At 41.0% G+C, this 72,089-nt stretch overlaps 3 protein-coding genes across 4 annotated transcripts; 2 read left to right on the top strand and 1 right to left on the bottom strand.

Annotated features, from left to right (window-relative positions):
- Nucleotides 1–8,871: 8,871 nt before the first annotated feature.
- Nucleotides 8,872–12,756, top strand: zdhhc15b (zDHHC palmitoyltransferase 15b; the record flags this gene model as incomplete). Its single annotated transcript, XM_079228322.1, has 11 exons — nt 8,872–8,997; nt 9,410–9,436; nt 9,557–9,651; nt 9,772–9,892; nt 10,170–10,239; nt 10,529–10,561; nt 10,646–10,766; nt 10,963–11,095; nt 11,227–11,353; nt 11,776–11,894; nt 12,713–12,756. Exons 1-11 carry the CDS (start codon nt 8,880–8,882, stop codon nt 12,754–12,756), a joined length of 1,008 nt encoding a protein of 335 aa, XP_079084448.1. The 5' UTR covers nt 8,872–8,879.
- Nucleotides 12,757–14,984: 2,228 nt separating this feature from the next.
- On the bottom strand, nt 14,985–20,299 carry uprt (uracil phosphoribosyltransferase (FUR1) homolog). Of its 2 annotated transcripts, none has more exons than XM_079228261.1 (7): nt 19,801–20,299; nt 18,738–18,780; nt 18,586–18,655; nt 18,331–18,393; nt 17,709–17,870; nt 16,952–17,050; nt 14,985–15,894 (listed from the first exon to the last, which is right to left on the bottom strand). In XM_079228261.1, the coding sequence occupies exons 1-7, from the start codon at nt 20,064–20,066 to the stop codon at nt 15,788–15,790; spliced, it is 810 nt and encodes a 269-aa protein (XP_079084387.1). In that variant the 5' UTR covers nt 20,067–20,299; the 3' UTR covers nt 14,985–15,787. The 2 variants fall into 2 exon arrangements, with proteins under 2 accessions (XP_079084387.1, XP_079084386.1); XM_079228260.1 differs by having other exon boundaries at nt 15,773–16,134.
- A 130-nt stretch (nt 20,300–20,429) lies between these two features.
- abcb7 (ATP-binding cassette, sub-family B (MDR/TAP), member 7) lies at nt 20,430–45,727 on the top strand (the record flags this gene model as incomplete). The annotated part of the gene is made up of 16 exons (XM_079228664.1): nt 20,430–20,579; nt 21,942–22,025; nt 22,107–22,184; nt 26,487–26,606; nt 29,926–30,058; nt 31,838–32,106; nt 32,798–32,886; nt 33,089–33,176; nt 36,144–36,318; nt 36,865–37,022; nt 39,045–39,208; nt 39,376–39,505; nt 39,923–40,094; nt 42,004–42,107; nt 42,889–42,996; nt 44,335–45,727. 16 exons carry the CDS (start codon nt 20,430–20,432, stop codon nt 44,551–44,553), a joined length of 2,241 nt encoding a protein of 746 aa, XP_079084790.1. The 3' UTR covers nt 44,554–45,727.
- Nucleotides 45,728–72,089: the final 26,362 nt, after the last annotated feature.

The following is a 72,089-nucleotide window of genomic DNA, read 5'->3' on the forward strand; positions in this document are numbered from 1 at the left end:
AACATCACAGACGATGAGGATTTACAGTCACGCTGAGACCCAAAGGACCCCGACTAAGGTTCTGTTTGGACCATCGAGAATCTCTTTCCAGACAGCTGTCGGCCTGGCCGGTGGCTCTGGTCGGACTGTAGCGCTGGATCCAATGCAGGGGCGACAAAGTCAGCTGCCAGGGTTTACATGACACTGCCAATGGAAAGATAGAGCGTTTAAAATACATCAGTGGAAAGGCCTTCAATGAAACCAGCTTTCGCCCACTGATAAAATAAGCTTTTGACAAAAAAAGGTCCTTGCTGTCCTGTGATGTTAATCAACATGGTGGAAGGTTTTCACTCACTTTTTTAAACATAAGAATCTTACTTAATAAACACTTTTGTCATAACCCATTTTTACACAAAATGTCGGTCATTAAGTCCATCACTTTGTTCCAGACTGAAATATCCCTTGGATGACATTTGTACATTCATGATCCCCAGAGGATGAATCCTACTGACTTTGGTGATCCTCTGACTTTTCCTCTCGCACCATGAAGTCAATCATGTCTCCATCTGGATAAATTGTATTAACGGCAAGTTTTCCTATAGCGCCATAATCAGGTCAAAATTGAAATACCTGCTAAACAAATTCCCATCAGCACTCATTGTACTTTGTGTTTAGTGCTAATTAGCAAATGTTAGCATGCAAACGCACTAACCTTAGATGGTGAACACGGTAAACATCATACCTGCTAAACATCAGAATGTGAGCATTGTCTCTGGGACTGAATATACCTGAATGGCTGCACTATTTGTTTCCACCGAAAAAAAGTCCCAAGATTCAGAAACAGCCCTGTTTATAATGGCAACAGACAGACTTTTGTTGGTGTTCATTTCTCTCATCGCGACTGATTACACAGTGTGAACCCTCAGGCATGATGCAGAGTTGTACAAATTGGGGGGGGATTTCTTTAGAGTATGAGTAACAACTTGCAACACATGGTTTATGTATTATTTTCTATTTATAAGCAATGCCAGATAATGAAGTGTTCCTGCTGGCATAGGCAGAGATTTGAACGGATTTATTCGTCTGTCTGTCAGTCTGCACTTCAAAGGCATGTATGTATCAGATGCAGCGGCCGGTCCAGGTTTCTTGGGGGTGCAGACAAGGTCAACAACATGTGCTATGACTACCAACCAGCCCCCTGCGGCTTCAGACTGCATCTGTTACATTCCTCACAAAACAGAACAAAACACGGTCACCCTGTTTGTTTTAGTAACCCGGAGCATGAAAACACATCAGTGCCTACATCAGGGGGCTTTAAATGCAAAGGTTGAGTTTATTTAATGTGGTTTACGACTCTGTGCCACCTTTGGCTGCCGTCTCTCACAGAGCTGGGAGCTCTGACTGCATTACTAACTCAATAAACCCCCTTCCACCCCATACTCTTTCTATTTGCACTTTATACCTGGATCTTTCACTGCAGCACCCCCCACATCCATGTATCGTCTTAATCTCTTCTACCTATGCTTTGTTTACCCTCCTGTCTGCTCCTCGCTCTCATTACTCCTCAGCCATCTCATCTCTTTCTCCATCTCCTCCCACATTCATCTCTCTGTTCTATTTATTCTACTCTCGCTGTCTGTCTCTCTGCCCCTGTGTGTTAGATTGGAGCATGGAAACAGATTCCCTTAAGTACCTGCTCAGGAATCTTCTCCACGATGATAACTCCAGACCATTTCCATGCAGAACTGGGAAAACAGTCAACCCAAACTCACATTTTCAGACGGGGAAAGAAAGGGAAAAGAAAGAAAGCCATTAAAGTGTTTTTGCAACCTTTGAAATGTAAATTATTGTCACTGATGGGGTCACCTCTTTGCTCAAGGCATGCATCAGAATATTTATGAGCATGTAATCTTGGAAAGCATTCATTTGAGTATGGTTCAAATGGGTTGCTCATAAATTACCGTAAACTACCATAGCAGGAGACAGATGAGCTGTTGTCACCCAGATTTTCTTTATGCCACATTACTGCTCTGTCAGAGCTCAGCTCTTTGTGTGAACTGGCTCTCATAGAGTTGTGCACATCTGGCACCAGAGTGCTGACACTTGAGTAAACCTCTGTCCTCTCACCAACCAGGTCCATGTCCTCAAGTGAGTGTGAACTGCAATGTGCTAAGGTAGGGACGACCATCAAAGGAAGGACAGGTAGAAAATAAGATCTGCTGTTGATTTCCACCTGGATTTTTCATTATCGCTGTTCATACAGACAGCAATAAGTCTTCAAGTGTATGTATGCCTAAATAGTTCCACATCATTAATCCTGAGTGACTGACTGATATATCGTGCCCATCTTGTATGTGTGTATATAGGCACAGAGGTGTGTATTCAGAGGATGAGGGTTGGACACCCATGGTGGAAGAAGACTGATTTGGTCCCATGTGAACCTGACATGGTTGCGTCAGTCGGACTGGATCATCAGAAGCCAATGAAGCCTTCCACTGTCTAACTTTATTCCCCTGCTGCACCATCAGTGAGTAATCTGTTTTCTGAGGCAGCATGGGACGAAAGCGATGTCCGCATATTCCTTTTGTGCTTATTCCTGTTCTCAATACCTGCTCTGTCTTGACAAGGTTTGATATACAACAAATTCATATCCTGCAGCAAAACATTCTGAGAGGTCGGACGGTTGACACTCAAAAGTACGTTTTTTCCTTGTGTGTGTATTGTGTATGTTGTGAATGTGTAAAGCTAAGCGTCCTTGGGGGACACTGGAGGCTGGTGTACGACACAAGGCAAACAGCATGTGAACCTGTGAGATGATAGACTTTCCAGCTGCCCTCTATGTCCAGTTGTTGCAGTCTTTTTTTTTTTACCCCAGTCTCTGTTTGTATCTTACCAATGGCACTTAACAACCACTTCCTTTTCACTCAGCCAAAAAAAACATATTGATACAACCATTCGTATTTATGGAAAGTCAGCTTGAGGTGATGAAAATGAGTCTAAGTGAAAGGATTTCCTTTTGTTCTCACTATCTGTAAGGAGAAAGGGGTTATCTCCAGATCAGATTTTCCATGAGGTATTTTAGAAGAGGTGGGGAAGTTTAGACAGAGCACAGGCGGTGATTTAGCTTTCGAAAGGGCCCTTGAAAGTGACAAAGCTGCTACAATTGCCCTTTGATGTTCCACTCCAAATATTATCATGTGGTTAAACACCATGTATTATTTTATCACTTGGCAAAATGCAATTAATCTGTTTGATGACAGAGATTGAGAACAATGATCTTGATGAAATATGTTTCCAGTTTAGATCCCGTCAGCATCAGGGCAATGGAAAGAGCTCCACGCAGATTTTTAAGGCAGCATGTGATTTAGAAATCGGCCATGAGTGCGTGACATGCACACGGCGTAACGAAATGCCTTCATTAAAATACTTATAGCTCTCCTTCATGGCGTGGCCATTGAAATTTCCATGATTGTCGAAGACACACAGGTCTCCACCCTTGAGCAGATTTATTTTCACACATGCTGGGTGAGGTGTCTGCAATTCCTCCCCGCCCTGTCATTGTTTGTTCTGCTGTTAAGTGTGAATATGAGCAGAGGCCAGGCAGAAATATAGCCTTGTTTAAGGGCTTCTCCTGCTCCGCTGAGTGCCGTTTGCTGATGTCACACTAACCCAGCAGCTTTCCAGACGTCTGTGGTCCGCCTTGTCCATCAGTGGGGTGAGAAGCAGACCTTGAGGATCTGCAGCCGCCCTCAGAGTCAGAACATTTGGCTGTATGACGTAAAACAAAATTCAGAAAAGCATGCATTATTCTCCCTGATTCCAACAGGACTGATTCATACATGCATAATTCATCAAAACAAGTTTCTCTACAGGTCTCAGGGCAATGCATTGGTGTTAATAAGTTAATGGAAGAAGGCATTAGGTCTTATTCTGTGTTGTGTTCAGCTAAATTGCAAATGACGTGTGTGACTATGTTCTGTGAAGTCATAGTTGTGTTTTCTTGTACTGGTCTGTCTCTCTAACTACTCCTGGGCTCATGTCTGATTTTTGCACACATACCTTTTGTCTAAATGTGGGCAACTCAGAACGACTATTGATCACCTGGACGCACACCAATGATAATATGTTAAGATGAATGCAGACTTTCCAATATGTGCTCCATATTGACTTCAAACGGATGTGCACACGATGAATTCCCTGTCCAGACACTGAAGCATGCAGGGAATGAAATGAAAATCCTATCAAATACAGCACTGCATCATATTGCAGCGTTGCAAAAGCAGTAAATCAAATTAAGAAATAAATACAGTCTGCAAAACAAATAACACCTCCTCTTCCACACACACGCACACACACACACACACACACACACACACACACACACACACACACACACACACACACACACACACACACACACACACACACACACACACCTCCCAAATGAATCACCCTCCCAAGTGCTTAGCATCATCAGCATTCCCTGAACCAGCTGTGACTGCAGAGCACAACTGCATGACATGAGAGTCTCAGGGGTCAAATGAAATGCACACTCTAAGTGCCACTTCATCTTCAAGGCATAACAGTGAGCAGCAGCTCAAGAGCAAACTCAAATAACACTGCATTGTGTCGGCCATTGTGCTCCTCTCGGCGGTTATTACGGCTCCATGGCGGCACATTGTGAAGGTTCTCTTGCACTTTTCTGCAGCCACGCATGACTTCTCCCCAAACGGGCTCTCCTCCAGCCCCTACTGTCTGTTTACATAGACTACCACCAGGGCGGCATGGAATGCACCTCCACCACGCTCCGCTCACACACACACACACACACACACACACACACACACACACACACACACACACACACACACACACACACACACACACACACACACACACACACACCTCTGAGACGAGTCTGCCTCAACCTGCTGATATGAGCTGTTTGTGTCTTACTTTAACGCACGCGGGGGTAAATGTTTTGATTAAAAGGCCGTTACTATTTTGCTAGTCACAATGGCTTTGTAGTGGAGGGGTTTGCTGCCGTGCTGATGGATGGACGGCCGCTCCCTGCCTCCAGTGAGCAGTTGAATGAGAGAGGAGCTGTCATCACCCAGCTGCCGACGCCGTTGTCTGAAGAGAGAGGAAGACAGAGGGGGATTGGGAGGTCAAAGAGAGCGGGAATTGGATGGAGAGCCAGCGACGGACGATGTGTTGAAGTGGGAGAAGATGTCCGGGAAAGGAGCAGGCCTTACGAATGGGAGGAGAAAACATGTGTGATGGAGGAGAGGAGATCCGTATTGGGCGCAGCTCACCTCACACCCCTATCCCAGAAGGCACTGCAGAGATGGAGTCTGCATTACGTAAAGGGGGGGGGAGCAGGTGGGACTGTGAAGCACACAAAGCCTCTGAGCCTGTGATCAACAGTCCTGTTGGGCTGTTAGAGTCCATGGTTAAATGCTCCGGTGACTCTGGGGTCCCATGACATGATGACAAGTTTCAGAGCATTCAGTAATGGGGAGACTATTACGCTGGTTGTTACGCATTGTGTTAGACGACCACGTCAGAGGATGACGGCATGTCGTAAATGTTCCAAACAAAAGGAAGCATCATCTCTCCGAAGGGATGAAGGAGGAATACACGGGGCATATTAAAGATGAGTTTGCACACTCATAGACAGAGGTCAGTGCTGATAGAGCGCTTTAGATCAGTTGGTTTCCATGCTGTTTTTTTTTTTTTTTAACTGTGAATCATGAAACCCCAAATCTATGTTCAAACAAGTCTAACTACCAGTCTAATTAGACACCTTGTTGTTGACACAAACTCTCAAGCCTCAATATGCTTTGATACAGATTTCAAAGTGTGCATAGTGGGATGAATACTACTATTGAGCTCACGTTACACTCATATTTGACTGTAATCTTATTTAAATCCAAATCTGAGATTCTCTTATGGCCGATTGGTAAAAGGTGTGTTGTGAGCAGCTCAGATGATGTCTGTGGCTGAACGAATACAAGTTATTTGTCTCACAGTGCCTCCCATTGGTGACTGCTGCAAAGTGCATGTCGTTTTTTCCAAGTATGTTCGTTTAACACACAGACATAACTAAATGGCGCTCTTAGATGCTGGCAATTTTAACTGGTTCTGGGTTTGCCACTGTATGGCTCTTACTGAATTCCTTAAACACACTATTGGGAACCTATAACAGCAGAAAGTATTGGTAAAATTAAAGGAAAAAACACAGTGATACAGTAAAATTGTACTTTAAGCATTGTTAACTTTGGTGTTTAGGGGCGGCAGCATCGAGACATGCGAGGCAGACAGGATACACAAAGTAGTGGGAAGGCTGGCCGCCATAGGGTTGAACCTGACACCGTGGAGACTTTAACACACAATTCTTTTTACCTCCTCGGGGAGGAACTAATGCATGAAGCACCTACAGCGTCCACCTCATACCTCGCAGGTGTGACAACTTCCAGAACAATCTGACTTATAGGCTCACTCTAAATCAACTTGGGCGAGCTGAAGCAGCTACACACAGCACACAACACAAGTGAGCTAAACTTCCTCTGAGCCAGACTGTACTTCAGTATATGACACTGCTCGCACAATTCATATATATATATCACATTTTGTCACCCATTAATGTAAAAATACTGCACATATAGACATTCCCACGTATTATTTCTCATAATTAGATGTGAAACAATCCTTCAATATTTAACACACAACTCTCGCACTGCATTTGCTGCCACTTATACTAGTACTGTTATTTTTGTCATCTTTACAGGAAATCCAGATTATTCCATTTAAACAACATGTTGAATTACTGGGTTTGTAACCACCCACTTGTGTATTTCTTTCTTTAAATAAATGTTCCTTTGATGCATCTTTTACTCTGTGTTGGTGCAATACATAAAATGAAATGATCTTTTCATTTCATTCATTTAATCATTTAATTTAATCCAGTCAAATCTAAAAGTTAGATTTGACTGGATTAAATGAAATGATGCTTGATGAGATGTCCAAGTGTGTAAATTGGGGGAAGGTAAGGATGAGAGCAACTCGATGCAGTATTATCACATTCAAATCTGATGAGAACCCAAGATGATGTAATTCACCGAATGTTTCAATGGAGAAGGTGAACATCAGTGTTTATGTCAAAAGTAAATGAGCTGCAGCAGTTTTCATGCCTTAAACTCAAAGAATGTTGATCCAATTTTCTCTCTTGGGAGGCAAAACAATAAGGCTTTCTTGTGTGTGTGTGTGTGTGTGTGTGTGTGTGTGTGTGTGTGTGTGTGTGTGTGTGTGTGTGTGTGTGTGTGTGTGTGTGTGTGTGTGTGTATGTGTGTGGCCTGTAGAGATATTGACAAGAATCCAGCTGGTTGTGCAACCTATGAAGCACACATGACTAAACAATTACCAAGACACAACAATGGGTAAGTGTGGTGCAATTATTGAAACCACTGATGTAACTGGTTGACCAGATATACTAAATAAAGCAAACTGTCTGCTTTACTGCTGAGTCTCCCAAACACACTTCAAAAAGAACACATCATTCTAAAACTAAAATCCAGTGTGTTGTTTGCTAAACACCCATTAGAATATCACACTCAATTATCAATCACCTGGAATTCAGAATGCACTTGTGAAAAGACCTGCAACCACTTAGAAATCGCAATAAATACAACTCTAATGTGCGCCACAAGGGAGGAACATTTTGGAGTGAGTGTTAGAGGAACCAAACTGCAACCATATGCAATATAATGTATTTTGTTTACAGTACAATAAAGTAACTATGTTCATGTCATCTTGAGTTAAAATAATTCATGTGTAGGATTGATCATAAACGCATTGTAATTGTGTTCATAGCCTATATTTACAGCATGCCATTAACGAAAAGGCCAAAGGGTCTAGATAATAGTGTTTCAGTTGGCATGTGGAGAGAGCTTTTTATTTGGTGTTGTTATGATGCAAAAATGTGTTCATGTTTTGGAATTTTTATGCTCGACCATATAGAACTTTTGAGAAAAGTCTTTGCTGAAAGAGTTTTGGTAGACAGAACGAGTTGTCCATAAATTGTTTGGTTGGTGTTTAAATGCCCAGCAAAGTAATTATGAGCCAGACACTCAACCTCAAATTGATCCCGATGTAAAGCATGAATGTGTCGGAATAAAACAGCATTGTAGAAAAAGAGTCACTGAAGATGATGCACACATTTTGAAAAATTGTCAATAGGATTGCTTTTCTTGTTATTTCAGAGACAATAACACCAGAGCTGATATAGCAAACATACATTTATGAGTAGAGGTATAGGTAGATATTATTTTCTGCATGCTGGTGGTGCCAAACCCTTTCATATCTATGGCAAAGTTAAACACTGATTCTTACCCGGAATGCAGATAATGTGAATTTCACCAACGTGGGATTTGTTTTATTTGTGCTTTCATTTGTTGACTTATACTGCAAGACCATGAAACTAAAGCAGCTAAATTGAATTCAGTTATCATTCATTTTTATTTTTATAGCCTACCTGTACCTTTTTTTTTTTTTTTTTTTTTTTTTTTTTTTTCTGTGTTGTGTCAAAATGTCTTAAATTATATTGTATATTGTAGTATGAATGTCTTCTTTTAAAATGTGTTATTGACCATTTTATATTCCTTTGTTCAGACTAACTGAGACTTCGGTGACTGTGGAAATATCAGAAATGATTGTTTCCACAGTCACAAAAGCACTTTTTATGTCATACTTTCGACTTTCTATCTCATAATTATGAAACCAAAATGAGCTTCCATGCAACTTTTTTTTCTGGTTTTGCGGTGAATCGCTCGCCGATGTCACTGATGGATAAATCCCAGGGATGCTAGTCGAGCGCAGAGCGGATCAGAGGTGAGGGAGATATGGCTCTCTCCAGAGGTTTGCGATGCTGTCAAAGGGTTTTCTCCTGGATACCCGTTCTTATAATAACCTGCGTGGTGTTGTGGTCATACTACGCCTACGTATTTGAGCTATGTCTGTGTAAGTATGAGACCCAGTGTTCTTTTGTTTTGATTTTATTACCGTTTTAATTGCAGACATCGCAGATTGCCGCACAGCAGTGTTGACAACAATATCGAGTGAAACAGAGCAGCAGCTAGCAACATAGGCGGAAGTGGTTGAGGGTGTGAGCTTTTATTAAGTTAACGGGACATTTAGCTATTTAAAAAACAATGAAATGTGTCATTGTCACTAAGAGGTCAGTGTTCATGCATAGGCTATTGGTGTGTCTCCTGCAGCTAGCTACAGCCTGTCTGTCTGGCTCGTCGTGTTAGCCGGTAGATGTTGTCCCTCTTTTGACAAATCAAAGAGTCGGTGGGAACATATGCTGCACTGTTGCTAGTCTCTGGCACCCGGTTTGTGTTTTTATTATGTCATATTCTTGCTTTTACAGTTACACTCAACAACACACTGGAAAAAGGTGAGTTGCCCACACATGGTTGTGCTATAAGCAGGTTGCAATACAGTGTGCTGTACAGTCCAATGCCTTTTATTGTTTGGTTGTTTAGTAAATGAATGCACCTGATTTGTGTGCTTGCAGTGGCCTATCTACTGGTCTTTCATGTTTGCTTTGTGATGTTCTCCTGGACCTACTGGAAGTCCATATTTACCCCTGCTGCATCACCATGCAAAAAGGTATCCTGAACTGTTAAAGATGACGGGCTGAACACCATGTTATTAATTTATTGTACCATAAAACAAGTCTGTAATATGAAGTTGTATGCCGTTGATCATAATGCATGTTTGTTGCTCTAGTTCCAGCTGTCATACTCAGACAAGCAGAGATACGAGATGGAAGAGCGGCCAGAAGCTCAGAAACAAATCCTGGTTGAGATTGCAAAGAAACTGCCCATCTTTAGTCGAGCTCAATCTGGAGGTAAATTATCCTCTTAAGTAATTTATATTTTTCCTCAGCAAGGATATTATTTAATATGGAATTATGAACTCATTTGCCATATCTCAAAGTTAGAGGAGTAACAAGGGAGGTACATTAGCCACAGTCCGTCATCGTGCTCCTGAGCGTCCGCCATCCAGAGTAGATCAGCCAATGCATCTCTTTCATTCGTGCCGATTGCTAAGACCAAGTTCTAGGCTAGAAGACGTAAGCTCAGCTCAAATGTCGTTCATTCAACTGGCGATCCTGTTGTCTCCAGCTATCAGGTTCTGCGACCGCTGCCAGGTATTGAAGCCGGACCGCTGTCACCACTGCTCGGTTTGTGAAACGTAAGTCACTCTTTCTTTCTCAATCCCTAAATCTAGAGATATCGCTCAGGACAAGGAGATATTGGTTGGCTGGGACCGACGATTAGAAGTATCTCCCAGAGAATATCCTGAGAAACAATCAGAGCAGATGTTTACCACAAAGAATCAGATCACACCTTTTATCACACGACATGTAAAGAAGAGTGGGATATTTATGATATAAAAAGTGTTATTAAAGTATTTACTGTGATAATATAGCTGCTGTTCTGTAAACATGACATACAGAAACAAAATGTGTTTTTCTTTGAAGGTGTGTCTTGAAGATGGACCACCACTGTCCCTGGTATGTCACTCAGCTTGTATTTCCCTGTTTTAAGGAATTAATGCATTAATTATGTGCTGATACCTGAATATATTTTTCTTTTAGGGTGAACAACTGTGTGGGGTTTGCCAACTACAAGTTTTTTTTGCTTTTCCTCTCCTACTCCATGGTGTACTGTGTATTCATTGCAGCAACAGTCTTTCAGTATTTCCTCAAATTCTGGGTGGTGAGTGTCACTTGTCTAAACGATCACTCATGCCTAACATCATGATGGAGTCATTTGACAAAGATAGTTTCACATAGTCAGCACTATTGCAGTTCCACAAGAACGGAGAACTAAACCCTGTGTCATGAGTTATACCTTCTTTTTTTTAAGCCAACAATTTGCTCAAGTTTCTTGTTCTCCTGTTTCTCTCTCCCAGGGTGACTTGCGAAATGGGCATGCAAAGTTCCATGTCCTCTTCCTCATGTTTGTGGCGCTCATGTTTTTCGTCAGTCTCATGTTCCTCTTTGGCTACCACTGTTGGTTGGTTTCCAAGAACCGATCCACTTTAGGTGAGGATTTACATATTTATCGGAGAACCCCTAAGATTCTGAACCTCTCTCACTACCTCGTGAATGTAGGTCCTTTGTAAAAGTAGATGTGGAGAATTAACATCATATTCTAATTATTTTTCCTTTTCTAGAGGCCTTCTCAGCTCCAGTTTTTATCAGTGGACCAGACAGAAATGGCTTCAATGTCGGCACACGCAGAAACCTGCAGCAGGTATTTGGAGAAGATCGGAGGTTGTGGTTCATCCCTGTTTTCACAAGGTGAGTTTGGATCCTTAATAAACCAATTATCTTCCTCTTGCTCATTCATTCAGTGGTGCTGCTCATTTGCATTAGCATTTCTTAAATATTAGACATAGCTCTATGAAAGAAATGTTTAGCAATTGACATAATTAAAATATAGAACCAGAGAACATAATACAAACAACATACATGCAATTGTAATTACATATATATATATATATATATATATATAATAGTTAGTCATGTAATAACATAACAGGGGATATGGATAGCTGATAGGATGGACAATATATAGTAGATTACAGGGATCTTTTAAATGCAGCCGTGTTGGAGCTAATGAACAAAACGTAGAATTAGGAATTGGATCAGTGGAGGGGACGTGGTAATGGTCATACTTCCTTAACTAGCTGCCATCTTCTTTTATGCACTGGACACATCAGCCAAGGGAATGGCCACTACTTCCCCTTGAAGAATCGGAGTTCTGAGTCCCACAACCCCTTATTAGCTAATGAGGACATGTGGGAGGAGTCGGAGGATGGCTCTGAGGAAGGAAGCTTGGGTGAGTCACTTTAGTTTTGTCATATGCATATTTATACATCCATTCTTTCTTTGTAGTTCCTTCTTAAAACTGAAATAATTGTATATATTTTGTATTCAAGTTTAAAAAAAATCACCTGATAAACTGGACCAATATTTTTCAATAGTTGAGTCTTACGAGTATGTCTTAGCCTCAATAAATTTGCCACTACAATGAATATATTTTTTGATAACTCTATAAGTGTATTTTTTTCATGTCTTTGTCTTCGTGCTTGTATTTGCAAGCAAAAGCCTCCCCAAACTACCATAATGTTGAAATGATATGAAAGTTTTTTTCAAAATGAGTTGAATCTGAAGGCGTGAAAGTGCATCTCTTAACGATAATTATTATAACTCACTTGTTTTCTGTAATTCCATAATACAAAATACTTAAAAAATGTGAGCAGTTGATCTGGATCCATCTTAATACCCCAAACAATCCATAACTCACTTTTGTATCGTCACAGACTGTACTGGGCACACGCCTCAAAACTAATAAATAACTCTTGTCTGTAGAAAGTCACCAGAAGCAGTTACGCAACACACTTTTGTCACAGCAAAGTAAAAAAGACTTCTGACAGTGAAACAAACCCCAAATACAAATGTGTTTGCGTTCAAATTCAGTAATCTGGAGGCAGTGATCTGCCCCTGCACAACAGTTTGGTTTTTTACCGTACTATTCTGCTGCCACCTGGTGGTCATATGCAACATAATGTTAACTACTGGAAGAGCTGAATCAGTTTCAACAAACACTGATGAAAAAGCGCATGCTGAAATGTCTGTTTTTGTCTTTCTTTCCAGCTGAGGACCACGACCCCTCTGTTACAATAGAGATGGAAGAATAGTAATTTAATTTAAGGACAATCTACACTCGTACAGAGGGCATAGATTAGCATCACACCCATAGTGTACCACAAGGCAAACGCATTCCAAATCATGTGGATGGGGGCCAAAATTGTGGATTAAAACCTGCAAATTGATTGTCTTCGCCACTTTTACCCATGTTTTACATAAATATGAATAGAGTAACTCAATGGACAACCAGTAGCATCACCTCTCCTCTCATGGACAACAGTATCAGTGTGATCCGGACAGAAAAATTGTAAAAATATTACCATGCATACCAAAATATATATACATACACTGTATATCCCTCTGGTTGTTCATCTCAAGGCTCTGGCCTCTGTGATATTATATATTACTGTTAATTGGGAAGCTTTTACTTCATATGCCTCTGTTTCATTGTTGGACTGTGAGTTTACAGTGTTGCACCTTCAACCCTACTATCTGTGAAGGGTGATGTATCGAAATTGACGCACGTAATGCTCCAGAGATCTCTTGTAGTGAATTAGTTTTCTGGACTCTTCAAGTTTGGGTCTTTCATCATATTAACATAGGACTTTACTTTTTTCAATGACCATAAGCATATTGCAATACCTGACTTAACCTCCGCCTTATTAATATATTTATTCTTGTCTTTTGGGAGTCCATTTCTCCTGAGAATGTATCCAGCACCCTGCTTGTGAATAGATGGTGCCAACATTCTGGGCACTTATTAAGGAAGGAATCTCTCGTATTATGCTTTAACAGTATTTTAGCATTAATATTGAGCTCAAATGCTATTACCTATGTCTGAGCAGACTGGTGACAGTAATACAAACAGAACCAGCATATATTTGTAGCTCTGGTTCACAACTACAGCTCTCTATGTTTGAAAATGAAACCTGAAATCTCAACCAGAGTATTACAGCGAGCTTAAATGTATACTATGCAGGAATATCCTAAAAAACAGTGTATACACTCATAAAAAAAGTAATTGCTTTTAAGCATCACTTATGATTACCATAGTATTATATTAGAAGTGTCTCTACCTGTAATTTCTTTCCCTCTTATTTTGCTGTGTTTGTTTCTGGGCGTCCGCTTTTGGGCAGCAGGTGTTTACCACCCAGCCGATAACACCGTACAGGTGAGGTCGGGACTTTATCAAAACACAGTGCGCAAGTTAAATTGCTGTCTCCAACACACACACACTTACACACTTACACACTTACTTTCCTGCAGAGTTGTGTGGGCGTGTTTGTTTGTGCTTTAGAACCCAACCGGAGTGAAACAATCAGGAAATAACTATCTGATTCACCTCTCTCTCATTGAGCCGGAGGAACTCACTTTAAATGTTGTGTTTTACAAACCGTAATCGAGACTTGCTGCATAGTATACCCCTTTTAATATAAATTAATCACATTTGGTTGGAGTCATATCCTGAATATACTGTATATCTTGACATCATGAAATGATGTTGACTAAATATTGCTTATTAGAGTAAATGCAGTGAACACTTTGGTTTTACAGTCTGGGATGAGCATACGAGACAAACTGTGATAGACATTATTTTAAATATTTATCATGATTTTGTTTTCTACCATGTCAGCCATCCCAAGAACGGTAACACTTGGATGCAAGGTGAAATTAGCTTTTATCATAAGGGCACAACTTCATTCATAGGAGAGGACATACTGTAAGTTATTCTACTGTCTTTTTAAACATGCAGATAACTATAAATAATGACACAACACTCATCCACTGGTTGGTAGAGGTCAGCAATATTATGATTTTTTTTTTTTCTACCTGTGTTTATCTATTGTGACATTTTTAATACCAATGAAGCAGATTCTTAATGAGTGTTTGGTTTATGGACGTGTGTATTTAGCCAGTGTACTTAGTTTAAAACCTTGTCTTTAATGGAGTACACACACACACACACATATATACATTATATATATATATACATTATATATATATATATATATATATATATATACATTATATATATATATATATATATATATATATATATATATATACACATTATATATATATATATATATATATATATATATATATATATATATATATATATATATATATATATATATACACATATATATATATATATACATACACATTATATATATATATTTCGTATCAGTAAACAGTTAGGCCTTTTATCAAACCGTAATACTGTTTGATCTTGACACATTAACTTTCTTCATCAGATCAGTTTTTCTACTATGTTGGGAAAGCCAAATAAAATGCTGCTCATGTCAGAAATACACAACATACATAATCAATGCTTGATTACAAGTGTTGTTTTTATCTGAGGTATGATTCATTGTTTGAAAGCATGTATAAAACATTAGGAAAGATGTGGATGTTGAGTGTTTCATGTAGTCTTGCGTTTATTTATTGTTGTAATCTTCAGCTTTTTCTTTGTATTTTTTATCTTTGTAGCTTTCCTGCGTATTGAGTTTACTGATTCATAACTGCTGCAGGCGGTGTATGTATATTTTGCTCCATCAAGTGATACTTAAAATAAACGGTTGAAGCAATGTGCTTCTATCAAATAATAGGATATTTATAACCTGAGAAGATGACTAATTATACTCAGTTTTCAGACTGGAGTTCAATATTGCTTGAGCACATACAGTATGGTCCCTTTTGAATTGTCTTTGGAGTATGTTGTGATTGTGGCGCTTCCCTTTTTCAAAACTCTCTGAACCATCAAAAGTACTGATACTGTTTCATTCTGTCTTTTAACAAATATAAATTCTTTATTTCCCACCAGTTGTAACATGCAAATAAAATGATCCAAGTTGAAATCTCTATATGATTCAGTGTCTTCTTTCTTTTGCATGAGAACACACAGCAAAAAAAAACAATAAATAAAATCAATCAGATTAATTTTTTTTATCAAGTTAAGGAACTTTGGAGAGATAAAGTAGCAGTATTTGGCACAACAAGGAGAACATGAGATACATTTAAATAAACAAGACAAAAATATACTCAAAACAATTCCATGTTCCTCAGGTTGTCCTCCGTTCAATCGGTGCCGAAGTACCTCTGTCCAAAATGTGTCGGAGCCACTGGATGAACCTCCGTGGTCAAGATGGTGATATCAGGGAACTCCTGGATTATAGATTTGGCTCCTGTGAGAAAAGTAAAAGGTATTACACTTTGTATGAAGTGTTTCAATGCAACCTAAGATATCCAGCAACACTGCTTCTGTTAGGAATTAGTACAATAGTGTCTGAAAGTGATGCAAAAGCAAAATGAGAAACACCCAAAGTCAAACTTATTTTCCATGATGAGGTTGCCATTCCATTCATTTGTCACCAGAGGATGAATCCTGACTTCTGTGTTCCACGTCCACACCGACATCGGCTTGCCTAACAAAGAAGTTATTGACAGGCTACCTAAAAAAAACTAGTGACCAGTTGTGCTGTATTATAGCAGAGCCTAAAAACTGTTGAGGCTGACAGAGTAAAGCTGAAAAAGTCAAAGAGGAGTTTAGTCTCAGACTACTTAATGATAATGGATATCCAGTTCAATAAATTACTGAAATGCTTGTCATATAGAACACCAGTTCTAAAAACTAGTTGATCCTGAACCAAAGCTGGCTGTACGTTACACAAATACACAGAAAAAAGAGACAGATAATTAACATGTCTCTCCTAAAGGTCATCTCTTTTTTTAAATCTTTTCAGCTGGTGTCCAAGTACAACAAGTCAAGACTGTTCCAAGAAACATTTTCAGAGACAGTGTGTTAACATAATGGACTAAACACAAATTCTCATTTATTTTGGTATAAATTAAAAATAATCTTGATGAAGGGTGTGCTACATTATCCTCTCAACATGTTAAGAGCCTTAACAAACCCTTAAGATTTCAATATTTCTTGTGTTAAAGTGTACATTTTGGCTCAAGGGTGTCCCTAGAAGCAAGGTCAAGGAGTTAGAAAATGTAGAGAGAGAAAACCACTCCAGGATAACGCTATTTCTGGTCCAACTTAAAAAGACTCTGCTGCTTTGTTTACTCGCATAAAACCATTGTTGATTGAACTACGGAGCAGGATCAGCATTGTGGTTACCAGCAGGACATTGTAAGGAGACAATAATACACCAGGAACAAGAGTGGAGAAGAGATTGGAGACACTGTGGGTAAACAAAGGTAAATGGGTGATGAGCTATTGCTGTGGTGGTCTACCATGAGGCGTGGAGAAGAGGCTGAGGAGGATAATGTGTCTGGGCTGGACTCCGTGCTCTATCAACACCCTCACCGCCTCAATCACAGTGTTCCCAGTACCTGCAGACACAGAAAAGTTAAGGTTCGACACTCCCTTTCAGTATTAATTCTATTTTTTTTTCTTCTTCTAAATTTTAAAAAGGGTCACAACTAGACGCTTTGCACATAACTGATGCATCTTAAAAAAAAAAAAAAAAAAGGTACTGGAGCCGCATGCTAATCGATCTCTGCCCGCGAGTCAGAGCGATTGGCAGGCTTTCATTTCTGACGCTTTTAACATGCATCAGTGTAACCATATGTTCCATCATTCTAACATGATAAAGCATGCCTTCAAACCGGCTTGGTACCGTCAGATTTTTTTCAAAAACAGAGCAGAAAAATGCTGCTTTGTGAAACTGGGAAACCAGGGCCATGAAGATACTATTTTTGTTGGCCCTCATTATGCTATTCAGCAGCTTGGTGGCCATCTCCCTGGCACTGTATAATTTCCCCCATGAGAGCTATAATTATCAGAACAGTGTGAATGGGCCGGTATGATGTGGAAACGCAGACTTGCCGGTGAAGGTCAATTCAAGGGAGATTTCTCAAAAATGAAAAATACATGAAACCGTTTTTACATTTGCACAAAAACGGAAATATCTTGATATTTTCGTGCTATCGAGGGCAGTGAACTGGACTCATCAGGAAGATAAACTGTGCTCAGCCCTGTGTTACTTACTAAGGATGGGATACATGAGCAGTACTTTTCTCCTGTACACATCTGGAGGGAACTTGGCGTAGTAGACCTTGGCTTTCTGCGTCTCCTCATCACTCTGGATGAGGATCTTGCCAATGCGGATGGAGCGGCAGCAGTCCCGGAGACCCTGCTCCATGGCTTCACCTGTGGGGAGACAGCTTCGATCAAAAAGTTGTATATTTTAAGCACAACTGTTGTTTGGAGCCAGTGTGACAGCATTACTTTTTCTAGACAATTTACATTCTCTGCCCTGGCATTACTGTCATAAGAGGAAAATATAGGGTTTGCAATAACTGCATTAGGTTTAGCATTTGACAGCGATAAGACTCTCATTAAATCTGACAGACAAAGAAAGTAAGAGTCGCTGACTGCTATGCCTTCAGAGAATATGTTCTGCTAAGTACAGAATTCCCCCATTATTTATTATAAAATTATCAAAAAAAGTTCACTGACAGAAACAAACTGCCTGCTGATAAAAAGCAAATAATCCAGAGCACACAAAGGCCTGACCTGATGAATATGTACACTGTAAGCGCCATGATGATACTTGCCCTTACAAAGGAGAGTAATTTGGTAGGTGCGTTACACAGCAGGTTTAACTTACCACTCCTCATTATGCTGACTCCACAGTTGCCTCTTTCAAACTTGACACCTTCATACTTGTACCCTGCGGGGATAAAAGAAGTGTGAACACATTAATGCTGGAGGGTAAAACGCTGGGTGGGAGCCCGGCACTTAGTTTTATTTTTGTTATTAGAATCTGTGAGCTCTTAAATGGATCTTGAATGCTGGAGCTCAGTTCTGTGTCCAACCTTCAAACATAAAGGGTGACTTGATTAATCGAGAAAGAGACCCTCACCTGTTGGCGTGGTTACAGTGCACTCCGAGTAGGGGAGCTGATTCAAACCCTCTTCAACTACTAATCTGATCTGTTGTTGGAAAAGAAAAAAGCTTACAGCTTGAGTTTATGAACACACACGTACAGTATGTAGTGTTAAGTATCGATCTTACCAGTCGATCAGCAGAAAACACAAAGTCTCCTCTGCTGGTTGTCCTGAAAACATTTACATGAACATATTTCAGAATGTACTTTTCATGAGGGATATACCAACCCCTCCTCACGTCTCCAGTTATGAGACATACATTTATGGAATTGGTACTAGTTTGACTTTACCTCACAGTGTGGAGCCAATTTGGAACATTCCTTTATGTGTAAGGTGAAGGAAAATGAGGCTGAAACTACATAAAACAGTATATTGATGCTTTGTTTATTATATCATTCTAGAGGGTTTTTAAAATGATATAGTTAAAAATATGATTTATCATGACAGTGACCCAAAAAGCGTATTTAACCTCTTAACATCCAGTTACTCTTTTTTGCGTTTAAATAGCAAAAACTGAGCGATTGTTATATAAAACTGTAAATCATAGCTTGTTTTATGAAGAAGAAAAAAAATTCCAAAACTGCTGTATTTAAGTATATAAGTGAAATATATGGTTTGGTACCTAAAAAAAAAAAGTCACAGATGTGCGCAAATTTTGGAGAGATCGCCTACATTTCCTTTGTACTAAACCCACTGTAATTGTGTTCTGCTTCAACTGATCAAAGTCAACCTTTGCAGAGAGAATGTTCACATATTGTGCTATGATTTGGGTTACAGCTGTATCATTTCAAAGAAATAATCATCCTGAAAGTGCTTTTTTTTCGAGGCGGACCTGAAACCTTTTCATTTTTTTTTCTGTGTGCCATCTTCATTTACTCTTAACCAGTAACATATATACTGATATTTACACATCTGAACACAATCTCACATGTGTAGCCTTTTATTATAACCAACATTATTCAAATATCGTAGTTTCATAGTTTTATGAGACTTGACTATGAACCTAGTTATGATCCTGTTGCCTTTTCCTTTAATTAAAGGCTTTACGTGCAATGCGTGCAATCAAATGCTTTATTTGAGCATCTAACAATTGGTTTTGAAACTGAAGTATGGTGTCTCATACAACTTTCATCTGTACCACGACCATCCTATTTGCTGTAATGCCGAGATAGAAGAGTATAGGGACTCACTTGTCTCTGATTATGGTCTGCAATTCACGGATCTGGTCGTTCAGAGGGAGCAGTTTAAGCTGAGGTCCCAGGTTATCTTGGCTGTCAGTCTGTTTGGTGGCATCAGTTGGGTCAGAGTTGGACAGCACAGCAGGCACGCTGCTGCTGCTGCTGCTGCTGCTGCTGCTGCTGTTGCTGTTGTTGTTGTTGTTTGCAAACCGTACCTGCTTCATTGGAAGCTCTTGGCCACTGTTCACATTGTTCAGTTGCTGATTGTGGCATGGCATCCTGAGGGCGAGTTCAAGGGGTTTCTCTTACTACTGTGCTGAACGTCAGACCCGGGCGACCCAGTTCAACTGCTGTCTGACAAAGAAGGCAACGTGTTCTTGCTTTAGCGTCGACTGCTGTTTTAGAAGTGAGCTTCTCCGAGCCACGCAGCTCCCGCACAGAGAAAGCCCGCCAGGAACACGTTCACCGACCTGTCGAGGCTCAATCCCGTCGTGTGGAAATCAAACTAGTGGATGATATGTCGTCAAAAATGTGGCGTGAAGTCAAGCGGCTCGTTTGCTAGCTTTGACACTGACAGCGTTGGCTGGCGAAGACCGGATATGACGTAAACGGCGCGCCAACCGCCTTCCTCCTCCGACAACATGGCGCTGATGTTGCTGCCGCCGAAATTCGGCATTCACTTCCAAAGACGCAAATTAGCGCTTCTCCTTCGACAGGTGAGCTCGTATCACAGTTGGAATAAAAGTCGCCGTGAAAATGGGACCGACGCTAAACGCCAAAATACATATCTGGTGAGTGAAAGGAGGGCCGGCTGGCTGGAGAGGACACAGTGTTTTTGATGTGACAGCCACCGCGCAAGGGCATGGACGGAAAGTGCTCGTGACTAACTTTCATGGAAGTTAGATGAGATGATTTGGCCAGTTTGTTTGCGAAAGCTGTGCATGTCACGTCAATATAATGTCTGTCAACCAACCGCTAACTTTGAGCGTTTGAACGATAGCTAACGTTAGCTAGCTAGCTAACTTAAACTAGTATGAACTAGTAGCGATACTAGTCTGCTCGACGTCACAGTTGTGTCTGCTCTTTGCCCCCTTGGCTAAGTGCATAATAGCAAAGGTCCCACTGTTGAAACTGTCACTGTTGACCAGGTTAATGGTGCAGCTTGTCAGTGGCTCCAGTCACGTGCTATTGTGTGAGTGGACGTTAGATAAGACCACCTGGGGAACCTCACGGTGTCAGTCCTCTGTTATTGATGTTATTGACGGACAACTCTGACTACTCTTAAACAACAAGTCGGTTGCCACTTGCTTAAGTCGGTCTTGCTGACTCTGATGCTGTCTAATGTTACAGCCCTGCCATAAGTTCAGTTATCATTTGAGTTCAGTTTACAAACAAATCACACATTTACATTTAATATATGAAATAATGTGTTGGACATTGGTTTAAGTAAGTAAATATGTATACTTACTGTCTCATAACAAATTATGCTTTTCTCAAATATGTTTGTAGTATTTGATCACACAATGTGCTCAGAAGTCGGATTGCACAATGTCCTTGTGGAGATACAAGTATCTAATATTTGCTCTCACCAATAAAGATGTCTTTGTATGAATCAACATGCATGCTCAACACAGGGGCAGTGTGAGCTCAGTATGCGATTTAAACCACCCACTACATCTTGCATGACCAAGCAATTTGTAGTTTCCATCCCTCTTAAACAGTGTTTGAGTTGAGTTTCACAGGCTCACAAAAGGTGATGTAAAGGAAACTATTTCTGAACATCATGTCCCTAGTTCTGAACTTGTATGCTTCAATTGCTTTTGTTAGTACCAATGAGTTGTATAAGGGACAAATATTCATGGTAAAAAACAATTATCAACTCCTGCTTTGATCTTCCATCGGTTCAGAATGTCCCCAAATATTGTGTAATCTTTAAACCCTGCCTTGGTGACTTTAATCTGTGAGACACATGAATGTGTTAAGTGCTTTTCTAAATTGGAATTATATGTGTTTGCAGTTTATTATACCCTCTCTTGTGTTTCATTAGTTCTCTTGTTCCTGATTGTGTTTCAGAGTGTGTCTGAATATTAAAACATCCATAAAAATGAATCAGCAGATATTTAAACAAGACTCCTATTTTCCTCATGTTTCAGCTGAGTTCCCCATCACACCTAAGGACAGCAACATGGAGTACAAACAGGAGCGAAGACAGTCGGCAAATTTTGGAGGTGGTAAAAGTAAGTATGTTTGAGAAATAACCGTGAATCTTGTGTGTTATGAAAGTAAAAGGAGAATAACAATGCATGATGTTTCCACAGCATTTGCAAATTACAGACAAAAGAACATGTTGGCATGGAAGTGCAGGAGGAAGGCTAAATGCAGATCCCAAAAATGTGGTGAGTACAGTACCTGCTCACCGGTTTGGTTTGGTTAATTTGGGCTGTTGTGACAGCTGTCTATCAAACCCTGGAGGGGACTAAACAACTGAACCGAGATATTGGTCTTGGTCCACTTTTATGCGAACTCTGGAGCAGTTTGTTTGTGGTGTAAAAGCCAAAAAATGCCCACAGACTTTTATGATGTGACTTTAGCATGAATTAAAAAGCTAAACTCCAATTAAATCCTACTGCTGATCTTGAAATTCAGGAAGCGATCTTCTAATTGTTACGAGACCATGTATATATAATTTGTTAACCGTGGTAACACCTTTGCACCTCAGCACGGGTATTTTCCCTGATTAATAAGTCAAAAGCTGTTAAAACTGCTGTGCTTGAATCCGACTCTGTGTCATGAAGTTCATTAAAAAGTGTGTGACAGAAATCTCACAGTAATAAGCCCGAATCGTTTCTGTACATGACGCCTCCTTTTTGTCCCGTCCGCCAGTTAGTCATTATTCACAACATGGGGTCTATTTGAAGTCTAATAATACTTAATCACTTATTTCTTCGTGAGCTCTTAATGACAACAACACAACCTAAATATAAACATCAGCAGCATTATAGTGCTGCATACACTTCAGTGATCTATACATCTATTCTATACACACACACAGGACTTTGATTTACTGACATGGGTCCTGATAATCCAGCATGACCAGCTAAATAAAATGTACTGATAATCGCCAAAGGATTTACCTGTCAGTCTGTATAACTTCATGTTTACTCCTCTTGGTTTGCATGTAAAACGTCAGTGTGAACAGGAACTGGTCCAGAACTAAAATGCAACAATGTACCTTTTTTGTTTCTGGGTGCAGACCAAATTAAATACAGCCCCCTATAGTCTTTGGTCATTTACACTTTTAGTGCTGCTATTTTGAAGGACCAGTTTGACATATTTACACTAAACAAAACTCACACGTGAATTAAAAAATAATGGAATAATGGACTGAATTGAACAGTTTGAATCTAAAATTTGTGTTAGAGACAAGAAACATTTGAAAATCCATTAATTTACTTATGTGATCTACAGGGTCTGTGTCTTCATGTAATCAGTGGATAAAACATGTTTTACATGTCAAGAGACATGGATTGCACCAAAACCTTATTCATGTTATTATTGTTAGGGATGCATCATCCGAAACAGACTACCGATCCAATACCAGTGTTTAATTAATAAGATGTATGAAATTGACTGGATCGTTCTTTTATATTTAAGGCAACATTAGGTTTTACTTAAACATTCCTTTCCTAACTTTTCAAAAAGAACATGTAGCAAAAAAATATTTATTTTATTATCAAAATAATGAGAAACTTGGAAAGAAAAAAAAACATAAATCAAAATAATTTATTTGTTCTTTTTTCTTTTCTATACTTGTGTCCTCTGTTTTTCTTTTCTCAAAAATTCTTTAAGTGGAGTCAAAATTGTACTATTTTTGTGTGTGTGTGTGTGTGTGTATATATATATATATTTAATATATATATATTTAATATATATGTATATATTTATTTATACCGTAATTTCCTGCATATAAGCCGCTACTTTTTTTCACATACTTTGAGACTGCGGCTTTTACAACAATGCGGCTAACTGATGGATTTTCATAGGCCAACTACCATAGTGCAGTGTTTTAGGTTTTAGAACAAGGCCTTCAATGATATGTGTCCACATCAGATGCAGACTGGGGAAGAAAAAAAAAGTGTCCCGGGAGTTCCTGTCTGACCCTTGCATGTTTTGAACACGGCGCTGCCCAGTATATGTCGCGTTCATACAGACTGTCATGTGTGGACAGCAGACGCTCACATTTCTTTGCACTATTACAGGCATGGAGGTCACGCGCTGTGGACCGACCTGCAGAGCTGTTTTAACCTTATAAGCACCAAGACACATGTGGTTTACCATTTTGTATTTCCCCATATTAGCAACTGTAAAGTCACAAAACGCACCGCGCGTGCCCCCGTGAACAGCGCACCCTCCGCCTCTCCAGCGCCTTCTGCGTTCTCAGATGCAGCACCCCCATCTGCATCTCCAGCAGAACCTCCAAGAACCTCCAACAGAACCTCCAGCCAGCACCACCCGTGGCTGGAATCATCGGGCTCTGTTAAGCCCTTTGACAAGAAGGAAAGGCGCGGCCACTGTTCCATGACGCAGCGCTCGCCTCACGATGTTGTGCACCCATGTTGTCCAAATAACCACCAAAAAAACAGTCACATTTAGTAATAACGAAACAAGCCAACAGCATTAAAACACTGCAGTGCTGCACACACACAGACATCTCCAACTGTCTGACCAGCAGCAACAAAAGCGCTGTGTATGATTAAATACGACTGCAGATTATTATTTTTTTAAGTAACACAGCAAGCATTTAACTCACCACATGCCCGTAATCCTCTGTGCGAAAGGCGTCATTAGTAAAATCCACCAGCAAGACATCAGTAAATCCACCAGCAGCGTAGGTTCTAGGTAGCAGCTAGAAGTTTCTAGTAGCTTTGTGCCCCTTTGACCAATCACAGCGCATGTTAATGGTCACGCTGGCCCGCTGACCAATCATACATCTACGCCACCTCGCAGGCCCTGCACGTCAAATAATCCGCCCAGTTTGTCAAACTAAAGATCTGATTTGTTGAAGACTACGACGTAGTGTAACGTCCGCAGGAACGACTCGCAGACAGACGTTGGTTGCGTTAACTTGCAGGTTTATTGCACGAGTGTTCACAGAGTTCGCAACAGGCTCTTTGCTAACAGTAGCTCCGGCGTAACAGCTAACAAGCTCAACTAGCAGCCCCACTCTAGCATAACATCAACAACACAACGTCACTTCCTCCGACGAGCGGCGAGAAATCCTTTACAAAAACTGGCCGCATGCGAAGAGCAACTTTTTCTCCAGTCTGCCAGTGGATCCTAACAGCGTGGAGCAATGTCAAAGAATCCACCATCACTAACGGGTTCCGAACGGCTGGACTGCTGCGTGATGAGGAGGACAGCGCAAGCGGATTTGCCTCAGGAAGAAAGTGACATTGAGAGCGCAAACGAAAGAGAGACTGAGCGCAACGAAGAAATTCTGAGGCTGTTTAATTCCGACATTGAAGAAGAGGACTTCATTGGTTTTAGTGCACAGGAGGACGATGGCGATAGTGATCAATTACTTTTTCTGGTAGGTTCCTATATTTTCGCTGAGAAAATGTGTGACGAAGTAATTACAAAACTTCAGGCTGTTCAATTCCGATACTGAAGAAGACAACTTTAGTACTGTTCTGAAAAAAAGCATTTGCCGTATGTATGTACTAGATGTGGATGTTGCCAGCATTTATTTAATTAAAAGTTTAAAAAAATCGTTCCTGTAACATCTTGCTGTGTTCATATCTCATGTTTCAACGGGGGCACCTGCGGCTTATAGACAAGTGCGGCTTATTTATGTACAATTTCTTTTTTCTTTTAAAAATGAGCAGGTGCGGCCTATAGTCTGGAAATTACGGTATATATATATACGTATGTATGTGTGTATATATATATATATATATATATATATATATATATATATATATATATATATATGTATGTGTGTGTGTGTGTTAGGCATACATTCTTTAATTATACATTAACTGGTCTCCACATGTAGTACATGGACCTTAGTTGTGTATTCAACTGTTAATGTTAATCCTCTCTTTGCAGTGTCACGTACAGCTTCATTGTATTTGATTAAAAGCAGGTGTTGGGCACAATTTCACTGTAATTTGCTTGGAGGCTCTGCCATACAGCAGCGCTGTAACACGGTGCCACCATATTGAGTGGATTAGAGGAATTACTGCATATTCTTTGGCCCATGGAGAGTCCCTGTGGCAGGTGTGCGGTGGAGCGTGTGTAAACAGCCATGTTGGCACCAGTGGGCTCTCAAACTCAGCCGGGATGACAGCCCAGGTATCTCCTGGGACCTGTAGTGTCAGACTGGACCCCCAGGTCCACCTGGAGACTTCGCTGTTGTTGTTGCTCCCAGATCTCCCAATAGACTCCCATTGACATTTGATGTTCCATGAGTCTGCCCAGAGAGCCAAGTTGAGGTTATTATGATTGTCACATTAAAATCAAAATGGAAGTTAGGTGCCAATATTGGCAAACATTAGGTTGGTATGAGAAAATTAACATTGTAGTTTAGAATAGCTTTCATTGTTTTAATCATCTGACCTCTATACAGGACAGACTCTGAGGGTAATTAAGGGTATTGATTCTAAGAAGAGGCTTTGCTTTTGTTTTCTTCTGCACAGCTGAACGAAGTGAATTCAACCCAGATCCTGTCTGCAATGCTGTCTTACGTGTGGCCAAAGGATAGACCAGACCTGCGGGCCCGAGTTGCCATCTCTCTGGGCCTGCTTGCTGGAGCCAAGGTAAGTTTACAGACAATGTCATGGGTATTAAAGAGGGGTTCATTCCTATTTTACTTGCATAACGCTAATTTGATCTGTATCCTCGGCGATAAGCAGTGTTATTAATATTTACCCTACAACTGACTGAACATAGTTTGATTCAAAGTCTAGCTACCTAACTTTGAGGAAGAGGCTCCAGTCTCTTTCTCATATTTAGTGATGCTTAGTCTTGCTTCGGCTTTTCTCTTCCTGCTTACATTAGAACCCGTTTTCTCACAACTTGTTCAAGCTGAAGATATACTCGATTAAAAGGTCACTGTTTATAAGGTTGTGTTTAAATTCTCTCTTTTTTAAATAGAAATACATCATACATTTGATAGTCAGCAATATTCTGCATCTCATAACATGATCAGTGCACTGATTTGAAGTGATTAAGAACAATAATATCCCACCAAAAATGTTGCTTGTGTCCTTTAAGGCACAGTAACATATTACTCACACCTGACTGCGTCTATGCCACTGACGATGTTGTTAATGCTTTTGTCAGTGTTACAAGTATATTAAAAAAAAAAGAAGTGGCCTCCTCTGTGTGAAATGATTGTGGACAGTGCTGCCGTTAGCTAAGTTGATGCAATGTAGGTCATCGCTAGCTTTATGGTAACTTGAATAACATACTCTTCACACTCTTCAGACTTCACTCATCTGCTTCCACTGTTTTTTTTCCACAGAGTCCTTTTTGCATACTGCTGCTCGTTTTGTCCCCTTTTTGTAAGAACGTGTAGAAGTGATGGGTCATAGACAATTGGAAATGTGAATTAGTGATTATTCATTTTTTCTTCAGTAAAAGATATAGAAATTCAGAGATGGAGGCTTACAGTGAAACAGTGAGTGACAATTCAAGGTTACTGCTCACGTCAGTTAAACCCACAGGATTATCAAGTGTAAGAAATCAATCTTTTAACTTTCTATTGAAACATGCGAGGAGGAATTATTATAATATACATTATTATTATATTATTATTAATAATACATTATTATAATATAATAATTTCCCAAACGCTAAGTCATGTTTTAAGAGAAGACAGCAGAATCTGGTGTAGTTAAACCCGTTTCACAGCAAAATGGTGCACTACTAGTCTAGCTTGGGCAAACATCATGTCTGCTTTTGTTATTTATCAGTGGCACATCGTTGCAGTTTGCCACTGAGAGGGGCTTAATTTGAAAAGCCTGGCCGTGTGCTGGGTTTGCACTCGGGTAAGAAGCTCTGTCCTTCAGCTGAGAGTTGGCTGCTCACTAATCATTGCATTCATGACCTACAGTATTTATGTCGGTGGAAAACAAACCCAAAAGGGGAAAAAGCCGTGATATTTGTGAAAATAAAAACGGTTAATGTCTTATTACTTTGCAGTTGCACAGTTTGAGACTATATAAAGCATATTTTTGTATTTTATTAATATAAAGAATAGTGGATGGTACATTTGAGCTTGCCTCTCGTCACACCACAACATCAATCAGGCATCAGGCATTCCAGCATTTGCATAAATGTTTACCTCTATTTTCAACACTGTTGTCTTATTTGTAAGCATGACATTTCAAACACTCACCTTCCCAAATGACTATAGGAAATATAGCTCATGTGAATAAATGTCAACTGACAATTTATTCATGTAGGTTTGGATTTGTGATCATTGCTCATAAAAGGCCTAAATATAAATATCCGATTGCTTCAGGAGCATTAGAAAACAATAGCGGGTGTTTCTAGTTTGCCTAAAGACATCAAAGCATGGCTCTAATTCTTTAAAATATTTGCAATCAGAAATATTTCCTTATTAATCAAAACACGACTCTCCTTTGACCACCAGTTCCTCAACATGAGCGCCCACCACGGGTTGTTACACTGTGTAAAGAATCGGTGTAAAACTAAAAACAGTGCATATTTTAAACAGTTTTAAAATAACTAATTGCAAGCATCAATCAGTGTGGAATATATTTCCTCTTTGTATGTTGATGGTCTGTAATTTACACTCTGGACAATCACAAATTCACAGCTCCTAAATAGGCATGTACTGCTGCCGCTCAGCATGTCTGAGTGAGTGTGCTGAGGAGGAAAGAACTCACGCATGCAATCCAATCTCCTCCTCCCATTGTCCTGTTTGACTGGAGTTAGCCTCAGTTTTTGCAGTTTGTCTGTTTGAACTGAAAGCACGAGCAGAGTGGAGACAATTTTTAAATCAACTGAATAATTATGTGGTTCCAGTGCATCACACCTCTGCATTCCACACTATCGGTGACATTTTAATTTCAAATAATCGATTTATATATAAGCTTTTGTTTTCCCTGGCCTCAAATGAAGCCTTCCTGCTTCTGCGTGTCATACTATAAGCTTATGTTAATTATAGATAGCCTAACAACTTTTCTCCACTACTTGACACAATATCTCTATTATGAGATGACATCGGCAGGTACAGATTGACATAGTGTTGATTGAATCTCCAATTGGCCTTTAATGGATTAAAAGTGCACATCCAACCTTATCATGTATTAGTGGTAAAATTGAGGGCATGTTTTGGCCCTATGATAATAGACCCAGGCTTTTCTTGTGTGTGTCATATTCTGTTGTCTTGGTCGAAAAGTTTTTCCTTGTGGGGGTCGGAGGACTCTTATTTTTGAGTATATTACCGAAGTATATAAAGCGATATCCCCCCCCTATGGAGGGATCTTTTTAAAGTGCATTATTAGGTGTCCTTTTACATGAGAAGGGTCGATGGGTTTATTTTTAAATACTCTGTTTTTATATAATTGCTATTACTTTTATTTTACCAAATTTATATCCGGGGTAAATTTGACAGGATTAAAGGAACAAATAGAAAATCCCTCCCCGTGTTAGAGGTTGAGAGATTCAAATGAAATGGGTTTCATATGAAAATTATCTGCTGTTTTCTCTGGCTGTCCTACTGTGTAGCGGGCCGCCTTTCCTGAGTCACACAACTGTCCCTATATTCTTAATTAGCCCTGATAATCATTTATATTCCATTAGCAGAAAGCACCAGCTACCTCAGCAGCATGCATGCTGCTGAGGGAGCTACATGCATACTTGTATATCTATGAATGCACCTGAATGGATAATGTTTGATTTACTGCCTATAGTAGATTTATTTTTTTTGGAAATCTATCTTTCTTAGCACATGGGGAGCGCCCACACATAAACACACGGGTACTACAGAGGACTAGAAACATGTCGCAGGACTATACTGAGCATATGTCTGTCTAATAGGCGGTATGAAACCATGCTATTCTCCTCTTCACGGAACATTTTCCACCTCCCTCTCTGCCTTCCCAGATGACCAATGTGACGGTGCCTTTCATGTTGAAGTATGCAGTGGACGAGCTTAACCAGATGTCTGGACACATGATGCACCTGAATGACGCGCCAAGCACTGTGGCTACCATGGCAACGGCCATGCTGATTGGCTGTGAGTCCCAGACTTGTATTGCAGTGGCAGGTGCTGCGCTCATCAGAGAAGACTGTGGGACTGCCTATTATCTACAGGCTGACCTTTTCCCCAACACATTCATATCGAGAGCGCTCTGCAACCCCCGCCTCTCCCTCATTATTTACATGATGTGCTCCATTCTGCGACCGAGTTCACTTCTGTCGACCCTCGCGGGCCTTTCGTGAGCTGACGACGTTGCAGTACGATACCTGTGTGCTCCCGAGGCAAACGGAGCTGGAAACATTTCTTAAGCTGGAGGGCAGAAATTGCCAATGTCCTTTTTTAAAGTGGTTGGATATTTTTTAGTGTTATGCAAAGGCCAAGGATGTTTCTTTCATTTCATCCCTTGAGAGCAGTCTTTTTTTCTCTCTTTTCTCCAACATGAATACAAGAGGGGTCAAATGGGTGAAATGTATCGTGAATGTGAAGTTCATTCCTGCTTAGCAGATTTATTTTTCTCTGAGCTGCTGATGAAGAGTGAAATTAAATAAATAAATATTGCGAACCTGATACCGACTGAATGTCACTCTGGCCTTGAGCGAGATCCGCTTGGATGCAATGTACACTTAGCCCTGTAGCCACTTACTTTAATGAGTCCACTTAGGTCTTGCACACTAATGCTGCCTGTTGAATAATTGGAGCACATGAACAGGACTCCAGACAGGACGTATTAAGATGACGAGGAAGAATGAAGGAGATGCTCTTAATGAAAGGAATTGTATTTTTTGTTCCCTCTTTGCAACACTCGAGGCCCGGTACTTGAAGCCTGCGGTGACGGCTGTAATTTGGCTGAAAAGGTTGCACAGTGCTCGTCCTACCTTGTCAGATGTGGACATGTTCATTAGATGAGCATTCCTATTTAACGCCACATTACAGCCCCATGAAAACCGGCAGACAGGGCGATTATTACCCTGACTTTGGTCTCGGCAGACAAATCATGTATTCACACAAGTCGGTGAAATCGCCACAGGAAGGCCAAGTGCCATTCAAACACAGACTATTAATTTGTGACAGTCATGCCAGCCATCTGCTTATATAACAGTTTATGAGAAGTGTAAGGGATAAAATAATTGACTTCCTTGGAATTGGATTGGTGGTTTTATTGAACTTGAACTCTAATGGAACTACTTATATTTTTGCTGCACATTAGGTAGCTTCCTTTTAAAAAAAACTATTTATATATTGCAACAATAACAAAAAACGTAGAGATGCTATGTTGCTTGCGTCCACTCATCATACAGATAAGCCAGACACAAAGTCTAGACTCAGACAATGGTGAAATTAAGCCTGTTCATCAACTCAACTCATGGTCACATCTTTCTGTCCCCCTCTTCTATTATTCTGCTCACACACTCACACACACCCTCTCCCCTCAGTCTGCAGTGTGTTGGCCTGACATGGTAGTGAGGCTTCAGACAGCATCCTGCTCTGTAATTACAGAAGCTTGGGGAGGCTGCCGTTGTAGCCCTGCAGTACTTTGCAGACCAGAGATGATGTGGGAAAAACCTGCCCCCTGTCACCTTCATTTTAGAGCAGTTGACAAGTCTCTAGCCTCAACTGTCTCAATACTGCATTACACCTAACAAGACAGGAAAGGGAGGGCTTGCATTCTTGTTTTGCTGCCTCATCTCGCTTTAGAGCTACATAACAGCTCTCAGTGTTAAGGATGAGGATATGTTCTCACTTGATAGCGCTGTTTAAACCTCCCAGGTTTTCACAGCAGTTGTGCTAAACTCTCCGTCTCCTCCGCTATCCCAGATGGAGCGTCACGGGCTTGTGCCGCCGCCTTCAACGAGCTGAGGAACACTGTGTTTGGCAAGGTGGCCCAGAGCTCTATCCGACGCATCGCGAAGAACGTCTTCCTCCACCTGCACAATCTGGATCTGGGTTTCCATCTCAGCCGCCAGACGGGAGCCCTGTCCAAGGCCATCGACCGCGGTACGCGAGGCATCTCATTTGTCCTCAGTGCAATCGTCTTCAATCTAGGACCTACAGTCTTCGAGATGGGCCTCGTCAGTGCCATTTTGGTGAGTCTCATGGTGACATATCCACGCAACACAGACACTAATGATGGTAATCAGAGGCTTCAGCATGATTGTAGGACGCTACCGGAAACGTTGCTTACAATTTTCTGGCTTTTATTTCTTGTTGCCGTTACTGCTTCAGCCTTTAATGTTAGCACAGGACCTTCCATCACCTTGACACTGTTCACAGCAGATTGTCTTGAAATTAATTTTGGGGATATTGTCTCATTTACTTTCTAAATGGAATATGAATCCCCATGAACCTTTGGTGGCAATGCAGAGACCATTAGCGTCAATGACGAATCCCAAAGCTTTGTAGCAGCTTAATGTCCTCCTGTGGAGTATGCCCTGAACAGATGCCCCCCTCCTTGGCTACCACTGAAAGAACGGCTTTTCTATAGCTTCGTGCTATTATTCCACTCTGGACCATAATGTCAGCTTGCCTGTAATGAGGGCAGACTCCATTGCCCAAATAGCTGAAGCATTAGCACCATTAGTTCTTCTAGATTCCCCTCCATTTGTAACACTCAATTTCATAGTGGAATGGTCAAAAACAGTATGTTCGCAAAATGCCTCGTGACGCCAACATCGGACTCCGGTGGTCTGACGTGGTTGCTTGACTTTTCCTCACAAAGCTGTTCAGCCACAGTATGTAAAGGATTTTTTGCTTTGTCTGTGCTTTTTTCTTCTACAGTATTACAAGTGTGGTGGACAGTTTGCAGCAGTGTCCTTGGGTACCTTATCAGCATACACCCTCTTCACCGTTCTCGTCACACAGTGGAGGTAACATTGAGAATATTTGCACGAGTCCTCTATCTGACTGAAGTTCAATTGGTTGTTTTATTGCTAAAGTTTGTTATCACGTGAAAAGGATTCAGCCCGTCGTTCTGTTGCTCTCTGTGCTGACAGTAACCATGCTCACTCTAGGCTGAAATATGTACTTGAGAAAGTGCTTACGTCATTCTGCATGTGTCTCTGCACACAGGACTCGTTTCCGGATAGAAATGAACAAAGCAGACAATGACGCCGGCAACGCAGCTATTGACTCCCTTCTTAACTATGAGACTGTTAAGGTGAGATTCAACCCTCCCCACACACACATTCAACTACACATATACAGACATACACACCAACCATCCTCATCTCCTCCCCCCACTTTTCATCACTTTTATCTCCTCCTTTCTAGTCTTTTTCTTCTATTCACTGAAGCAAGGCACATTGATGGGAACTAATATTTACTCGTCTTTGATAATAGTGTTTCACTTGCATGATTGCCACTGTCAGAATTTACCTTTTAATCAAAGAATAGATCTCTCTAGCTCTCTGTCTCGCACTCTCACAACTAATGCACACACACTTCTTATCATAACAAGTTCAAGATATAGGTTTACCTTTCTGAGTAGAATGTATTACTGAAAGGATGGAAAGTCACTTCCAAGCTCGACTACAGGTTTACTTGAAGGTTATCATATTCTCTTTAGTTATTATAGAGCAGTGTCGCACCAACTTAAGCTCAGAGTGCGGTCATGGAGATTTAAAATGTTCATGTTCTATAATATTATTCTTGTCAATCAACAATAATATTGACTTTAAATATTCTACTTGCATATTGTCTGGATATTTAACTGTTTAACTGTCTGCTTTAAGATGAACTTCATAGCTAGTAAAAGGATTGTACACATACATATAGTACACATTGTCTCTTCTTCGAGCTGCACAATTAATCCAATTTACATTGAAATCACAATATGACCGACTGACATGTTCAAATTGCATGAGGTGCAATATTTGTTAAAGGCTAAATATGCATCAAAATACCATTTTAAAATGAGATATTGTTTTGCTTCAGCAATGTCCTGTCCTGGCCTGCACTGTTAGGTACCAATTCCGATTAGTTAGCATCACAAATTACGAAAGTGCAAGATGACGTCTTAAAATTGCTTGATTTGTCGACCCAAACCATAAGATATTCCAAAACCATAAGATATTCTCTCACAACTATCACAAAAGACAGAGAAAAGTAGCAAATCCTCATGATTCAAAAGGTTGAAATAGAGAATGGTTGGCATTTTTGATTGAATTAATTATTAAAACACTGGTGATCAGCTAATCAAGTAATCCTAGCGCTTTATATTGACCCATTCACAAACGCATAGCGTCCTGGGCTTTTACTTTGAAAGAGGAGCAGACAGAATGAGAGCACAGAAAAATGAGCAGTGTAAAATTGTCCACTTTTGTAAATATTACTCCAGTTCTTGACCTGTCTACTACTATAATTGGAAGATATATTGTTCAATAAATAATTGCGATAAACAATATTAATGTAATTTTGACACTGAAATAATGCTGACATAATAGCATACTAATGCAAGTAAACTCTTTAAAAGAGCAATGGACTTTTAATTATTAAGAATATCCAGACATTGTGAATGTGAAGAATTATTAAGATAAATTAAAACCACAAAAATAAACAGAATGGATTCTCTGTTAACAGAAATGCGCAATTTCTGTGCAATGCACAATTCTTATGACAAGGGAAAACCCTGCTGTTTATTCTGGCATCATGTTGGCTACAATGGTGGTGACAATCTTATGTAAACAAACAGGCATGTAAATACAGGCACTATCGAGTTCAGCAAAAATTCTGTCCATATTTCGTACAATAGGTTGATAACGTATTTATTGTTACAGGTCTAGTTGCTTCAAACATTGAGACATTTAGGATTAGTCTCCTGGTTTAGTCAATGACCAAAATAGTTTCTCGGTTATAGTTTTGGACTGGAAGTGTCTGCCACTGGAGGCTGTATTTTAAATAGAAATGACTGATGCGATGTGATGCAGATGTAGACATCGCTTTATACCTCTCTCTCAGGTGCATGGTTATTCAGAACCTTCATTCTTTGCTGTTTTAAGCCTCTTTCTAGGTAACCTCATTGCACATATGACACATTCAAACATAATCACCATCCAGTTTTCGGTGCTTTGTTCGGCTGTTTTTATATATATATATATTTGTACCCATGTTATTTTCTTTGCTGTATTATTTTTGTGTCCTGTTTTTCTTAACGTTTTGTTCTGTGTTATTTTGTGTCATCCGTGCCAATGCGGCCGGATTTAGCATCACTCTGAGCTGTGAGTGTGCATATGTAATTAGATCTCCGCCCACTCAGAAATCCGTTCCACTTTCACAAAGGGCGAGATGAGAACCTGAACGCGGTGCCTTGCACTGCTTCTGTTTGTCCTCCATGTGCTACTTCTCTCTCGCTCTCTCTCTGATTTCCTGCATTTCCCTATATGCAAATCAGTGGCAAGTCGGTTGCAGCACAGCACCACTGCCGTTAGCTAGAGAAGCAAATCGCCCACTTAACCAGAGCAGAGGAACAATAGTGCAAACTAAACAAACAGCAATAATAGGTAATTGGCAGCATAGTTTAGGAGGGTTGTTGTTATTATCATGGCATAGTTGTATGTGGTGAATCTTAGAGCTGTGTTTGTTGCTGATTCATGAGGCTTTATCTCTCTAAATGAGTGCTGTATGTCTTAATCAAAATGAGTGCTGCTTGTGTGGTGTAACACTTGAGCGGTATCGGTGCTCTGTTGGTAGGTGTCTGTGTAAGCCACAGGGCCAATGAAGGATACTCTGAAGCAATTCTTGTTTAACTTGCAAGTTATGTTTAGGCTTTCCTTACAATTATAATTGCCTAATATCTTAACTTGTTCTATGGCCCTCCACATCCTTTAAGATCAGTGGACTGGAGATGACGATACTGAGACATGAAAAAGTGCTTTGGAAGCCAACTGAGACCCAGACTATGCCCAGAGCGGTCACAGAGAACAAACGCAGCCTTGAGGCAGGCTACGCTAAAGTGTCTCTCTGCCTGACTCTGCTCTCCATGCTTCCTTAAACTTTAACCTTGACCATATTTTGTGTCTCTGCCGCTTTCTCTCTCAACTTTACTAATGTGAAACCTTTTTCCGGTCTCCGTGCCCTGTGCTCCCTCTTCTCCTCTCTCTCTGCATGTTTCTCGTCTCGGCTGCAGTACTTCAACAATGAGAAGTATGAAGCTGAAAAGTATGATGGATACCTAAAGCTCTACGAGTCATCCTCTCTAAAAACCACATCCACACTCGCCATGCTCAACTTTGGCCAGAGTGCCATCTTCAGTGTCGGCCTCACTGCCATCATGGTGCTGGCCAGCAAGGGCATTGCAGCAGGTGAGTGTGTGTGTGTGTGTGTGTGTGTGTGTCTGTGTGTGCACGTGTGTGTGTGTGTGTGTGTGTGTGTGTGTGTGTGTGTGCGCACGTGTGTGTGCGAGAGGTGGAAAAGATCTATAAACCATGAGAAAAAATTTATAGCATCCTAAAGGCTCTTCTTGTCCGTGATCTGTGTCCACAGCACAATAGAAATAAATGTGCGTTTGGAAATAAGAAAGATAAATAAAGCACCTCAAAACTAAATCAAACGAACAGAATATGACAAGTAAAACTACCGATAATGGAAACCAAATGAGAACAAAGCACAGCAAGCATGAAAAAGTGGCATGAATAGGAAATAAAACCGCCTTGATGCAGAAAATGAAACGCAGCGGGTGGAGATAAATTCAGAATGTAACATGCTTTGTCTGCATTCACCACTTGAAATAAAAAAAATGATTTGAGTGTTATTCATTTTTTTAAGATCTTGTATCCAAGGATACATACATGATACAATAGAGCTGAATCGTGTGCATGTCTGAATGTTTCACTGTTGCTGTGGTGTAGGCACGATGACCGTGGGAGACCTGGTGATGGTGAACGGTCTGCTCTTCCAGCTCTCCCTCCCGCTCAACTTCCTCGGCACAGTGTACAGAGAGACCCGGCAGGCCCTAATAGACATGAACACTCTTTTCACCCTGCTCAGCATCGACACTAAGATCAAGGTAACTGGTCAGCCTGACATGCACTTCTCTGCATTGTAGCAGAAAATTGCAAAATGTGTTTTCTTCTTCTATCAAGAGATCAGTGGACTTGTATAGAATAGAACGTGAAAACTGAGTTGCATATTAAATCTGAACAACTTGATTAAACTGAGATTTTTCTCCAACAGCAGTGCTTAATGGTGGTAAAAAGAAAAGTGATAAACGAGTGGCCGTATGACATAGCTAACCTTTTCACATCACGATGATAGGTTGTAGTCAAACATAGTAATTACATGCTTGATGTGACTCAAGCTTACTCATCTTTTGCTACTTGTAGAGCATGACATTACTCACAGGTCAGGATGTTTTGACGAGTTGCAGCAGAACTGTGCTTAGCTATTTTGGTGATTTTATTATCATTCATTTCAGTGAGGTTTTCAATTAAAACAGCACAATCTTGTTTTATTTGTGTAGTTTTGTGTTCCAGAGGGATAAGATATTGTGAAAATCACGCAGACTATAATGTGACTGTAGTGATATATGAGAGTGTTGTTGTTGTTGTGCAGATCATCTGCTCAATCAGTGATGGTGCTCATTCAGCCTCTGTTTAGAGGACCTGATAACACACACCTGTTTTGACTGTCAAGTTGTGGCTCTACATGTTCTGTTTTTGTTGTCCCGCGGTGCTCAGCATCCACACTCAGATGGCAATTGAGGATTGTTTTCAGAATTTATTGATCTTCCAATTTTCTTGAATAATCGTTTCATCGTTTTGTCCATATAATATAGGAAAATTGTGAAATCATGTGAATCAGAGCCCCGAAGTGACACATTCAAATTGCTTTTTTTTTTATACAGCCAACTGTCCAGAACCCAAAGATATTCAATATACTATCATATATGAAAAGAAAAAAAATCATCAAATCTTTACATTTGAAAATCTGTAGCAAACGGATGTTTTTCCATTTTTCTTGAAAAGTGACAAATGATTATCAAAATAGTTTCTGATGATCTCAGTTCTAGCTCCAATACACATGCACTGCCCTTTGTATGGGGTTATGACACTACATCGTGTTATAATATTGTATTTATTAATTCACATTAAAAAGCACAGAAATATGGTAGTCATAGTTAAAACTAAATAATTTTCTTTTACTTTAAAAATGGCTAAAACTGTTCAGATTTTAGACACGTTGGTCATGTTTTGTCAATGTCATAGCTATCAATTGTTTTTGTTGGACATTTCATTGCATTATCTTATCTTAACAACAGCACATCTTGCGTCAGAAGAGCACATTTAAGTGCAAATGTGATGCCTAAGAAGATGAATGCCATTCCCGTCTCCAGCCTTTAATTATAGTAGGAGAAATGAATCTGTCCAGTTATTTTTCACTCATCGGTAATACTCCACTCCATTGTGATTCCCTGTGGAATGGCACTGCCCAGCAGGCCATTACTGTCTGAATGCTTTGTTTTTGTGAAACACATTGGCCTATTATGTAGATGTAAAATCATTTAAAACACCCCCTTACTTGAAAATGCTTCACAAGATTAAAACAATAAATAATAATTTTGGCCTTTTTCCATGTTGGGGGTGTGTAAAACGATCATTTGTTTATACTAATGGACTATGTATTAACTGGCTGAGTTGGATTGTGGGTGATTATGTTGTTATCAGACACATAGAAACGGAACAGAACGGGCTTTTACTCCCAGGGCAAGGAAAGCGCTTTATTCACCGCTGACCTTGGCTGCATCTCAGCACTGTGGCTTAGCTCAGTATGTACCGAAAGTTTTTCACGCCTATTGATCCTTCAGTTACCATGAAGGGCAGTCTGAAGACTCAGTTGAAACGACCTCTGGAATTGGCAGTGAATGTCTCTGCCTTATGCAGCCCATGGCTCTGTGCTCCAGCATTATACCCCTTTACAAGGTGTTGGAGTAACGTTGCATCATGTCGGGCCTCGTCTGCCAGTGGCTGTTCTGTAACCGTCTCCTCTCACTCCGTTTCGTCTGTCTCAACCCTCTGATGGTTTTCTCTAGGAGAGGGATCTCGCCCCAGCATTAGCCGTCACACCGCAGGAGGCCACCATCCGCTTCGAGGACGTCTATTTTGAATACATGGAGGGCCAGAAAGTCTTAACAGGAGTGTCCTTCGAAGTGCCTGCTGGGAAGAAGGTGGCTATAGTTGGTGGCAGCGGGTCAGGGTAGGTCACCTTTCATAGAAGTATGCTGACTGTCAAACCTTTAGCCAGGTTGTGTGTCATCTCGTGTGTGCGCAGACAGTCTTATCATCAGATATCATCAGTACATTGTGGGCGGTGCAGCTCAAAGACAGAATGATGCTAACGATTGGTTCCACGTCTGCTTGCAGGAAGAGCACCATTATGCGGCTGTTGTTCCGCTTCTATGAGCCCCATCAGGGGAACATCTACATAGCGGGGCAGAATATCCGAGACGTCAGCCTCGACAGCCTGAGGAGGTCTTTGGGGGTCATACCTCAGGTCTGTGACACCCACACAATACAATAAACACAAAAACTATTTTTTATCAAAATCACATTGATTGACTTTCTTTATTTGGAGTTTCTTCCCCAAAATGAAATGACTGTTAAATATGACTTCTCATTAATAGATGTAATGTATTGTAGTTATTATTAATAATGATATACAACAAGGGGGCAGCATACAACAACACAACTTTACTAGTTCACAACAGCATTAGAAATAAAGTGAATTCTGTTCGTTTTTTCACTGCAGTGAGCTCAGAGGCTGATCTGAACAGATGGTACATGAACAGTATTTTTGTCATTTGTGTTCGTTCTCTTCCTCCCTCCTACCCTTGTCTTTGTATCTGCAGTCCTCTGCTGCAATAATAATATTCTCTGAAGCATCATTTTTTTCTTCTCTAACTGTTGTCAGGATGCCGTTCTGTTCCACAACACCATCTTCTACAACCTGCAGTACGGGAACATCAATGCTACTCCAGAGGAGGTGTACCAAGTGGCGCGTCTTGCAGGCATCCATGATGCTATCCTCAGGATGCCCCATGGCTATGACACCCAGGTTGGGGAGCGGGGCCTGAAGCTGTCAGGTTTGCTGCAACCTTATGACTACTGTTTAAATATGGTCTCCTCCTGCAGAAGCAAGTAAAAGAGCTGTTTGTTTTGTGCATTTCCCTGGATGGTACACTACGTTAAAACCTTTGAAACCCAGAAATGATTTTAAAACCCATCATCATCATCATGCATATTCGTCTCAACACAATTATACACAGCATATACTATATATTACAAAGAGACAATTAATCAGTATAACAGCGCATTTCAAAGAAAGTAACGGCACAAATAAGTGCGTTTCGGAAGAATTGAAGCAATACAACTGGTGCATCTAATGTATGCAATGTATGGCAGGTGGATGATTTATAATTATGAGTCATAGATGGTGTAAGTCATTGGTTCAGGACCCAGATGGCCTGAGGGAAGAAACTACTGGAGCATGTGAGACAGCTGTCATACTCAAGGCGCCATTCTATTTCAGTATATTGTTCTAGTATAAGGCTGCCACCAGCAGTTACTTTAATTATTGATTAATATGTCAATTCTCTTCTTGAAATTACAGTTTTCAAGCAGAAAATCCCCACATTTGACAAGGCAGAACAGACAATTTTGTTATGAAAGTTACAGATTAATCAACTGATAATTCCAGCTCTAATGTAATATTGATGTTATGATATGGGGTATAACTTTGGGTATAGTATTATCGAATATGGCTTAAATATTTATTTTTCTGATCTTCAAAATCTTTACTAAAATCTGACCTTCTCTAACTGGTGTATCTGTTGTAGCTAAACTCATAACTGCATTACATTATATTATAGGTGAACTATACAACGATCGCATGATTGCAAGTACAAACACAATGCGGATGTGAAGGCAGACTAGGCGGCTTGATGGCGGTTTGTAGTCTCATATAGCCAGTTGATAGCAACTGCCTTTTTTAAGACCGGTAAAAGCTTAAAAATTCGCAAGAGCGGTGCTTACTGACGTATTTTATGTCATAGAACAAGACCTAAAATGATCTTTTAGGCTTGTGTTAACCACATACCTTTTTTTTTCAGGCATCTTTCCAAAATCTAGAATATAAATTTAAAAAAGATGGGTTTTAGGTTTAAGGACTCCTTCCTGTAGCACTCTTTTGTCTTCCATCTGCTGCCAAGAAGTGAGGAATATTTTAATTTGCACAGCTCTAGATTATATTCAAATGTCTGTTTCAGTCCAAAATTACTTTCAAGACTTTGATTATGAGCTGTTGTCTTGGGAATACAAATGATTAAACTTAATTGAATTATTAAATTTGACCTTTATTTTATGAGATTCATTATGAGACGTAATCTGTCGCTGCACCATTGTTATTTTGTTGTCCTATTCAGAGTCGTGTGTGAACGTGTTTAATGGCACGTTGCCTCATTTGATCTGCAGTGATAGCACACGACTGTGTAGTATTTGGCTCCTAGCATCACTCTGCAACTCATTTAGCCCACGTTAACACACAGCGTTTAACACGCAGAGTGTGTGAGCACTTTCACTCAACATTTAAGATGCAATTACTGGCAGCACAAATTTCTTTTTGTGGAGTGACTGAGTGAGAGAACGGACAAAATAAAGACATGACTAACTTCTCATTAATTTCACTGTACGTGACGGCTGCCAATGAGTTATTTTCGGGGGGGAGAGGGCAGTCTGGGCTGTGAGGCTCCTAACTTTCTCCACTGCCAGCAATATGTATATCTATTTGGTTTCTAGAGGCCACACACAGCTCATATGTAATAAAGACAGTCAGACATAGTGGAGAAATCTTTGCATCCTGCTGATTCTTCATCACATTCATCCGTTTGAAGTCTGATGAGTAGGGCCAGAGAGATGGAGTATCTTGACATATTTCAATCATTTTGGCTTCAACCTGGTTTGCTTTTATTTATGCCATCTTTTATTTTGTTTCAGGTGGGGAGAAGCAACGTGTTGCCATCGCCCGTGCAATACTTAAGAATCCACCTGTCCTCCTGTACGACGAAGCCACATCCTCCCTCGACTCTATCACAGAAGAGGTGGGCTTGAGGGTGTATGAACACACACGCTCTGACAGACACAGGGATGCATACCTAACTTGCCCACAAATGCCCGTTGTGTGCTGCACGTAGGGGCTGACACCTCCCCGTGCTTGCATACACATTTAGCAGAACAAACACCCACTCAGTCACCTGCTGTAGGTGCACAATAATTCAGCTCAGTCCTGCGTCACATACATGCTGTCTCTCACACACACATAGACTCTCTCTCTCACACATACACACTCTCTCTCGCACACACACACACACACACACACACACACACACACACACACACACACACACAGAGACAGACACACCACCCCCATGTTCTCCCCTGCCACCTGCCACTGTTTTCTCCTACTTAATCTCCAGCTCAGCTTAAACCCCACAGTCTTTGTAAATGTTACATTTAATGAGAAAGTTCAGCATACCCTCTCTGAACTTCAGAAAAAAGAGTCGGGCAGTAGATGTGGTTAATTGAGATTTTCAGTTGCTTTTCATCACATTGGTTTTTTTTAAATTATCATATCTAAACAAAGAAAGGAAAAAGCATATGAAGGTGGATGTTGCTGAGCAACATTCTGTTGACTTAGCTTCTCTTTCAAATCAAAGTTTGGGAGTACATTTCAAATATATTTTGTCATTCATGCACTTGTTTCCTTATTCTTTTCTAAAGCCACCATTATTTAAAACGCGGGAAAGTATTTTCTTTTGGAATAGGGGAGACTCTTTTAAATCCTCACAAAGTGATCAAGCTATTGCCTCTGTGTGCTTCCAGAACATCTTGACTTCGATGAAGGAGATGGTGAAGGACAGGACGTCAGTGTTTATTGCCCACAGGCTTTCTACAATCGTAGACGCAGACGAGATTATAGTGCTCAGCGAGGTAAGAACTCATCCACTTGTTTTTTTACTTGATCCCATACCTTTCCTGATTAACATTTCCACTTGTAATGTCAGGTTCATAAAAAGCAAATAATAAGATGGTTGAGTTTGCAAGTAAAAACATGCGCTGTGTTAATTGCCAGTCCAATTAGCATTGAAGGCAAGGAGGACGACCTGCACTCAGCGTGACCTTCAGCGCACTGTATCTGCCAGCGACAAGAATTTAGCAAGCGTCCTCATTTATTTTGAGATTCCTTTCTACAATGTGCGTGATGAAAACATGCTTTGTTTAGCTTTTCTCATTAACTTCAACAACAGGACACTGTTGGTAAAAGTGAGTGTATTATTTTCTCCATAAGGGCTCATTAAAGCAGTCAGACTCGACTGGCTGTTTTGGTCAGATGGCGTGTCTTGTTTGTCTCGGTGACTAATAATGTATGGGCCAGCTTCCCAGACGCTGATGAGGCCTCAACCAGGACTAAGGACGTCTTGTCATGGACGAATGGTTTATCTATACAGTTTTTGGTCAGATGTGTTTAAGTCAGGCTGAAGGTGACATGTAGACATAAAACGTGTTGAAGAAATGTGGAGACAGTGAATCTTTTTGGTGCATTGTCACTGTTTTATTGTGCATGAGAGAAATATCCAAGGGAGGAGAAAGAATGCTGCAGTACGTAACGGGTTGGGCTTGAGACACTGTGACGCACAAAAATACAGTGGAGTCAGTTATTATTTGGAAAGGAAGAGTTAAATGTAACACAGATGAAGTGACATTTTTCACCAGTACTGGAGTCGGATAGGATACAATGATAGGAGGTTTCTTTGAACTGCGGCGAGTGAGCATGTGTCGTTCCATGTTTCTAGAGTCAGATGGCAGGGATCAGAGGGTCGTGGCGAGGAGGCATGTTTGCGTGTGATGTCGCCATGCCGTTCGCTGGTGGTGTCACCAGCAGAGGACTGCCTGTGGTGCTCATTAAAATAACGAGCGGAAGCAGTCACGTGCTCATCTCGGGTGCACTAAAGATGATGCCAACACCCCTGCATGCTCACGGGAGGTGGGGGAAGGGGGTGTCTTTATTTGTGTTTCACTGTGTGGGAGGGGTGTGTGTGTGTCTGCGAGTCAGTTTTTTTGCAAAAGGGGAATTGCAACAGTTGTTGGGGAGGCGGCAGGGATTCTAGTGGGGAGCTGACTCTCCGCAGAGAGTGTGGTCAGTGTTGTTTTGTCACGACGAGACGCTAACTATAGGACTCTGTCTTCATGCTCTCTTCATTTTAACTTCATGTGCACTGCGAGTGAAGTGTCATGTCTGTCTTTTTTCCTTTTTTTCTCCTCTGTTAGGGTAAAGTGGCAGAGCGAGGAGACCACCACACCCTCCTCAGCACCCCTGGCAGCTTGTACGCAGACCTGTGGAACACCCAGAACAGTAAAATCCTCAACAGCAACAAGAGCTCGCCCAAGCCTCCGGCTGAGCGTCTGTCCCAGAAGGAGGAGGAGAGGAAGAAATTGCAGGAGGAGATCGTCAACAGTGTTAAGGGCTGTGGGAACTGCTCCTGTTGAGAGGAGCTGCCACCTCCATGTCTCTACATCCCTCACAGATGGCCTCCACTGGAATCCCTGCTCTGTGCAGCATTTGGGAGGGAGCGGAGTAGGGGTGCATCCCCACTCAAGCCAAGCCCCCACCCATGTGACTATCCCTCCTCCTCCTCACATGAATAAAGGCCACTGCTCGCCAACGTGCAGGAGGAGTAGAACAGGGAGCAAGTGTGTTTAGCACTGGCTGGTGTCCAGAGATGGAGCTTCTATGCCAGTTGTCTCAGCTGAAGCCAAGCATAAGAGACCTTGTATATCACATACGTGTGTGTAAGACATCTGTTAGTCAACATGGTTGCCCCCCCTCCTCATTTTAGACATCAGGTTTATTGACATCTTCCACTGCACTGGGAACAGATGAGAGTACACGTAATGACTTGCATATGCCTTGATATTACAAAAAAAATTATTGATTTCTTTTTTAGATTATTTTCAAAATAAACTCAACCTAAAGTTAGCTTTTTTTATACTGGGTATGTGCATATATTTAATTTTATTCTGCGATTAGAGATACTGAATTACAGATTATTTTGCCGTATGTGTTGATTTGGTTCTGCATCCATAATGCACATTGCCCATGACTTTTTTAATGCATTTTCTAAAAATATAAAATATGGCAGATAATCAAGTCTTCTTAAGTCAACTCACAATGTAACATGAGGGTTTGGACAACTGAACATGCTCCCTTGTGAATTATCAGTATGTCACATTCATGTAAATATGACACACTGAGAATGAGAAGAAGTAACTAATGAATCATGAATGAATTTCAACACAATAAGAGCCACATTAAGAAGCAACAACTTGAAAGTCTCCTGTGGGAATATTTCACTGTCGTATCTTTTAGCCTTGGTTGACGGGCCCCTTGTAATGAAAAGTTACGGCAAGACATTTTAACAGTGCTCAGACAGCTTTTTTGGATTGTATGATTGAATACAGAGTCCTGAAGCTTAGATGTAAATGTTAGTATTTAAAAACTGGAAACACACTTATGTCCTCATTTTTTTGAGGGATGTTTTGGCTGTGATATTCACATTTTGTTGCATCGACAAAGGGAATTATTATTCTTGTATGACACGATGTAAAGCCTGTTTCATAGTATTCTGGACTACTGCAGACAGACTAATAAACGTTGTCTTTTGTCTAAATAACAAGGTCTCCATGCTGGCAGTGTTGGGTATATTGTTATGAGTATAAATAGCACAAGATATATATTTAGTATACAATTAATACCAAGAAAAGTATCTTTCGTTTCCGTGGTCTATTAGTTCCCACACAGGGAGTTGGGACCCCTTTAAGTGTTTTTAGACTACTCAGAGTTCACAATATTATTAATAAGCAAGAAGAAATATCCTTGTGTTCAAAGGAATAATTTCTGCCGGAAAGTTTAATGGCGTCCAGCTGGTTAGCCTAGCTTCATAGACAACACAATCCACCTCCAGCAATACATTATATCTTGTTTGTTAAATCTGTACATACACAAAACATAAAAATGAAACATTTTTAACAATATCTTGATTCTGCAGTTACCAAGCAACCAGGGGAGACTCCAGGAAGTTACTGGTCCCAGCCAAGAAATAGTCAGGCACATAAACCTCCTTAAAACAGTACTGTTTTTGCATTTTGGTTATGGATTCAATAAACAATATTTAAAGGGTCTTGTAGGAAAGAGTCAGGCTAGCTGTTTCCCCCTGTTTCCAGCCTTAATGCTAAGCTAAGCTAACCAGCTGCTGACTGTTGCTTCATAATTCCTGTACAGACATGACAGTGGAGTCTATATTTCCCTCTACCTTTATGCCAAATGGTGAATATACTTAAGAAAATGTCAAACCTAAAATACATGGTTATTTGTTCTCATCAGATCTTATAAATATATTCAAGTAAAACAATTGATTCACGTAATTTCAATCAAGAATGTAATGACCTGAATCAGACTATCAACACATTTTCAACACACCAAAATGTGTATTCCTTGATTTATAACCAGGTAAATGGGGTACAACTTGTGATTGTTTAACCAATGAGAGCAGTCAAGGAGAGAATCATTTAGAATTTAACAGATTATTGAACCGTCTATCCTTGAAAAAAGTGGATTAGAAGGTGAAGTGTTAAATCTAAGAACACAATAGCGATCCCAACACTCTTCTTGTGCTCATTGTTCAGTGGACAGACAGACAGCGGGTCCACCTCAAGAGCCCCTGCAGCTCCACGGATCCTCCTCTGGGACCAGACACTTTACACAGCACTTTCTGTGAAGCCTCTCGGCAAGATTATAATTGAAACCGACAATAACAAAAACATTCACATAACGTGACAGACCAAGCCCTGCTGTGCAGCTATTACGCTGAATCTGTGCCTTTTCCGTCCCCAGGACATTACATGCATAAATATGCATGGAAGGTGTCTGTATAACACGTTATATCATCAAGCAAAGTGTCCCTGATTTGTCTTGTTATAATTGCAATTTAATGATGTAAACCCTTTATAAGAACTACCTTGAAAAGTGTCATTTTTTATTTTCGCCTCTCTTTATTCTCTAACGCAACACTTTATGGATTATAATGATCAGAATCCTTCAGAAATCTTATTTTTGTGATTGTATTGTATGACTGTTTCCAATTTAGACATAACATTCTGTTTCTCATTCAAAGAGAAATTCATAATATTTATTTATCCCCAGGTTTTCACTCAGTCCTTTGAACCTGACATACATCTTATCTTCCTTTTTCAAAAAATGTTAGGCATTACACATGTCACATGATCAACAGGGAGTAGCGTCATTTGAGTCTCCTGAAGGCCATTGGAAAACCAAAGTAAGTCTTATCACTCTATTCTCTGTCTCTTTGATCGAATCGTAAGTATGACGGATAATTTAAATCTCAACATACGGTCCTGTGTTCCAAAATCATTTCTTATGCTATTATGTTGTTTTTTAAAGATAGTTTTGGTAACCCACTTGAGGGTGCTAAGTGTTGTCATGCTATTAGCGTCGATGTCATGTGGCTACATTTCATGTATTTGCTAAAGTTGTGCGAAAAACTCATATAAACCATCTTCCATTTATAAAACCTTTTTTTTTTAAAGGTAAAAATGGCCTGAGCTTGACCATTACATATTTTAAATAGTTATTTGTGTATGCTATTAGATAGTTTAATTGAAGTTACAGCATTCAAATGGTACTGATTTGGTGAAAATGGCCTGCCATAGTGAGGCCATAGTGAAGTCACACATTATAGATGAAAGTAGACTTTGATGGAGCCCTGCTCAAAAGGAAAGCATCTCGATGATTACTGGTTCGATGGGTCTCCTTTCATGCGTCAGATGTCCAGGCAGATGAGTTGATGTTAATGGCGTCCTTCTAATCTAACCAAGGATGAGATTATGAGACTATTCATTAGCGACTCCCAACAAAATTCAGTTGCTCCTAACCGGTTATTGCTGATTATCCAGTGAACATAATTCATTAGGATCTGCTTGGGTTCGGTGAGAGAGAGCCTTGGCTCTTTCACTGAGCAGAAGCTTTTCTTGCCTTTTCTCTTCTTTTCTGAGGCAAAGCTTTGCGTATGTGTTTGATACGGTCAAGGACATTACCAGAAAAGTATTGAAGTCACTGAGCAATCCGAGATGGACGTACCCATAGAGGGGGTTTGCTTTCTGGCTATTTATGTTTAAAATCGGAGTCACAAAATCTGTTCAATGACCCTTAATTGTTCTGTATTTGGTGCATGTGATTAGTGTTGTTGTGGGCTGTTTGCTTGCATGTCCTTGGGAGGTAATGAGGAAGCCATCTCTCTGTTTACCATGCAGCATTCTGCAGGCGCAAAAGAGAGACAGACACACAAAGGCCTTTAATAACGTCCTTAATATGAGCCGCAGCAGGAGATTCAGCCTCTAATGCAAACTACAACCTTCTACAGAAGGAGAGATTTTCAAAGAACATGCTGCTGATGTGCAGATAGGATGATATCTTCTTTTTAAACGCACTATTTCTGACCATACACGCCTGTTCCACGTCATCTTGCATGGTGATCCAGTGACGGATTCAACATGTAGGCCTCGATCTTCTACAAAAAAGAGCTGCATCCCTGGTCCTATGAAAGCTGTTCACAGTGCACAGGTGATAAGAGGACTTCAGCCACACAGCCACACACCTTCCCTGGCTTGTTGCTGAAGTCCGCCACGCTTTTTTTCATCATGATAACTGAGACTCAGGGCCATCCCTCTGCACCAGACAGTCAGCTCACTCCCATCCCACTACAATGGAACTAGTATGTGGCCAAGGGCATCTACGCCTTGATAAATATGCATGGGTGCCTCAGAGAAGATGTAGTTATTTCCACCGTTTTGTGTGGGAGTGTAAATTTATGTGTGTAATCCCTGTGTACTATATCAATGCTCCTGGTCAAAATAATAATGAATATTCACACATGTGTGAACTTGCACACACACGGAGGATCCTTTTAAAGTCAATAAACACAGATATAGTGGTATCGCCATCTCTGCACAGTCTCCTGCTGCTGATGCAACCTCTGAGCAGAGCCGGCCTCACATTTGCAATATGTATGCATGCGGCAGATACACAACTTATGAATCTCTGGTCTTCTTTCTTTTTTAGTCACAAAAACAGATGAATCCTTTTCACTTCCGATTATGCAAGGTTAAACTCTTTCTATTTTTGAAGGTAACTATGCAAGAATGTTTGAAAAGTTCTGACTCCACTGAATACTTTTTTAATTCCTTCTATTTTCTACAAAATGTTTGGTATCTTGTGTCAGGTGCTACAGGCAGGATTATAGAGATGGAGACCGAAACCTGGAGGGGGTATAAAAGGAGAAAAACAACATAAGAATATAAATCCTAGAGCCGATTTTGGACAGAAAAGTCACAATCTTCTTGTCTAAAGATGAAAATCAGAGCAAGACCTGAACTGGTGATGTCATTAGATGTCACAGGTGAAGTGACACTGAATTAGTGACTACATCTGTGGATATTTTTACTCTGCTAGCTGTGAATAAGAAAATGTCCCCATGTCGCAGTAAAATTGACTGTGGGTGCTGTCAACGAGTCCCACAGGAGTTGTTCCATTATTCACTGTCTACGGAGCAGCTCTGGGGGTCTGTGCCTGGATGACATCATCATCATCATCATCATCATCATCATCATCATCACTGTCTGTCTGTAGAATAGGCATTACAGAAATAACTCGTGCTGTACGAGGGATTTTCTATTCAAGGGTTTGATCTCCGAAAGAAAGACCATGTGTATAACTGTTTCTCATAAAAAACTAGAATCCCACAAACATAATTGCTAAATTTTGTAATTAAACACAACTTTCTAAAAGCTACTTGTGTCCTAAAATCCCAGAACTCTACCACTGAATTTGTTGAGGAGAAAACTGTAAAACTGGATCACATGCCTGAGGGTCCTGGTGAGCAGGATGCATGTGTTTATTCTGGTCGTACCCGTCATTCAGCTCTCTTTAAGACTTTTAGACAGAATCAGTGTGAACCTGTGTGCACATTCCAGGACCGCTTTTTGAATCACGCTCACCACATCTCAAACTGAGCTGACAAATTCAGACCAAATGGCTCCTTCTTAGACTGTTTGGTGAGACACAGTGGCGCTAATACAAAGATTGATGCACGCAGGTTACAACTTCCATAATCTTATTGGAGGTTTCACACTGACTGTCAGACCCGGTGAGCATAAAAAACTGAGATTTCAGCATTTACATTCTGCTCTCAACTCCTCACAGCCTTTAATTTTACATGAGCTTGAATGCCAGAGTCACCTCCTGTCGATCCGTTTAAACTGTGTTACGGAGAATCTGCACATTTTTCACATTCAACTCAGATTACCTGAACACCTCACTTCATTATTATAGCGTAAAACATTTTTAAGTCTGTTAGTGAAGCTCCTGCCATTCTGTGCAGGCCTTCACAGAACATATCCTTATATACATTAACTCTGCTCACCATTTTGCTGGATTGTAGTTCAGACTTACTTTTGTCAGAAATCTTCAAAAACATCACAAAACAGAGTTTGTATTAGTAGTCTTACTGTATGTAAAACATGGCATCAAAATAATAAAGACAGTACCTTAATTAACCCAATTAACCAAATACTTCATGTCGATTTGAGTACTGGGTCAAATATATATATATTTACATGTATTTCCTTTACAGTAAAACAAGTGCAGGCAATTAATATTATTTAACACGGCAGCTAGTGTTTTACAATGTAGCAAAAAAGGAAGCACAGTATATGACTCAGAAAATCTGAAATCCTGCAAAAACAAACAGGTGCAACACAAACATTCTCAGTACTAAAACACATAGATGTGGACAATACGATGACTCACTCCACATCTGTGAGAGAGGATTTGGACCTGTTAGGCTTCCAGCTACGATGGACAGCTGTTTGAGTGTTACATTAAAGGTGCTAAATTCTGAATATATAATTGAGGGATTGCCTCCACGTGGCTCTCATCATGGTGTCGATTGAGCCGGTAGCTAGGAGCTAGCAGCGCTAACGTATGAACGCAGTGCCGAGAGGCGAGCTCTAGCCAGTGGGCACACACTGGACTCACATGTGCAACAATGCACACGCGGTCAGCTCGGCCGTGTAAACAAGGCACATTCATTCTTCATTCTTTGCTAGATATTACTCCACTACAGCATTTTTACATCGCAAATATTTTTGGGGGTTATTTTGTTATGGTCTAAGAAATAATTTTCTTTGAATGCATGTTATGTCAAATCAGTAAACATGTATAGTATACTTTTTCTATAAGCTATATTAATTCACAAGTATAAAAAAAACATCTTTTACTGTATTATGCCACATTTATGATCATGGAAGGCAAATATATGATCATTTTAATTTCCTTATGTTTAGAGTTGATATATTAAGAGATACAACTTGCTAAACAAATGTTATGACAGTCTTTATGACAATAACATGATGTTTGGTGGTCGATGCTTTATATTTAAGATTGGCACTTTACATAAGCAAAACATTTAAACCCTTAATTCACCATTTTCTGCAGCAATATTCATTATCAACACGTAAGTTTAAGTGTTCATTTGTGTAGTTGAGCCTATTATTTCATATTCCACTCGTCGCACTGCAGTAGTGATTACCTCTGTTTACTGCAAAGACATGAAGAAACTGTAATTATACCAGCATGAAAATGTTCCTCTGTCGTCAGCTCTCAGTTTTGTTATCAACTTGCTGTGCTTAAGAGAAGCTGTAAGACATTTTTTCTCCTCTGTAAAAGCATAATGACGACTGCAGTTGAAATGGTATTTTAAGAAAGATGAATATAATTTCTGTTCCGGAGTCACTATCGAGTTCATTAGCATACGTCTTATACTTTACGTGGAAAGTGAAAACAAAGGTCATAACAATAATGCAATGGATATATTTCTATGGTTGCTGTGTGTCTATTTATGAAACTTAAAGATAGATACTGCAGATCAAGACCACAAATGAATGCCGGTGTTCATGTGGCATGTGTGCATGTATGTGTGCGTGAACACACAGAACATGTTCAATCCCAAGGAATCAATCTTTACATGTGATATCAGTAATAATGTGTGTGACCAATCTGCAGCAGAAAGACATATTTAGTCTCTGTTTTATTGGATGCTATTACGGCTCAATTATGTATTTGCATAACAGGAAATCAACTATTTAGTTTGAATAAATTGTTTACACAGGTTCTGTTTCAAGGGGCGTACTGCAATTACTGCAATTTCACATCATCAGTGACGACAGAAACTGAAGCTTATCTAAAAATAATGGACCTGCTATATTTCTATCCAGCTGAAACAACAAGTTGGTTAATTGAAAAGTCAATCAACAAATAATCAATTTAAATAATGTATCAATCATTGTCTAAGCTACAATGCCATGAATTCACTTCACAAGTACATTTACTCGAGAAACATTTTGAGGTACTTGATAGAGTTCAATATTGTACCGTACTCCAATACATTTATATGAGAAAATGTGCTACTTTTTAGATTCAGATTACTTATTCAAAATATAAATAAACTAATACATGATGATATAATATTAAAGATTACACTACAGGAGTAGAAGTCATTAAGATGAGCTGCACCCTTACCAGCTGCAACATTAAAGTGAACACATGAAATACTCAATAAATAGTTTACAATATTGTAATTTACATCATTCTTGCTAAGCTAGTTTTACCATATTTGATGCATATACTTTTTTACTTTTACTTAAGCAACATTTTGGATGCAGGACTTGTATTCTAACATACTATTTTGACACTGTGGTATTGCTACTTTTACAGTAAAGTGAAGTACTTCTTCATCCAGTAAACTGAATATATGTTTGGTTACAGACAAAATAAGCCGTTTAAATATATGTCCACTTGGATTTTTTGGGAAAGATTATGGAAAGGTTTACTGGCATTGTTCGACCAAACAATGAATGGGTTGATGGAGGAAATACACGTCAGAATAATCAATCATGAATATAATAGTTAGTTGCAGCCCTATATTCAATAAAAGTGACCATCATAACTTTACAGAGCCCAAAGTAATTGTTTTGTCCAACCCACAGTCCCAAAAACCCAGAAATAATCAATAGTGATATAAACAGAGAAAAGAAGTCATCACAATGTAAAGGGTGGAACCAGCAAATGTTTGGCATTAATACAAAAATAATAGATTATCAAAAGAGTTGTTGATGATTTTTTTGTCCAATGTTTAATAGATTTATCAACTGAGCATTTTAGGATTTTTGCTGTCAGTGATTTATATTAAAGAACCGTATATACAATACTCATATAGAGTGCAACTTTACACAATATATTAGCCTGTTGAGCCCCCAATCGGGGGACCCTTTTATATCAGGAAAATCAAGAAAAAATCATGGTATAAATCCCTCACCCCAAAAAACAAACATGTTAGGTATCAAATTAAACATAAAAATCAGGGCTACAATAATATGTAATCCAGATGTACAACCTCTAAACACAACTCAAACAATGAATAGGATTAGGGGTTAGGGTGAGGGCTTAAAGGGCTACGGGAGGAAAGTGCTATTTTTTGTGTACTGGCATGTTTACAGTATCAGGTAGCAGCACTGGGAGATCTCAGAGGACATAATGTGCATAAGGACCTGCGACAAGATCAGTTAAAGGACTGATATTTGCCTGAACATATCCCATTTGATATGTCATTACAATGAACTATGTATATGTTATCTATGTTATGGACTCTCTATTGATTTCTTTATTTTTTTCTTCTTCTTCTTTTACAGTGCATATCCAACTCATATCGGAGAGAGAGAGAGAGAGAGAGAGAGAGAGAGAGAGAGAGAGAGAGAGAGAGACACTCAAGTCTATCCAAATATTGCCTCCAGTCCGGTAAGTGTTATGAGTGGGCCTATCATCCAGCATAGGCATACATGAGTAGCCTATTCATTATTCATGTCATTGCAGTTGCCCTGTTATGATACAGTCCTATTTGGAGTGCGCTACCTGATTTGCTCAGCGCGTCCGTCAAAGCAGTGCGTGGCCCTGCGTCGGCTGGCTGTGCGCGCTCATAGGTCGGACCGAGAAGAATCGGAGGGGGAGCAGGCAAAGTGCGCGCCTACGAGACTGCGCGCCGCAAGGAGGGGGAGAGGTCCAGCTGCAAAAAAAAAAAAAAAAAAAAAAAGGAAGAAAAAATACGCCGTGACAATGGCAACATCAAGCATCTCGTAAAAGGTAGATAACAGGCGACGGGGCGCCGCGAATCGGGAGTTTGAGAGGCGACGGCCCCTGTTTGTCCTGAGAAAAGCGGCGACGTTAGGACATGCTGGCTGCACTATAGCGCGTTTCCTGGAATACGAATTCTTCCGTAATTGAAAATGGAGCGGCGGGGGAGAGGAGAGTCGCGCTGTCTCCATCTCTGAGAGGCGCGTCCACCTGCTATTACTGGAGGCCCGGGCTGCTGCCGCTGCTGGTGGCGGGCAGGGTGGGGGGGAACATGCAGGGGAAGTGTTTGCATTTCGGGGGAAAGACGCATCTCTGATACGACTGTCCAAAAGCGGCGGAGAAGGATCCCATTGCGACGGGGGAAAAACGCAGTTTGGGCGCATACGCTCTGGAGGTAGGCAGTGAAAACCTTATTATGCTGCTATTCAGCGTGCCGTGTGTGTTTGAATCGCGAGCGATCTCTATTGGGTATGCACATGACAGCTTGATTTATACACACACTGATTTATATCCCTGCTTTGCCTTATTCGATCTGATCGGACATTTTATTCAAAGGGAGAACACACCAAGCATGCGGTGTAGTAGCTGCTCTCCCTCCTTGGGACAGCTGTCGTAGCCTACATTCATTCGTCTCTGCTCCATCGATTACCTATTCCCTGCAACAAAAAAATACCCCCCACTTATTTAAAGCTCATGCACTGACCTATTCGCTTTAGGCTGCGACATTCAACACGAATACAGATGCCACGTGTGGTGGTTCATATTGAAGCAGTTACCCTGCACTGTTTGTGTGTTTTGAAGGCAAACAGTGGCCTGTGGACGTCATTTTGAATCAACGCTATGCATCCCGAGCAGTGCTGCCCCAAAATGAATAAGAAATGAATAAAGGGGAATAATCTATAGTCCAAACTAATGAATGATTCATGAATGGGCTATTGAAACCCAATGGGATAACACATCATCTTACAGCTAGGCCCCTCCACTGTGATAAGGCAAATAAATGATTCATAAACGGTTTATAAGCACACATTCCTAAAATTGGCCTAAACCCTATGATGGCAGAGCACACACAGGTGCACCGAGGAATGTGTGAATGCCTGCACTGTCGGGTCACTAGATCAGTGGCGTGCTGTGTCTGTGCTCCCCTTTAAGGATGCCTCATGACAGATGTTTACTGGATGCCCCAGTCAGCCACACTGTGAGCCAGACAAGCCATGCTAGAGAATAATGAGCTGCAGCCCATAATAACAGCCTCTGTGCTGTGGGTTTGTGGAGGTGTTAGAATCAGTTGTTAACTTTGTTTCAAATCAGGTTTTAATTGGATAAAATTGGAACTGGATAGACATTTCCTTGGCTGATGTTTATTGGAATGCATTGCAAAATGTGATTTTTTAAGTTCAAATAATAACACAGTGAAATGTATTGCCACAATTAATGATCTGCACCTCGCTCAGTTATTATTGACCTGACATGACTTGGTGTGATTTCTGTTTTGGAGCTTTATTAGCCTATTTGACAAGGTGTGTTGGACTTTTCCGCCTGCATTGGGTACCTGTTGAGATGTGTTTAATAAGTGAAATGTAATGCTAAACCGATGCAGCCTGCCACTGCCCTCTCCTTCTCTCATGTGAGGACAGCAGTGGCAACTAGATGGAAGGCTATGCATTGATTGAGTCAAAGAGAGCCTATAAGAGGGCCAAATTGAGTTGACACGTTGATGTGGGTGTCATTAACATACATGATAAGGTGTGCTGTTATTGGGTCTGAGGATACGTGACGTGTGGAGGGTCGAGGGCCTCCATGCTCTGGTCGCCTGTCCTTGTTTGCATATCATTGATGCGGAAGATAAAAAGAGCTATCATATCAAACTGTGTCTTCATATTGTGATGAGCACCGAGCTCGTCATTCACATCCTCTCCCGGTCAGTCTCGTTGCTTTCACTGTGCCATTCTCTGTTCAGTTTCAAATTGGGTGAGAAATTGAGCCCAATGACACATTTCAACACCATGCTTCTGTTCCACAGTAGCAAGGACAGCGCTGGAAGGTTTTCTGAAAATGTGTTTAAAATGCTTTCCGAGCATTATGTTGCAGCAATAAAACCAGCAGCTTGTGTACATAGTCTCTTATCTTCCTGTGCCCATGTGTGCTCTGTGGCTTCTCCTCTGCTTCAGCCTTAGGTACATGTGTTGGGCCTCTCGTACCCCGTCTGTTGAATGGGAGTGAGTCTCTATTATACAGAAAGAACTGATCCCCATCGATCATCCCTTTTCAATGAGGATCACGTTTCCCATTAAATATTTTACACCTTGCATGTTCTAACCACTATAAAGCACAATAAGGATAAGAACACAACATTGCAGTGTTGCAAATGGTTATTTGTGTGACTGATTATTTTTAGATATTTTGTTAGGACTGCAAGCCTGACTTTTACAAATGTCTGAATACAGGTGAGAGCATCTCGTTAAGCATACAGAATGGGCTTTTCCTGCCTATATGGAGCCTCGCTGTGTTTTAAGTGTGGAGCTCTGCAGTTTTCTCTGCACATTGTGTTGCTACAGTATGGGAGCACCGTGGCCCTGTCCCAGTCTATGCAGAAGCACGCTGAACTCATATGTTTAAGTACACTGTGTTCATGTCAGGCCCCTGTATGCAAAGGCCTGCTGCGTCCACCCCGGCCCTGTGTTTGGGCTGTGACATGCTGGCTGCAGCCCAGCGGAGGCGTTCTTTCTCTGTGCTGCCGCCGCTACTGAGTTCTGTAATTAAAGGCAGAGGTAAGTCCAGGGGAGAAGGCTGGGCTCTGATTGCTTTTCATGGCCGCGAGGAGAGAGCTGCAGCGTGTCCTGAGGGACTGAGGCGCTGCTGAGCTCTTTGCTGCCTGCTCTGCCCCCCAGACGGGAGCTGTTCCAGGAAGACACACACATTTGTACTCGCATGCTACTGGCATGCTCACGCTCACACGTAAACACACTCTGATGCACGCGCACACAAACACACAATGGCTGAGAGAGGCACACATTACATTTGTAGCTGACAGGCAAACTGCGCTAATCTACTTTAAAGAATGCCCCGTTTTAGAAAATATGTGTCAGTACGAGACGTGAGGCACTGAGGCGAAACTGTTGTAGCCCAGTCATGTAATGAATTAAAAAAAGCGCAATCAGAAAGAAATTAAGGATCCCCCCCTCGATTGGCTGCTGGCCGGCATTGACAGAGCCGTTGATGTGTGATTGAGCTGAGTGTGGATGTGAGCAGAGGCTGCCTGTGGTTGTCTTGGACCAGCGCTCTGCAGGGGGAGCTGTGCCTCCCCACCCATCCCCTCCCTCCATAGCAGCAGCCAAACCGACGAGGGCTGCTCTGCACTCTGAGGGCCTGGCAAACATGGACATGCTCACATATAGGATCTGGGCGGGCCCCAGCGCTTTTAGGGGGAAAATGGCCTCAGAGCTCTCCTCTCCTCTTTCTCTGAATTCATTCATGACAGCTGGCCGGCTAAAGTACACCGAGGGTTTAAACCATCACTTGCCTTACAAGTCCTATCAGAGAAATTCCTGTCGAAGGCAGAAGCAAGAGGGAGAGAAAAAAGCAAGTGGATGCAATTGAAATGCCAAGTCCAGCCACGTTTGTTGCACCATGGTCATGAATTAGTTCTGCCATGATAATTAAAGTAATGCATCAGGATTTCTGCCATTAACAAATACAAGTCCAATTAAAATGAGGTCTATTAAACCACTTTCCGTGTTGCCTACTTGATCTCAATATGTAGGCTGGTGGCCACTGGGACCACGAGCACGCAGGCTTGACGTTCATAGCTCATTTCCTGCTTCCACATCAGACCCTTATATTGCAGATGGATAGATAATGTGAAATTTCCCCTGTTCTGCTCACACTCTCCCGGGCCCCCTTGTATTTCAACTCACGGGATTCTTGAAACAGATAGTGAGATGTGATGCTGGGACATTTGAGAAGGAGCAGACAGAGTTTGGGGTTTAATGCAGTGGACACAGGTGCACTGACATGAATGGTGTGAAAGCAGCATATTCACAACATGACTCGGGAGAGAGGAAGCTATATGACGGGGCTGGATTTTAATTGGTTTCACACAGTGCGCTCCCATGTATTGTTCCCTTTGTAATGGGACACACAGTGGCAATAACAGCTCTGTTTTTTGTTATATAATAACACTAATAGATTCATCGCCCCTTGTCTAATTTGAACATGTTTCCCCCCCCCCCAAATTCCTCATGTTAGAGCCGAAGGAGCTGCATATCCATGTTACGCTGGAAGTGTATACTGTCTGTCAGGGTCCTGAATGCTGGAATAATAAGCCACCTTCATTAGCCTTATCTTTGATTTGGTGGATGGAAAAAGAGGAGGGAAGAGGAGGAGGGGGGAGATGAAAAAAGGGATTGATGATGAGAAAGAGAGCAAAATCATAGGGTAGGGTGTACTATAAGAGAGGAGAAAACAGAGGAGCTGCAGAGGAGAGGGGGATGGACCTAGTGGGAAGATTAGAGTAAGGGCTGGACAGACAGAGGGAGAGGGGACAGAAAAAAGGGAGAGACATTGTTACTGCTGGTGGTGGGGGTTCAGGGTGCGTCCTCCCAGCACAGCCAGTTCGAACAAACAAACGGCCGCGAATCAGACGCGAGTGTTGTCTCTAATGGGAGAGAAGCTGGCTGTGCCCTGGATGTTTCCCTGCACCTTTCATTTTCTAAATGCTGTTTTGTCTGTTCACCACTTAACAAGCCACCAGTGCCTCAGAAAGGAACCACGCTTTATTTGCTGCTGTACATAATTACCAGCCATTCAAGACAGGCTTGTTTGCTACTCTCAACGATGTTGTGAATTTATGTACAAATAAGAGACAGGCTATATTTTGCTGTAAATCTTTTCACTGCGTGTTGAGTGTTTGAAATGTATGGCATTGCCAGCGTTCGGTCTAAGATTCGCTGTAATTCATTTCACTTTAATTGTGCTGCTGTTTGTGGAGACTGCACCATTTGGGCCCTAATCAAACATTAGTGATAATTGAATTGAATAGCTTTTTTTTTGTAATACTGCAACGGTTCATGTGGAAAGCAGAATGACAAAAGCCTGTTGCAAATAGTCTTTCTGTCAGATACAGTCAGCTGACGAACAGCGCTTTACTTTCCATTTACCATCACCCGCCACAGGCGAAAATCCATGTGCGACACATCTAAGCAAAAGTCAAATGAGAAATGTTTTTGAATATCTTAACACAGAGAATGTGAATTGGATTGCATACATGAATTTCAAGTTGGATTTGACCCTGATCTGTTGGATGATGTTGCTGATGATACAACAGCATGACTGCTATTCTACTACGGGTAATAATTATAATCATTCACAGCTAGTGGTCCTTGTCACAGGAGTGGGGCACAATGGAAATAATAATTAGGACCTCTCATTTCAGATGCATCACAGAACGTTGTATAAAGTGTGTAGTGTGTCTCTTTGACTTCTAGGATGTACAGCTGTGTGTATACTTGCTTGTTTCCCTGTGTGTGTCAGCCCCAGTAAGAATGACTGCTGGCTCGGGCTTTTCTTCAGCTTAGTGAATCCAGTTATTTCTCACATTCTCTCTCACACACACACAGGCACGCATGCATGCACGCACGCACGCACGCACGCACGCGCACATGCACACACACTCACACACACACACACACACACACACACACACACACATACATTTTACATTATGACCCAGTCTGCGCTGTCACATACAAATAGCCGATTGTGACATAAAGATACACGAAGATGCCTCACATTCATTCTCAGTGACGTACTGGAGCCATGTCATACCTAAATAGTCATTTTTCAACTCACCATCTCTCAGTGCTCTTCTTACCCATTTGCCCAAGTCATCATTCAGCGGCACTGTTAGAGTACAGTCCACATTCATTACAGTTGAGCCAGTTAAATGCTCTTCACAAAGAGTCAAATATGCATCTCAGCGTAACCACCGCTGATAAAAACAGCTAATTCATCATTTAGTCACACAAAGCCTTAGAGATTATTGGTCATATCTTGTATACTGTTGGAATTCACGATATTTGGATTTTGCTGAATAATTTCCAGGCTCTCTGTGAAATACCAATTTGGGGATTTTGATTAGATTTTTGAGTTTGTTATTTATTTATGTACATAATATTTCATTTTGTAATTTATTTTCCTTTTACATGGTTGCATGTTTTTCTGTTCCAAAAAACCCCCCAAAACAAAGGCAACTTTCCACAATTATACTTTATATCGTTATTGGATGAAGGACTATTTTCGTTAGGGCTGGGTATTGAACCTTTTTTAACTTGTTTTACTACTGATTCAGTTGGCAGGCACTGGATGCTTTGTCAGATACTTTGTGTTGTTGACTTCATGTTATTGCTGGTTAGATTCATACTTTAGTTCATTCTAGACTGTATTTCATTGAATTAAGTTCTTGTTTTGTTGATAGAAAAACTATCTTATTTTTTAAGCTAATTTGTGAAACATTCCTAAATTGCAATTCCTAAATTGTGGGGAACTGCTGTTTAGTTTTGTCTTCTTTTAAAAGAAACAAAAAACAAAACAAGCAATCTGAAGACGCCACTTTCTGCTTTATAAAATGTTGATGGATCCTAGTTTTCTAAATTCTTATAGACCAAATGATTAATTGAGAAAGCAAATTATTTGATAATGAATTTGAGAAGTCTGACCTTCTTTAAAATAGATGAATACATATTTGTATATTCCTCAGTCAAGTTGTGTAAAACATTTGTAGATAAACTTTAGTATTTGTACCAAACCTCAAGTCAAAAGACAGTTTTAATGTATTGTTTACAGTATGAATGAGCAGCAGAAAGTACATAAATGCCCCTCATAATAATAATAATAATAATAATAATAATAATACATTAAATTTGGAGGCGCCTTTCAAGGCACCCAAGGTCATCTTTCAATTACAATAAAATAATACAGGGTAAAAGATAAGCATACAAGATATAAACAAAAGTAAAACAGAGCATCAACATAAAAACAAGTGAGGTGCACAGGGACCAGTTATAGTGTGTATGCCAGTTTGAACAGATGAGTTTTGAGTTGAGATTTGAATAATGTGATGGAGTCTGACTGTCTTATGTGTGGGGGGAGGGAGTTCCAGAGCCTGGGTGCTGAGCAGCTGAAGGCTCGGGCACCCATGGTACTGAGGCGTGGCGTGGGGATGGTTAGCAGTCCAGAAGAAGATGAGCGGAGAGTGCGGGAGGGAGTGTATTCCTGAAGGAGGTCGTAAAGGTAAGTGGGGGCTAGATTGTGGAGAGCTTTATAGGTGAGGAGAAGGTTTTTGTATGTTTTCTCATCCATATAGTCCAGTAATCTCACATTCATGTTGCTGTTTCTAATACAGTTATCACACAGTGATGTTTTTGTCACAATGGGCTAAATACTTTGGGAGCATGAAAACCGCAGGTATTTTCCTTTTATATTCAAATGACGCTGTGTATAGCCTGCTCCTTTGATATCCATCTCTGAGGTGTATATATGCTCATGTATGAGCACGCCTGTTTTGCCTTTTGTGTGCACTATTTGGGATTTGCTTATGGTTTATTTATGCAGGTAATTCCACTGAGAGAAAGTCTTTGTCAGGGGAGAGCCAGTGTACAGTGTGCATGCATACTTTATAGCCATATGATCTAATAGGTCTAAAACTCACTATCAAAGATGTATGCTGCTGCAGTGTTTGGGCTCCAGTGATGAGGCCTCTGGAGAGGTGGGGTAAGGTATCTATGTGCATAGTGTGTGTATTGCAGTGTGTATGAATTAGCTGCTTAAGGGGCAGCAAGTGCTTACACAAGCCCTCTGTGCTGACTGTTAATCCCGAGGTGCATCGAGTCTACCTGGACTTAGTGAACCGACAGAAAATTAGCAATAACAAAACACCTGTCTGTCTCTCTCCCTCTTATACTCTTACAAATCTGCCGACATCTACCGGGACTCCACAGTGAATGCAGTGACAGACTGCCAAGCGGCCAAACATACGAATGTGTACATACACATGTGCACATGCTTATTTGGCCCTCTGAGCCTTTATGTGGCCATGGATGTTTGTTTTTGTGTTTGCACGAGTCAGTCCGCATTCATATAAAGATAAGATGTTTATTCCAGCGAACACTGCTATTTGGATAACAGAGTACGTGCAATACAAGGAACACTTATTCAGAGGACAAAGGCTCCATTGTCGAGAGATAAGAAGAAGAAAAAAAAGAAATGTAACAATTTACACTTTGACTCCATCTCTGGGGGCTTTAGGAAATGTTAATTTAAGTTCCCATTCTAAAATGTATTTAAATCACACTAAGAATTAATTCCATTATTCTTGGAGGCAGCTGGGGTTTCTGTATCCGCCGAGACGGTTTGCTGCTCCCTCCTGAGACCTGTGGGTTTTCCCATCACTTTTAAAATCAATTACCTTTCTACCTTCCTCGCCTCTCCAACTCCCTCTAAGTACTCTCCTCATATTCTTCATTAGAAAACCCCACTTCACCTATAGCTCAGTGTGAACACCTCAATCGGAACTCTGTGTACTTTTAAGTGTTCATGGCATATGAGTGCCTCTTTATGATTTATTAATATGTCTTACATATAGCTGTTGACCTGCGCAGAATGTTCGCAGGCGCCTTTTTCTCAGCATCTAGACAATGTCGCTGCCTCAGATAAAAATAGGAAGACAATCTGTGGCTGGGTAAGACCTGTTAGCCTCATGTGACACTAAAGCCACAACAAAGACGCGGCTGCTGTGGGGCGACTGCAGCCCTCGGGAGAGATCATGTTATTCTCTCTTGTGCGCCATCTCACAAACATCTCACCGCACAAACTGAGGGGAATAAGCACGGATGGGCTTGACGGCTGCTTCCTATTTTAGTCATCGGCAGGTAGGCGGATGAGTTGAACTGCGGAGGATCTCTGTGCAGCGAAGTCTTCGTCTAATTAGTTTGTCTAATTATGTCTTTGTGCTGGAAATTTCTCAAATTAGTGGTATCGTGCAGAATGTGAGCATGCTCATTATGGTTGTCATGAGAATTGTTGCGGTAGTTGGAGAAGAGAAGAGAAAGGGAGAGGGAGTGTCATTGGAACCAAAAGCTCTCCACGGTCCAATTCCTTTTATCAAATACAAATATCTTGTAATGGGAGATGCAGCTTCGTCCCAGGAATTCACAGGGAAAATGTTACCTGTGAAACACTCAACCCCCCCTTCCCTCCTGTGCAGGGGCGCGTACCTATTTGTGGCAGACCACAAAAAGGTCTCCTTTGATTTCCCCACCATGTGTGTCAGCAGCAAGAGTGTCACAGCATCAGGGATGCAAGTGTCTCACATGAAGACACTTTTTGATTTTCCCTCCTTGTGCGGTGCCACATACCCCCCTCTTCCTCCTCCTTCTCCCCTCCTCGTCATCACCCACGACTTGGAGCTTCTTCTCCCGGTCACCAAGTGAGGACAAGCCTCCTGGATCGCTTTTCATTTCCCCGCCTCCTCTCCACCGCTTCTCTTCTTTCTTCCCCTTCCTCCCGCTCTCTACTTCCTTGTCATCATTGCTTCCCCACCATCCCTCTTTCTCTCGCTTTCTCTCGTTCTCTCTCTCTCATCCTCCCTTTCCTTCTACCTCTCTCCCTCTCCTTCCCCCACTCCTACAGTAATTGGTATTCCGAGTGGCAGCTGGGATCCATACAAACACAGCAGACAGAGGGAGAGAGCGAGCGAGGCAGAGTGTGTGAGTGGGAGAGAGAGAGAGAAGAGAGGGAGCGACATGGAGGCAGAGAGAAAGAGAAAGCCAGCAAGTCAATACGCTGGTTCATTAGAGCACTGAGTCACAGTGGCCGCTGCCTCGTTTGTTTGTGTTTGTCCAATACTCTGTCTTAAGCAGAGCCCACCGCCTCTGTCCGCTCACACTGGCAAACCTGACAGCAACACACCCGGGCCGCCTGGCCGCTTGTGATACGGGCTTTTCTGTGCCTGTGAGTATTCGGACATACCGGCCTATGAAATAATTACCAAATCAATAGCTCCGAATTAAGCAAGGCATTTTCTGATGATTCGCACCAACACGCTCATGCCAATGGGGCCAGTATGGAAATTGACACAATAAATATATATATATATATATATATATTATGAATATGCTCTGTTATTCCATCCGTTTTATTTATTTAATGCATGGTTGATTATCCGATAGCATTGTGCAATATTTTTGACTGGTTTAACGTGAGTTGTTGATGAGACAGTCAGCGGCAGAAAAGAGCAGGTCGGACTATGGTGGTGGATGTAAAGAAGACTGCCAATTCTCTGAAATGAAATTTAGAGAGGAGAAAACTAAAAAACAAACAGAGCTACTCCATTAGGAAACAAAAATAGGATTCTGCAGTTATTGAAAATATGAAAGTGGATGTTCCAAAAAACAAGAGGGAGGATTGTTCTCCGGTCACGGCGAGCTGAGAGCAGACCTCTTGTCAGGATATTGAAAGAGAGAGAGAAAGAGAGAGAGAGAGAGAGAGAGAGAGAGAGCGAGAGAGAGAGAGGCAGGTTACGAGAAAGGGCTGAAATGACCTGTTCCTCTCTTCAAGGCCTGTTTATTCTGGGGGAAATAGTAATATGACAGTGGCTGTGTGGTTGTCTTGCCGGGGCTGCTGGCTCCCAGGGCCCTCATGGTGCACAGTGACCTCTCATTACCACTGCTTGAGGGAGCGTGAAACAGAGGAGATCACTCCAAAGGGCAGCTGTGTAGATGCGCCTAACCTTTTAAACCATCGGAATACGTCAACCATACAAATAACTCATTAACCTTATCCATTTAAATGAAAAGCTCCTACTTTTATCCCACACCCCCTGCTTCTCTCCAGTATTAGATTTGTTTAATTGGCCATTGCACATGATGAAAATGGCAAGTCCCTTTGCAGTGCGGTGTGGTCAATGCAAGCCTTACAGCAGGGCAATGGGGATTTGGCCCCTTTGGCCTCTTTGGCCCCTTTGGCCCAGGCACTTAACAAAGTTGGTTTAAGATTTGGGGGCAGGGAGGGGAGAAATTGAGGTTTGGGAAAGCGATAGTATGTTAGCATGTGGGTGAGTGTTGTTAGGGCGGTGGCCTCCTCCTCTGTCCAGCGGCACAGGAGGGCATTGATTGGAGGAGCTCAATAGCTCGGTCCTTTAATCACCTCGCTCACAGGCTGTATTGTCCCACAGGCCCGGAGAATAAGAGCCGCTAATACCCCTGTGCATATGCACACAGCCACTGGCTCCCAGGCTTCTGCGGCCCCTCACAGACCCACACAGCCACTAATCAATAGGGCTGATTACCAACAGAGAGGCTGAGCAGGCTTTGTTCTCATTTGTCAATGAAATGCTTGCCCCCCGTTCCAAATATCTTGCCAACTTCTCCTTCGCTGAGACACAATATGGTATCGTTTAAAGACCACGACTGCAATGTGATGAGAAATGTGACCCGCTGAACCGGGATTTGGATCTGCCGGCCTCAAAAGTCTTAAACGCTTGCTTGTTTTCCGAGTCGAGAATAATGGGCTGTTCTGACCCAGTTGTAAAGAAAACATTTAGACTAAAACATCAGGCTTCTAAAAATTGCATTTCTCTCGCTCCCTGCGTTGCACTCTGTCTCTGTATCTGTGTCCTCTCTCTCTCTCTCTCTCTCTCTCTCTCTCTCTCTCTCTCTCTCTCTCTCTCTTCCTCGCTCAATCTGTCTCTCTGCCTTTTTGGCTGTCATATCTCTTTATACCGTTTAGAAATGCTGTACATTGTGTTACAGGGTTGTGACTGATAGCCTGCCAATTTCAGCTGTGGCACATCAGAGAGTCTAACCCCCCTCTTGAACACAGAGAGACACACATTAAAACCATGACAGTGTGCTCCTTTTACTGCTCTCCCTGATTCCATACCTCCTGATTAAGTGTTTCACAGTAAAGCTGTGTTTTTATTTATCATTGGTGAAGTCCACCGGCCCATAAACTGCAACATGCAGTCTTGACGCAAGTGAACTCCCCGTTGTAGAGCTGCTGCAGCTTCACACGAGCAATAGTGGGGAATTATTGTCCTCTCTCATCAGAAATTCGGAGGCCATTTATATTTCCATCTGTGGAGCCTATCAATAAGCCTCTAGGCAAGGTTTGAAAAACTAATAAAATTAATGACTTTTAAGGGGAAAACAAATATCAAAGGAAGGTGGCGTATTATCAGTGATGGTGGGTGAATATTGAGATTTGATTTGCTTGAGGGAGGATGGTCCATAGAGCAGAGTGGTCTCCCCTCCCTTCCTCATTATTACCCCCAGCACATACAAACACATTGTCGTCTCTGACTGACAGCACTCTCTGCCTTGTCTCTCTATCTCTGGTCTTTTTTTCTCGCCACCCTCCCTTTTGTCATCCCCCTCTTTCTCCCTCTTTTCCTCTGTGTATCGCCTTTCTTCTCCTTCTGTCCTCTGCCACCCCCCTCCCTCCGCCCCACCTGCCCCCGTCCTTTGGTTTTTGAAGCCAAGCAAAGGAGTCGCCTTCTGAAGCAACAGGGACATAATTTGTGGCTCAGAGAACAAAGGGAAATCTTCACTGTGGGACTAATGGAATGGATTTTGTGATGTGGATGAAAACTGTCATCATTTTAGACTCTCATTTTGAAAACAAAATACTGATGAAAGATCGCGATTTAAAGAGTAGAATAATGAGGGTGTTGTATGTGATGGAGAAGATGTCTCTCTCTCTCAGGATCATGATTATTAGATTTAAAGAAAAAACTTAAAAAGAAATGTATTTTACAAAATAAAACCCTGTGCATTAACTATTCAGCAGCTGCTTATTATTTATGACTTTATTGTGTCTCCGTCATTGTTATTGTATTGTGGTGAAGTTAGCAGTGTTGTAGAAGTTGGCAAATTGCAGCTACTGCATTTTCAGCACTAAAATACTGTTTTTAAAATGGCCATATACAATCTAATGCGGTCACATATTGACTGGAAATTCCTCAAAGCCCTCAGCAGACCTCCATGCTCACTTATTGAGCTGTTATCAATGAGCTGCTTTTGTCTTGGCTTAAGAGACCGTGGCTGTATTAGCAGGACATTTATTCTGCTAGAAAGAGAGAATTGGGAAGCCAGAAATGCCATGGACTTTTCCTATTAACACTTACTCGCCAGTCTCTGCGACAAATATGTTTTATTATTTGATGTCTCTAACTGTGTCATTTTCTCGTGGCTCTTAATCTCGCAAAGTTATGTTATTTTTTTCTTCATAGTATAAAGCCAATGTTGTCTTTTTCTACACTCAATGTTTGTTCTTTTAGATAAAATACTCAAGAAAAAACTCAAGAAACAAGGCTCTCTCTTGCCAAAAAGAAATAAATGACTCTGCTGTAATCCATATTCGTAAAGTTACATGAAAGTGTGTCATTATCATCATCAAACACATTTTGAAAAATAACTTTTTACATTATTTCTAAAGAAAGTGAAGTGCGCTGAAAACGCATTCAGTGACCCCTTTCAGCGTATTGCTGGCTGACTTTCTGTGAGGTGCAGCAGATCTACTGCTCATTCTAGTGATAATGGCTGAATAGTTCTCAACAGAGAAGATGAGTCTCTTGATTCTTCGGAACAACTGGAGGCACAACCTGATAAAAGTGAAAGTAATTGAAGCTCTTTGCCACAGGACATAGACAAATAGCTAAAAGTATTGCTGTTATTACCAACATGTTAGCAAACAAATACCTTTTCTCACATCCAGACGTTGGAGCAACATTAGCATTCATTGGGAGTCGTTTTTCTGTTCACTTGACCTCTTTTTTTTCAGTCTTTCTGTCCTTTTGTTTCCATCGACTGCTGAGAGAAATGGCCTTTGTTCACCTGCTAGTTAACTTTGTCGTCTGTCTGGTGCTAAAGCGTACTGTGTTGTATCAGATCTTTTTAGCCTAAATTATGTTGGTAGGTGTTGATTTGAACTCTAGATCGTGCCATGCTAACTTAACTGTTTCTCCCTAGTTGCGGTGTTAATGCTCACGGGCACGAGAGTGACATTGATCTTTTCATCTCTCAGAAAGAGATTTAGAAAGGATATAGTGAGCTAAAAAACATTTGTCTCCAGACAATCGTACAATGACATGTTTTTAAAGTGAGATGTCTGCTAGCAGGCGGATCAAAACGTCTTGAGACGGTCCAGAATTATGAGCAGTTAGACTGAAACGTGTTTAATTAGTTATAGCCCAACAAAACATCAAATCTGATCATTGTGAAACATTATTTTGGTGTTATGTTGCAATACATTATACACCAAACTCAGGGAAACAAAACCCGACCTCCGACAAAAAAAATAGCCTGAGTTTGCCGACATAAACACACCTGACGGCAGAGCAACGTGGCGGCAAAACATCAAGTACATCAAGTAACAAATGTTCATCATTTGTTACTTGATGTTTTGTGTTTGTGTTGTGAAACATGCTGCAACAACGTTGTAGCTGCCATTTCCATTTCCATTCAGTTGATTTGTGCTTCTTTGCGTCACTATTCAACTCCTGCTGTCCCTTTTAACCGGGTTACCGCAGATCCTTTATATGTCTTAAATTAGATTCTCACTGTTCCCCACAAGATTCCCTTGTTGTAAATGTAGAGATGGTTACTTTATACACCGCTTCTCTTCGCTAATGGGGTTGTGGTATTTGATGTTGGGCCTCTATAGATGCCTATGAAGCTCAGAGATGTTTTCCCGAGCAGATTCACAGGGACACATTTAGATAGGAAGTCGGGAATACGAGCTCGGAATTATTGACTTCCGACTTGCATTAGATTGCAGTATTAAACCCCCTCCTCAGCTGTCCTGAATTTCACCCATTCTCATCGGGTCACCCTGTATCTGCTAGCTACACGGTATCTACAACAAAAGTTGTATTAAAAGTTGTATTACGTGCATCTCTGACATTATCTTAGTTAGAGAACAAAACAGCACTTGCTCTTTACACTGACATTTCATGTTGAAAAGCAGAAAATGTAATCAAAGCAAAACTAAATAGTGCGTTGAAGTGATTCATGGTATACCAATACAAGCAATATGAGCCCCACACACAAGCTACATAATTGTGCGTCATTTTATGATATGAAAGTAAAAATCCCACTTATTGAACCTCGAGATGAAAAGCTCGTCAGACAAACTGGGGATGATTTGTGCGGCGAACAAAGCGGAGGGAGATCTTGTAATCAGTGCGGTGCTGCATGGCTCCTGCAGCCTCTTCCCCCTTGACACAAAGCTGATGGAGGCGCTGAGGGGGATGACCTCAGCTTCCTCCCTGCTAGCTGCTCGAGTCACAGTGTTAGTCATCTTTATCGCTCATCCTTCAGCACAGTTGTCAGCGGAAACAGACCGTACGTACAGTATAACAACTTCACTGTCCTTTTGTCACCAATGATTACAATGTTTTACTGCATTGTTTACAACTAAACAAAGGTTATCCAGCTTTAAAATAAAAGCTTGCCTTTATTGAATTCACCAGAGAGACACTTAAGCCTGAAAAATATCGTCAGTCCAATTAATACGTTATATGGAATCCATTGAGACAGATGTGATGCATTTTTATGTCTTCAGTCTGCGTTGCAGTGTGTGAAACGTGAGTTTTTTTTATTCTGGGCCAATCAATGACAAACAGTAATTGCATTACACTGGCCCATCAAGCTGTCGTGGTAAAGATGATAATGGAGATTTCAGCTGTTTATTTGTTCTACATGCCCGTTCAGTGCAGATTGCTTTGTGAAACATTTTTAAAGCATGACCACAATCATTTTCTCACCTTACCCAGGTGTTTATTATTTTAACAGCGACGACAATGGTCCCCTAAACTTAATGCAGTCTTTTAACCCAAATCCTGATCTTTCTCTAAACCTAACCAAGTGTGGTTTGTGCCTCAACTTCACCAAAACTCACTCATATTGTTGTCACATCTTCAAACTCGTTTGTTTTTCAACCCTAATTTCTACCGTTTTTTGTAAGGAGAAACCATTAATGTTCTGCTGACACCATTTAAGATCTAAATGAACACGTTTTATTGTTTTATTGTTTTATTTAGAGGACTTGTTTGACATAACTGAGATGATATCCTTAATTAATATGTCCCAATGATGCAGCATTTAGAGCATCTCGTCCCATTGATTTAATTTATTTCCAATTCAGATGTAATGATGAAAAGCAGTTTTAGTCAATGGGAGGTGTGGAATTATTCACAAATATGCTTTTCTTTGCTGTCCTGTATAAATGTCAAAATTAGGTGACTTTGAACTTTAAATGTCCCATTAAACTTTCTCTTATTTTATTTACCATTTAAAAAACGTCAAGAAAAAAAACGGGCGTTTTTTCTGAGAAGTTCATTTCATTTTCTATCTGTTCCGTGCACAATAAAAGGAAAACAAATGATTCAGAATCAGTACACAATGCTATTTACACATTCCATGATAGAAAAGGAGCCGGAGGAAAAATAATCTACTGTACATGGTTTTTACACCTACAATAGCAGTTCCATGTGACCAGTAACAATACTAGGCATGATGTATTGATATTTTGATAAAAGAAGTACCATTTTGTTACCTTTGTTATCACATTTGTGTATAAAGTGGCATGCACATTTAACTATAAAGGGAATCAGTCCCATTGCTGCATCGCCATCCATTCATTAAAGGTACAAAAGCAACGTGATGTTCTTATCACAGGTTGTTAAATATGTACTTTTCTGTGTTTTAAATATAATATACTATTGTCATAGAAGGGGTCAGGAGGTCAAGCTGGTCATGTCCTAAAAGATCCTGCAGGAGCATTCAGGTTCCCAGCTGTCATTTCCTCCACATCTCTCTCCCCATCTCCGAGCACGAGGTGAGAGGATGTGAGGTAGGAGGTTGCCTGTGCATACAGACATTAATCACAGGCCCAGAGGTAGTAAACACTCTTTGATGGTCATTAGAAAACAGTTCTATTACAGAGGTTACTGTGTCTAGCGGTTAACCTTCTCCTCTTTGATGTATAGCAGCGTGGGTTTTTAGAGCGGGACGTGGCGGCAGAGGAGGAGGAGGAGGAGGAGGAGGGGGAAGCATCCTCACCTAGGCAGGAATGTCTCCCTTCAGCAGCTTTTGAATCGTTGTGCAATCATAGTGCAACCTTTTGTTTCCTTCCCCCAATGCTCCTCCTGCTACCCCCCCGCCCCCCATCATTCCCTTCCTCCCTTTTTTCTCCCTCCCTCCTGTCATCTGAAATGTGCCCTGCATAAGTGGAGGCAGCTGCTTAAGTGCTGAGAGAGGGAGGAGAAGGGGAGAGTGGAAGTGGAGGGAGGGAGGTAAGGTCCAAAGAGAGAAAACGAGAGAGTCTGACTCACAGTTAGCTTTGCTTTCCCTCCCTGAATGCTGCAGCATCTACTCCTCCCATTGCACTCAAGGTCTCTCTCTCTCTTTCTCTCTGTTACACACACACACACACACACACACACACACACACACACACACACACACACACACACACAAACACACACACAAACACATGCTTTTGCAAGCATAAATAAGCTGGGTTCAGTGTTTTACTTGAGGTTTCGGGTTGTTTAAAATAATCTTGTTTTGTGCCGCCTTGGTGCATTATTGACTTGAGAGGCTTTATTGTCATCTTGTTTTTTTGTTATGAAATTTTAATGCAGACCCTCATAATTAGGGTGGCTGTATTTGATGCAGCTACCAGCCTTATCTCTTGCTGTTGTGCA

The sequence above is a fragment of the Taurulus bubalis genome, assembly GCF_910589615.1.
Source record: "Taurulus bubalis genome assembly, chromosome: 13".
NCBI lineage: Eukaryota > Metazoa > Chordata > Actinopteri > Perciformes > Cottidae > Taurulus > Taurulus bubalis.

Bases quoted from the DNA above. Each gene is read 5' to 3' on its own strand.
- uprt (XM_079228260.1), bottom strand. From the start codon at position 20,066: ATGCCATGCCACAATCAGCAACTGAACAATGTGAACAGTGGCCAAGAG. The intron at 18,394-18,585 runs GTGAGGGTCTCT...TTATCCCCGCAG, and splicing joins CACTGTAACCACGCCAACAG to GGTACAAGTATGAAGGTGTC. The intron at 17,871-18,330 runs GTAAGTTAAACC...GTCTCCCCACAG, and splicing joins AGTCAGCATAATGAGGAGTG to GTGAAGCCATGGAGCAGGGT.